The sequence below is a fragment of the Lampetra fluviatilis genome, chromosome 48 (genome assembly GCF_964198595.1).
Source record: "Lampetra fluviatilis chromosome 48, kcLamFluv1.1, whole genome shotgun sequence".
Taxonomy (NCBI): domain Eukaryota; kingdom Metazoa; phylum Chordata; class Hyperoartia; order Petromyzontiformes; family Petromyzontidae; genus Lampetra; species Lampetra fluviatilis.
The window spans coordinates 4016936-4083661 of NC_136322.1; the positions used below are offsets into that span (position 1 = coordinate 4016936).

At 55.2% G+C, this 66726-nt stretch overlaps 18 protein-coding genes and 1 pseudogene across 18 annotated transcripts; all 19 read right to left on the reverse strand.

Annotated features, from left to right (window-relative positions):
* Window positions 1-17292: 17292 nt before the first annotated feature.
* Window positions 17293-17730, reverse strand: LOC144948214 (histone H2A). Its single transcript, XM_078877642.1, has one exon. It carries the CDS (start codon window positions 17671-17673, stop codon window positions 17293-17295), a length of 381 nt encoding a protein of 126 aa, XP_078733768.1. The 5' UTR covers window positions 17674-17730.
* An 837-nt stretch (window positions 17731-18567) lies between these two features.
* On the reverse strand, window positions 18568-18978 carry LOC144948103 (histone H3). The gene has a single exon (XM_078877531.1). It carries the CDS (start codon window positions 18976-18978, stop codon window positions 18568-18570), a length of 411 nt encoding a protein of 136 aa, XP_078733657.1.
* An 843-nt stretch (window positions 18979-19821) lies between these two features.
* LOC144948104 (histone H2B type 3-B-like) lies at window positions 19822-20998 on the reverse strand. The gene is made up of 2 exons (XM_078877532.1): window positions 20988-20998; window positions 19822-20242 (listed from the first exon to the last, which is right to left on the reverse strand). Exons 1-2 carry the CDS (start codon window positions 20996-20998, stop codon window positions 19822-19824), a joined length of 432 nt encoding a protein of 143 aa, XP_078733658.1.
* Window positions 20999-21096: 98 nt separating this feature from the next.
* On the reverse strand, window positions 21097-21406 carry LOC144948215 (histone H4-like; annotated as a pseudogene).
* An 895-nt stretch (window positions 21407-22301) lies between these two features.
* On the reverse strand, window positions 22302-22977 carry LOC144948216 (histone H1.2-like). The gene has a single exon (XM_078877643.1). The coding sequence runs from the start codon at window positions 22975-22977 to the stop codon at window positions 22315-22317; it is 663 nt and encodes a 220-aa protein (XP_078733769.1). The 3' UTR covers window positions 22302-22314.
* Window positions 22978-25216: 2239 nt separating this feature from the next.
* LOC144948105 (histone H2A) lies at window positions 25217-25597 on the reverse strand. Its single transcript, XM_078877533.1, has one exon. It carries the CDS (start codon window positions 25595-25597, stop codon window positions 25217-25219), a length of 381 nt encoding a protein of 126 aa, XP_078733659.1.
* Window positions 25598-26491: 894 nt separating this feature from the next.
* LOC144948106 (histone H3) lies at window positions 26492-26902 on the reverse strand. Its single transcript, XM_078877535.1, has one exon. The coding sequence runs from the start codon at window positions 26900-26902 to the stop codon at window positions 26492-26494; it is 411 nt and encodes a 136-aa protein (XP_078733661.1).
* Window positions 26903-27745: 843 nt separating this feature from the next.
* Window positions 27746-28922, reverse strand: LOC144948107 (histone H2B type 3-B-like). The gene is made up of 2 exons (XM_078877536.1): window positions 28912-28922; window positions 27746-28166 (listed from the first exon to the last, which is right to left on the reverse strand). The coding sequence occupies exons 1-2, from the start codon at window positions 28920-28922 to the stop codon at window positions 27746-27748; spliced, it is 432 nt and encodes a 143-aa protein (XP_078733662.1).
* A 98-nt stretch (window positions 28923-29020) lies between these two features.
* On the reverse strand, window positions 29021-29332 carry LOC144948218 (histone H4). Its single transcript, XM_078877644.1, has one exon. The coding sequence runs from the start codon at window positions 29330-29332 to the stop codon at window positions 29021-29023; it is 312 nt and encodes a 103-aa protein (XP_078733770.1).
* Window positions 29333-30421: 1089 nt separating this feature from the next.
* LOC144948108 (histone H1-like) lies at window positions 30422-31084 on the reverse strand. The gene has a single exon (XM_078877537.1). It carries the CDS (start codon window positions 31082-31084, stop codon window positions 30422-30424), a length of 663 nt encoding a protein of 220 aa, XP_078733663.1.
* Window positions 31085-33321: 2237 nt separating this feature from the next.
* Window positions 33322-33702, reverse strand: LOC144948109 (histone H2A). Its single transcript, XM_078877538.1, has one exon. It carries the CDS (start codon window positions 33700-33702, stop codon window positions 33322-33324), a length of 381 nt encoding a protein of 126 aa, XP_078733664.1.
* An 894-nt stretch (window positions 33703-34596) lies between these two features.
* On the reverse strand, window positions 34597-35007 carry LOC144948110 (histone H3). The gene has a single exon (XM_078877539.1). The coding sequence runs from the start codon at window positions 35005-35007 to the stop codon at window positions 34597-34599; it is 411 nt and encodes a 136-aa protein (XP_078733665.1).
* An 843-nt stretch (window positions 35008-35850) lies between these two features.
* On the reverse strand, window positions 35851-36252 carry LOC144948111 (histone H2B type 3-B). Its single transcript, XM_078877540.1, has one exon. It carries the CDS (start codon window positions 36250-36252, stop codon window positions 35851-35853), a length of 402 nt encoding a protein of 133 aa, XP_078733666.1.
* Window positions 36253-37125: 873 nt separating this feature from the next.
* On the reverse strand, window positions 37126-37437 carry LOC144948219 (histone H4). The gene has a single exon (XM_078877645.1). It carries the CDS (start codon window positions 37435-37437, stop codon window positions 37126-37128), a length of 312 nt encoding a protein of 103 aa, XP_078733771.1.
* A 1089-nt stretch (window positions 37438-38526) lies between these two features.
* On the reverse strand, window positions 38527-39189 carry LOC144948112 (histone H1-like). Its single transcript, XM_078877541.1, has one exon. It carries the CDS (start codon window positions 39187-39189, stop codon window positions 38527-38529), a length of 663 nt encoding a protein of 220 aa, XP_078733667.1.
* Window positions 39190-41426: 2237 nt separating this feature from the next.
* LOC144948220 (histone H2A) lies at window positions 41427-41864 on the reverse strand. Its single transcript, XM_078877646.1, has one exon. The coding sequence runs from the start codon at window positions 41805-41807 to the stop codon at window positions 41427-41429; it is 381 nt and encodes a 126-aa protein (XP_078733772.1). The 5' UTR covers window positions 41808-41864.
* An 837-nt stretch (window positions 41865-42701) lies between these two features.
* Window positions 42702-43112, reverse strand: LOC144948114 (histone H3). The gene has a single exon (XM_078877542.1). It carries the CDS (start codon window positions 43110-43112, stop codon window positions 42702-42704), a length of 411 nt encoding a protein of 136 aa, XP_078733668.1.
* Window positions 43113-43955: 843 nt separating this feature from the next.
* Window positions 43956-44357, reverse strand: LOC144948115 (histone H2B type 3-B). Its single transcript, XM_078877543.1, has one exon. It carries the CDS (start codon window positions 44355-44357, stop codon window positions 43956-43958), a length of 402 nt encoding a protein of 133 aa, XP_078733669.1.
* A 19884-nt stretch (window positions 44358-64241) lies between these two features.
* LOC144948116 (histone H1-like) lies at window positions 64242-64904 on the reverse strand. Its single transcript, XM_078877544.1, has one exon. The coding sequence runs from the start codon at window positions 64902-64904 to the stop codon at window positions 64242-64244; it is 663 nt and encodes a 220-aa protein (XP_078733670.1).
* Between the last annotated feature and the right edge of the window lie 1822 nt (window positions 64905-66726).

Genomic DNA, 66726 nt, shown 5'->3' on the forward strand with positions numbered 1-66726 from the left:
TCACGTTAGGATCGCGCACCTGTGTTACACACGTCGTGAACTTACGCAAGTAACGAGCACACGCAAGCGGGGCACACGCCGACACAACGACTCAAGCCGCCGCCGCCGTGCGCGCGAGACAAACCGTACAACAATGCGCAGCCGATTACGCGCTCGAGCCGTGGGGTCGGGGGTCAGGGGTCCACCACCGCGCCGCACTTTACGCAAGTAACGAGCACACGCAAGCGGGGCACACGCCGACACACAAAAGTGCTCTCCCCGGGCGTTAACGCACACACCCCCGTACCCGCACAATCGTACAGAGACCACGGCCTTTATGCATACGACCACACACTCGCGAATGCAGTGCACGCTAATACCACGTTCCAAAAACACCCAACAACACGGTTTTGTTACTACGCTCGAGATTTTATTAGCCCTTGCTAACCAACCGAGCCACCCGTGTGTGTGTGCGGGACAGCAAGGCGCTTCTAACCCACACTCTGGTGCCGTGTAGCCCTATTCTATGCTGCGCTCTCTGCTAAACCGCTTTCCTACTCGTCCTTACCCCGAACTAACCCTCTCCTACGGATCCTACCCTCCGCTCTGAGGTGTTGTAAGGCGCGCAACACGATACCGTCTGTAGTCCTTGGTGACCTTGCGGCGCTCAGATCGTCCTGCAGACAATCTAGCGGCTCGCCCGATGACTCCTTTGTCGCTCACCCCGTGTCCAAACTCCAGAAGAAGAGAGTTCCCTACTGCCCCTGCGTTTTCTTTTAAACTATTCACATCAAAGGCTAGGCGCCCCCGTCCCGACCGCCTTGGTCTCTCGACCAATCCTGAGCCTAGGATTTCCCGCTCTTTTGCGATCCCGCCGGCCTTTGAACTTTCGACCAATCAGTCGTCCCGGGTCCTGATCCCAGCTATCTGCCTTGCTGACCCGTGTTTGTGTTTGTATGCGTTTCTAACTGCGGGGCTCTCTGAGCTCGCCGTGGTCGTGCGATCTCAAATCCGCCCACGGCGCCGCAGTGTTACTTGGCCTGGGAAGGGTCCTGTCCAATTCCCTGGCCCTGAGAAACCGTGGGGTAACCCCCCTAGGGGGCCCTCGGGTGAAAACTCAGGGTAGGTGACCCGACCACGAGGCCCTACGTGGGTGCGGGTGCGTGTTTATGTGGGGGAGGTGATGGGGGGCAGTGCGGCGGTGGAAGCCGGGCGGCTCCCTGGCTCGGCCGAGCGGCCCCGTCGCTGTGGCACCACAAGTGCACGCTAATACCACGTTCCAAAAACACCCAACAACACGGTTTTGTTACTACGCTCGAGATTTTATTAGCCCTTGCTAACCAACCGAGCCACCCGTGTGTGTGTGCGGGACAGCAAGGCGCTTCTAACCCACACTCTGGTGCCGTGTAGCCCTATTCTATGCTGCGCTCTCTGCTAAACCGCTTTCCTACTCGTCCTTACCCCGAACTAACCCTCTCCTACGGATCCTACCCTCCGCTCTGAGGTGTTGTAAGGCGCGCAACACGATTCCGTCTGTAGTCCTTGGTGACCTTGCGGCGCTCAGATCGTCCTGCAGACAATCTAGCGGCTCGCCCGATGACTCCTTCGTCGCTGACCCCGTGTCCAAACTCCAGAAGAAGAGAGTTCCCTACTGCCCCTGCGTTTTCTTTTAAACTATTCACATCAAAGGCTAGGCGCCCCCGTCCCGACCGCCTTGGTCTCTCGACCAATCCTGAGCCTAGGATTTCCCGCTCTTTTGCGATCCCGCCGGCCTTTGAACTTTCGACCAATCAGTCGTCCCGGGTCCTGATCCCAGCTATCTGCCTTGCTGACCCGTGTTTGTGTTTGTATGCGTTTCTAACTGCGGGGCTCTCTGAGCTCGCCATGGTCGTGCGATCTCAAATCCGCCCACGGCGCCGCAGTGTTACTTGGCCTGGGAAGGGTCCTGTCCAATTCCCTGGCCCTGAGAAACCGTGGGGTAACCCCCCTAGGGGGCCCTCGGGTGAAAACTCAGGGTAGGTGACCCGACCACGAGGCCCTACGTGGGTGCGGGTGCGTGTTTATGTGGGGGGGGTGATGGGGGGCAGTGCGGCGGTGGAAGCCGGGCGGCTCCCTGGCTCGGCCGAGCGGCCCCGTCGCTGTGGCACCACATAGCCCCCCGGGGTGCCAGTCCCCGTCCCGGGTTGACTGGAGCACCTCGCCTGGGTTGCCCCCACGAGGTATCGCCGCGGGGTCCGCGGGATTCGCCCGGCCCTTGTGGCTGGCCTCGGGGGTGGCGGCTCCGTCTCCTGGGGCTCCGGCGGTGGTCTCCTCCTCCATTCCAACGGCTCCCCTCGGTCTCTGGCACCTGCGGGCTGGGGAACAAACTCAGAGGCGGTGGGGTTTAAGGGTCGCCGTCCTCGTCGCCCCCGGCCCCGCCCGGGGCCCCTCGGAGCCCGGGGCTCCGTGGGGCCCATATACTGCGCGAGGCCCCCGGGCACGGGGGGTGGGGGGACCCCGGGGTTTCGGGGTACTTGGACGGCGGGGCTCCCCCCCTCGGGGGCTGCTCGCCACGGCTTCAGTCGGCGGATGTTGACCACCATCTCCCGGCCCCTCTCTCCTCCCTTAATCAGCACCGTCCATGGTGAGATCTGCCGTCTCACAATCCAGGGTCCTCGCCAGAAGGTGGTCAGCTTCCCCACCTGTCCGGCACCGACGCGGGGAGTGTACAGCCACACCTCGGAGCCCGCAGTGTAGAAGGGGGGCTCCATACGGGGTCGGGCGCCCTGCTCTTGCCGCTGGTGCGTGGCCTCTCCGTGCGGGTAGGCTCGGCCCCTGGCCCCTCGCAGGGTCTCCAGCAAGTGCTCCACGGGGTGGCTCCCTTCCTCCCGTTGCGGCGGAGGGACACCGAACAGCAGATCTGCGGGCAGGCGAGACTCGCGACCAAACATCATTAGGAACGGGGTCTGTCCTGTAGATGTGTGAACGGCGGTGGTGTAGGCGAACAGGGCATAGGGGAGGTGTTCGTCCCAGTCCTGTTGATTCGCGGCCGCCATGCGTTTAAGCTTCCCGGCCAGAGTCTGGTTCATCCTCTCTACCATCCCGTTCGCCTGGGGGTGATATGCCGTGGTTCGGTCCTTCTGGATCCCGAACTCTCGGCACAGCGCCTGGAATAGTTCGGCCTCGAATTCACTACCCTGGTCGGTAATGACTCGTTCGGGGATCCCGCACTTAAGTACGTAGTTTTCCACGAAGGCCCGGGCCACTACGAGGGCTGTTTTATCCGGGATAGCCACCGCCACGGGGTAGCGGGTGAAGTACTCCACCGCTACAAGAATATATCGGTTGCCCCGGTGGGATCGTGGAAAGGGCCCCTGCAGGTCGATTCCGACCAACTGATTCGTCCGACTGACTCGGAACGGCCTCAGGGGTACCTGGTACCTCGCCGGCTTTTGCCCACACTGCTGACAGGCCCGGCAGCCCTGCACCCAGGCGGCCACATCTTGCGCATATTTAGGCCAGAGATACTGGCGACGCAGAGTCTCCCGGGTGCGCCGTTCCCCATCATGGCCCCCGAGCGGGTGGTCGTGTACCAGTCGTAGTAGTTGGGGTCGCACATGGGCGGGAACGCAGATGCACCCCGGCTGCCCAGCGTCGGCCAGTTCCCTCACCACCCCGTTTTCTACACACAACCGGGCATACAAACCGCTCCAGGGCCCTGGTAGTGCATCCTTCCTCTCTCGCAGTGCCGCCTCCACCGCCGCCAGATCCGGATCCCGCTGCTGGGTTTGTCGCAGCTGCTCGTCGTCCAAGCCCGGGAAGGCGCAGCCGACATCCTCTTGGATCCGCCCGGTTGGGGTGGGATGATCCGTCTGTCCCCGGGCTCCTTCTGCAGGGGTTCCTGCGGCGCACACTGCACTCTCTCTCGGGGGGGGGAGTTTAGTTTCCGCGCGCTCCTTGGGTTCTGCTGCCTGGCGGCAGCGTCCCCCCGTGAAGCACGGGCAGGCGTCTCCCTCCCTCGTCTCAGCGCGCACCGCGGGCCGTCTTGACAAGGCGTCCGCGTTCGCGTGTGTTCGCCCCGCTCGGTACTCGATCTGCAGGTTGTACTCCTGCAGCTGCGCCAGCCATCGAGCCATCTGCCCCCGCGGTTCCTTGAATGTAAGGAGGAACTGCAGTGCATAATGATCGGTGCGCACACGACATTTCCTGCCGTACAAGTACGGTCGGAACTGTTTACACGCGAAAATTACAGCATACAGTTCCTGACGGGTTACACAATAGTTCAGTTCGGCCCCGCTCAGGGTCCGACTGGCGTATGCGATGACCCGCTCCGTCCCACCCTGCACTTGCGACAGCACCGCGCCCAGCCCACTGCTGCAGGCGTCAGTGTCCAAAATAAAATCGGTGGTGAAATCTGGGAAAGCCAAGGTGGGGGTGTGGGTGAGGTGGTCTTTGAGTGTGGTGAAAGCCGTCTGGCAGGCCTCCGACCACTGATAGGGGTTCTTAGGGGAGGTGAGTTGGGTGAGGGGGCGTGCAATCTCACTGAATCCCTTTACAAATCGACGGTAATAAGTGGCGAGTCCCAAGAATGACCTGATCTCCGTCAGGTTCCTCGGCCGCGGCCAATCCACTACGGCACGCACCTTCTCGGGATCGGTGCTCACCCCTGCCTCGCTGACTCGGTGTCCGAGGTACCCCACCTCGCGTTGCGCAATGTAACACTTACGTGGCTTGAGCTTGAGATGGGCTGCTCGCAGTCGCTGGAATACTTCCCGCAGCCTGGACCAGTGTTCGGACAGCGACCTACTGAACACTATTACGTCGTCCAGGTAAATCAGGCACTGTTCCCACTGCAAGCCCCGCATCACCAACTCCATCAACCGCTGGAACGTCGCGGGCGCGTTAGTGAGTCCGAACGGCAACACTCGAAACTCAAACAGGCCCATCGGGGTGGTGAATGCTGTTTTTGGCCGATCCTCCTCCGTCATCTCCACCTGCCAGTAACCGGACGCCAGATCGAGGGTGGAAAAATACCGCGCTCCTGCGAGACTGTCGAAGGTGTCGTCGATGCGTGGGATGGGAAAAGCGTCGCCGAGGGTGACTGCGTTCAATTTTCGGTAATCAACGCAGAACCGAGTCGATCCGTCCTTTTTCGTTACCAGTACCACCGGGGCAGACCAAGGGCTCGCGGAGGGCTGGATTATGTTATCGCGTAGCATATCCGTGACTGCCTCTTTGATCTGGGTCCGTTCAGGCGCGCCCACTCGGTATGCGGGGAGTTTGATGGGTCGGGCTGCACCTGTGTCAATTTGGTGCTTGACCAGGTCGGTCCGGCCCACGTCCGAATCGTGCTCACTGAACACGTCGGCGTACTCCCGCAATAACCCGCGCAGCTGATCGGCCTCCCCCTTAGGTAAGGCTGCCCAAGGCACATGTAACGCATCCTGCAGGGGAACAATCTCGGCTCGGGGGGTCGGGCCGACCCGCCAGGCCAGATCCTGGCTGTCCTCGGGGCGGCCAGGGTCCTCCGCCCAGAGTGCGAACACCGAGTCGTTCGAGTGGCGAGCGTGCAGGGGGTGTACGGTGGCTACCGGGGTGCGTCGTCGTATCATTGCCGGGGTACTGTGTGGGTTAAACACACGTATAAACAGCCGGCCCCCATCTGCGTTTACCAGTGTGGCTGACCCTACCACCCCGTATCGCGATGCCAACTCCGGGTGAGGAGTCAGCATTACCTCGCCCGATGGTCGGTGGGTTGGGTCGGTGGAGAGGGTTGCCACTGGCACCAGCATCTCGGCGAGAGGCCCGATGGTGACGGCTGACACCAGCGTAGCGGCCACGGGTGTGAAGCGTGGGCGATTCGGCTCCTGTCCTAGGAACGGAATCCGCTCCCCGCTGCCCTCCACCGTAGCGCATCGTTGCCGGGGCTGTACGTTAAGTCCCAACTTTTCCAGGAGGTCCGTTCCTGCAATGCACTCGTGGCACAACACACTCGAAACGTAGAATTCCTGTGTGCACACCTGGTTTCCTAGACGGACCTCGAGGGAGACCTTCCCCAGCAACCCCATCCCGGCTCCGCTTGCCGTGTGCAGCGCGCGATCCGGGGCCTGCAGGCAGCCCACGTCCACCCCGAGCATGCTGCAGTGCGCGGCGCTCATGAGAGAGGCCACGGCGCCCGTGTCCAACAGGATCCGGGTGCGCTGCCCGTTCACCTGGCCTTCCACCAGCGACGTGGCTCCCGTTATCCCTGCCACCAGCTCCCGCAGCCAATCGCCCGAGGTCCCTGCGCCCTTGGGTGTTGTCGTTGTAACCTGTTTATGGATCACTCGCTCGCCATTATTATTACAGCTGGTTTGGGTCGGGTCTACGTCGATTTCATCCCCCGGTGGTCCCCTCTCTAGGGGGGGCTTAGTGTTTGACCTATGCATCGGCCTCGCACGGGCGAGCTGAGGGCAGTCCCTCATGAGATGCCCTCGACGGTCGCACACATAACACGTCCTGGGAGGAGTGGCGGCTCTGTGGCGAACTTTCTGCCCACTCCCTCCTCCCCCCGTGCGCTGTTGCTCATACTCTGCTTCTAGTCGGGCTATCCTTCCAGTTAGCCCTCCTACCGTGGAGTCTAGGTCCCCCATTTCGGATCGGATGGTCTCAACGGAGGATTGCAGTTGGGTCATATTTTTATTCGTTTCCTCGCGTACCTGGGTTACTTGGCCGGAGACATCCTTTATACCCATTTGTATACCGGCAACCCATCCCGGGGTTGTCTCGCGGGACACTGGAGGCTCTCTTTCCCGGCCCCTTACCGTCCTCGCGAGCTCCTGTTCCTCCTCCTCGTCTTCCGAGAGCAGGCTCGCAATGGCGCGCTCTCGTCCCAGCCCCCGGAGCTGCGCGCGTTCGCTGTGAATTCTTTCACACTTACGTGCGCGCTCGACAAGGGTGTTAAAGGGAAGACGTGGGCAGCTCATGTCTGGCTGCCACCACGCCGTGCGAGACAGGTACCGCTGGATTTTCTCGGCGGCCAGTTCCTCAATAACATCAGTTGTGTACCCCGGGCGTGCGATCTTTGTTAACTCGCGCACATCCTCGGCGTAATCACGGAGATCTTCGCCAGGTTGGCGACGGCGCGCCTCTAAGGCCGATTTTGCTTCCTCCTCGTCACGTGTGCCAAAACGCTGATCGAGTCGGCGCATCAGCTCCTCTAGCTGTGTCTGTGCGCTCGCGGGTAACGCTTCTACAAAATCGGCTGCCCGCCCATCAAGATTCATATTAAGTTGACGTACTGCCTGCGCGTCCGTCCATCCATTAATTTCCTTGGCCCCTAAGAGATTGCGGGCGAATGCCTTCCACGAAGGGGCCCCCCGGCCGGTAAATATCAGTCTTATTTTAGCGTGAGGTAACGCGGGGGTCCGTACCGCTTCCGACACCAATTTGTGGGGGTCGCTAGCCCCCGAGATCCCTCCCTCGATAATACTAACGGCCGGACTAACATCATCAATCGCCCCCCCGCTGCTAAGCGAACCGCCGCTAGGCTCCTCACCCAGGGTGTGGGAGCCGTCACCCGAGGATTCCCCTCCACCGCGGGTCCGCGTAGCAGGCATGGATAACCACGCACGCGCACACCCACACACAGCTCTGCACGGCACTCACCCAACCCTGACCACTCACGTTAGGATCGCGCACCTGTGTTACACACGTCGTGAACGTGCGCGCACACACGCATACAGCTCCACACGCGATACCCACTCCTGCGCCGCTCTGCGCCGCGCTGGCCGCCCACGTTACGATCGCGCACCTTGGGCACGCCGATTACGCACGCCGAGAGCTTACGCAAGTAACGAGCGCACGCAAGTGGGGCACACGCCGACACGACGACTCGTCCCCTCCCCCACTCGCGCGTGCACGTCAACACAAATATCGTACAAGGACGATTCTCCTCTCACACGGCTGCGTAGTCACGCCAACACACCAAAAGTGCTCTCCCCGGGCGTTAACGCACACACCTCCGTACCCGCACAATCGTACAGAGACCACGGCCTTTATGCGTACAACGACCACACACTCGCGAATGCAGTGCACGCTAATACCACGTTCCAAAAACACCCAACAACACGGTTTTGTTACTACGCTCGAGATTTTATTAGCCCTTGCTAACCAACCGAGCCACCCGTGTGTGTGTGCGGGACAGCAAGGCGCTTCTAACCCACACTCTGGTGCCGTGTAGCCCTATTCTATGCTGCGCTCTCTGCTAAACCGCTTTCCTACTCGTCCTTACCCCGAACTAACCCTCTCCTACGGATCCTACCCTCCGCTCTGAGGTGTTGTAAGGCGCGCAACACGATACCGTCTGTAGTCCTTGGTGACCTTGCGGCGCTCAGATCGTCCTGCAGACAATCTAGCGGCTCGCCCGATGACTCCTTCGTCGCTGACCCCGTGTCCAAACTCCAGAAGAAGAGAGTTCCCTACTGCCCCTGCGTTTTCTTTTAAACTATTCACATCAAAGGCTAGGCGCCCCCGTCCCGACCGCCTTGGTCTCTCGACCAATCCTGAGCCTAGGATTTCCCGCTCTTTTGCGATCCCGCCGGCCTTTGAACTTTCGACCAATCAGTCGTCCCGGGTCCTGATCCCAGCTATCTGCCTTGCTGACCCGTGTTTGTGTTTGTATGCGTTTCTAACTGCGGGGCTCTCTGAGCTCGCCGTGGTCGTGCGATCTCAAATCCGCCCACGGCGCCGCAGTGTTACTTGGCCTGGGAAGGGTCCTGTCCAATTCCCTGGCCCTGAGAAACCGTGGGGTAACCCCCCTAGGGGGCCCTCGGGTGAAAACTCAGGGTAGGTGACCCGACCACGAGGCCCTACGTGGGTGCGGGTGCGTGTTTATGTGGGGGAGGTGATGGGGGGCAGTGCGGCGGTGGAAGCCGGGCGGCTCCCTGGCTCGGCCGAGCGGCCCCGTCGCTGTGGCACCACATAGCCCCCCGGGGTGCCAGTCCCCGTCCCGGGTTGACTGGAGCACCTCGCCTGGGTTGCCCCCACGAGGTATCGCCGCGGGGTCCGCGGGATTCGCCCGGCCCTTGTGGCTGGCCTCGGGGGTGGCGGCTCCGTCTCCTGGGGCTCCGGCGGTGGTCTCCTCCTCCATTCCAACGGCTCCCCTCGGTCTCCGGCACCTGCGGGCTGGGGGACAAACTCAGAGGCGGTGGGGTTTAAGGGTCGCCGTCCTCGTCGCCCCCGGCCCCGCCCGGGGCCCCTCGGAGCCCGGGGCTCCGTGGGGCCCATATACTGCGCGAGGCCCCCGGGCACGGGGGGTGGGGGGACCCCGGGGTTTCGGGGTACTTGGACGGCGGGGCTCCCCCCCTCGGGGGCTGCTCGCCACGGCTTCAGTCGGCGGATGTTGACCACCATCTCCCGGCCCCTCTCTCCTCCCTGAATCAGCACCGTCCATGGTGAGATCTGCCGTCTCACAATCCAGGGTCCTCGCCAGTAGGTGGTCAGCTTCCCCACCTGTCCGGCACCCACGCGGGGAGTGTACAGCCACACCTCGGAGCCCGCAGTGTAGAAGGGGGGCTCCATACGGGGTCGGGCGCCCTGCTCTTGCCGCTGGTGCGCGGCCTCTCCGTGCGGGTAGGCTCGGCCCCTGGCCTCTCGCAGGGTCTCCAGCAAGTGCTCCATGGGGTGGCTCCCTTCCTCCCGTTGCGGCGGAGGGACACCGAATAGCAGATCTGCGGGCAGGCGAGACTCGCGACCAAACATCATTAGGAACGGGGTCTGTCCTGTAGATGTGTGAACGGCGGTGGTGTAGGCGAACAGGGCATAGGGGAGGTGTTCGTCCCAGTCCTGTTGATTCGCGGCCGCCATGCGTTTAAGCTTCCCGGCCAGAGTCTGGTTCATCCTCTCTACCATCCCGTTCGCCTGGGGGTGATATGCCGTGGTTCGGTCCTTCTGGATCCCGAACTCTCGGCACAGCGCCTGGAATAGTTCGGCCTCGAATTCACTACCCTGGTCGGTAATGACTCGTTCGGGGATCCCGCACTTAAGTACGTAGTTTTCCACGAAGGCCCGGGCCACTACGAGGGCTGTTTTATCCGGGATAGCCACCGCCACGGGGTAGCGGGTGAAGTACTCCACCGCTACAAGAATATATCGGTTGCCCCGGTGGGATCGTGGAAAGGGCCCCTGCAGGTCGATTCCGACCAACTGATTCGTCCGACTGACTCGGAACGGCCTCAGGGGTACCTGGTACCTCGCCGGCTTTTGCCCACACTGCTGACAGGCCCGGCAGCCCTGCACCCAGGCGGCCACATCTTGCGCTAATTTAGGCCAGAGATACTGGCGACGCAGAGTCTCCCGGGTGCGCCGTTCCCCATCATGGCCCCCGAGCGGGTGGTCGTGTACCAGTCGTAGTAGTTGGGGCCGCACATGGGCGGGAACGCAGATGCACCCCGGCTGCCCAGCGTCGGCCAGTTCCCTCACCACCCCGTTTTCTACACACAACCGGGCATACAAACCGCTCCAGGGCCCTGGTAGTGCATCCTTCCTCTCTCGCAGTGCCGCCTCCACCGCCGCCAGATCCGGATCCCGCTGCTGGGTTTGTCGCAGCTGCTCGTCGTCCAAGCCCGGGAAGGCGCAGCCGACATCCTCTTGGATCCGCCCGGTTGGGGTGGGATGATCCGTCTGTCCCCGGGCTCCTTCTGCAGGGGTTCCTGCGGCGCACACTGCACTCTCTCTCGGGGGGGGGAGTTTAGTTTCCGCGCGCTCCTTGGGTTCTGCTGCCTGGCGGCAGCGTCCCCCCGTGAAGCACGGGCAGGCGTCTCCCTCCCTCGTCTCAGCGCGCACCGCGGGCCGTCTTGACAAGGCGTCCGCGTTCGCGTGTGTTCGCCCCGCTCGGTACTCGATCTGCAGGTTGTACTCCTGCAGCTGCGCCAGCCATCGAGCCATCTGCCCCCGCGGTTCCTTGAATGTAAGGAGGAACTGCAGTGCATAATGATCGGTGCGCACACGACATTTCCTGCCGTACAAGTACGGTCGGAACTGTTTACACGCGAAAATTACAGCATACAGTTCCTGACGGGTTACACAATAGTTCAGTTCGGCCCCGCTCAGGGTCCGACTGGCGTATGCGATGACCCGCTCCGTCCCACCCTGCACTTGCGACAGCACCGCGCCCAGCCCACTGCTGCAGGCGTCAGTGTCCAAAATAAAATCGGTGGTGAAATCTGGGAAAGCCAAGGTGGGGGTGTGGGTGAGGTGGTCTTTGAGTGTGGTGAAAGCCGTCTGGCAGGCCTCCGACCACTGATAGGGGTTCTTAGGGGAGGTGAGTTGGGTGAGGGGGCGTGCAATCTCACTGAATCCCTTTACAAATCGACGGTAATAAGTGGCGAGTCCCAAGAATGACCTGATCTCCGTCAGGTTCCTCGGCCGCGGCCAATCCACTACGGCACGCACCTTCTCGGGATCGGTGCTCACCCCTGCCTCGCTGACTCGGTGTCCGAGGTACCCCACCTCGCGTTGCGCAATGTAACACTTACGTGGCTTGAGCTTGAGATGGGCTGCTCGCAGTCGCTGGAATACTTCCCGCAGCCTGGACCAGTGTTCGGACAGCGACCTACTGAACACTATTACGTCGTCCAGGTAAATCAGGCACTGTTCCCACTGCAAGCCCCGCATCACCAACTCCATCAACCGCTGGAACGTCGCGGGCGCGTTAGTGAGTCCGAACGGCAACACTCGAAACTCAAACAGGCCCATCGGGGTGGTGAATGCTGTTTTTGGCCGATCCTCCTCCGTCATCTCCACCTGCCAGTAACCGGACGCCAGATCGAGGGTGGAAAAATACCGCGCTCCTGCGAGACTGTCGAAGGTGTCGTCGATGCGTGGGATGGGAAAAGCGTCGCCGAGGGTGACTGCGTTCAATTTTCGGTAATCAACGCAGAACCGAGTCGATCCGACCTTTTTCGTTACCAGTACCACCGGGGCAGACCAAGGGCTCGCGGAGGGCTGGATTATGTTATCGCGTAGCATATCCGTGACTGCCTCTTTGATCTGGGTCCGTTCAGGCGCGCCCACTCGGTATGCGGGGAGTTTGATGGGTCGGGCTGCACCTGTGTCAATTTGGTGCTTGACAAGGTCGGTCCGGCCCACGTCCGAATCGTGCTCACTGAACACGTCGGCGTACTCCCGCAATAACCCGCGCAGCTGATCGGCCTCCCCCTTAGGTAAGGCTGCCCAAGGCACATGTAACGCATCCTGCAGGGGAACAATCTCGGCTCGGGGGGTCGGGCCGACCCGCCAGGCCAGATCCTGGCTGTCCTCGGGGCGGCCAGGGTCCTCCGCCCAGAGTGCGAACACCGAGTCGTTCGAGTGGCGAGCGTGCAGGGGGTGTACGGTGGCTACCGGGGTGCGTCGTCGTATCATTGCCGGGGTACTGTGTGGGTTAAACACACGTATAAACAGCCGGCCCCCATCTGCGTTTACCAGTGTGGCTGACCCTACCACCCCGTACCGCGATGCCAACTCCGGGTGAGGAGTCAGCATTACCTCGCCCGATGGTCGGTGGGTTGGGTCGGTGGAGAGGGTTGCCACTGGCACCAGCATCTCGGCGAGAGGCCCGATGGTGACGGCCGACACCAGCGTAGCGGCCACGGGTGTGAAGCGTGGGCGATTCGGCTCCTGTCCTAGGAACGGAATCCGCTCCCCGCTGCCCTCCACCGTAGCGCATCGTTGCCGGGGCTGTACGTTAAGTCCCAACTTTTCCAGGAGGTCCGTTCCTGCAATGCACTCGTGGCACAACACACTCGAAACGTAGAATTCCTGTGTGCACACCTGGTTTCCTATGCGGACCTCTAGGGTGGCTCTCCCCAGCAGCCCCATTCCGGCTCCGCTCGCCGTGTGCAGCGCGCGGTCCGGTGCCTGCAGGTGACGCACGTCGACCCCGATCGCGCTGCAGTGCGCTGCGCTCACGAGCGAGGCCACCGCCCCCGTGACCAGCAGAATTCGGGTACGCACTCCGTGTACCTCCCCTTCCACCAGCGACGTGGCCCCCGTGATCCCCGCCACCAGCTCCCGTAGCCAGTCGCCAGGAGTCACCGTTTCCGTGGGCGTTGTTGTTGGAACCTGTGTGGAGATCACTCGCTCGCCATTATTACCATTACCGTCTATTTGTATCGGGACCGCGTCGATTGCACCCCTAGTTGGTCCGCTCACTAGGAGGCGTTGGAGTTTAACCCGCGCCTGCCTAGCTCGGGTGATTTCAGGACAGTCTCTCACTAGATGCCCTCGGCGATCGCACATATAACATGCCCGGGGAGGGGGGGCGGCTCCGTAGTGGGCCCCCTGCCCACTCCCTCCCCCCCCATTACGCCGCTGTCCACCCTCCGCCTCTAGTCGGGCTACCCTCCCAGATAACCCTCCCACCGTGGCGCGTAGGTCCCCCATTTCGGATCGGATGGTCTCAACGGAGGATTGCAGTTTGGCCATATTTTTATTCGTTTCCTCACCTACTTGGTTTACCTTGTTGTCTATCTGGGTTACCTGGCCGGAGACATCCTTTATACCCGTTTGTATACCGGCAACCCATCCCGGGGTTGTCTCGCGGGACACTGGAGGCTCTCTTTCCCGGCCCCTTACCGTCCTCGCGAGCTCCTGTTCCTCCTCCTCGTCTTCCGAGAGCAGGCTCGCAATGGCGCGCTCTCGTCCCAGCCCCCGGAGCTGCGCGCGTTCGCTGTGAATTCTTTCACACTTACGTGCGCGCTCGACAAGGGTGTTAAAGGGAAGACGTGGGCAGCTCAGGTCTGGCTGCCACCACGCCGTGCGAGACAGGTACCGCTGGATTTTCTCGGCAGCCAGTTCCTCAATAACCTCCGTTGCGTACCCCGGGCGTGCGATCTTTGTTAACTCGCGCACATCCTCGGCGTAATCACGGAGATCTTCGCCAGGTTGGCGACGGCGTGCCTCTAAGGCCGATTTTGCTTCCTCCTCGTCACGCGTGCCAAAACGCTGATCGAGTCGGCGCATCAGCTCCTCTAGCTGTGTCTGTGCGCTCGCGGGTAACGCTTCTACAAAATCGGCTGCCCGCCCATCAAGATTCATATTAAGTTGACGTACTGCCTGCACGTCCGTCCATCCATTAATTTCCTTAGCCCCTAAGAGATTGCGGGCGAATGCCTTCCACGAAGGGGCCCCCCTGCCGGTAAATATTAGTCTTATTTTAGCGTGAGGTAACGCGGGGGTCCGTACCGCTTCTGACACCAATTTGTGGGGGTCGCTAGCCCCCGAGATCCCTCCCTCGATAATACTAACGGCCGGACTAACATCATCAATCGCCCCCCCGCTGCTAAGCGAACCGCCGCTAAGCTCCTCACCCATGGTGTGGGAGCCGTCACCCGAGGATTCCCCTCCACCGCGGGTCCGCGTAGCAGGCATAGTTAACCACGTACGCGCACACCCACACACAGCTCTGCACGGCACTCACCCAACACTGACCACTCACGTTAGGATCGCGCACCTGTGTTACACACGTCGTGAACTTACGCAAGTAACGAGCTCACGCAAGCGGGGCACACGCCGACACAACGACTCAAGCCGCCGCCGCCGTGCGCGCGAGACAAACCGTACAACAATGCGCAGCCGATTACGCGCTCGAGCCGTGGGGTCGGGGGTCAGGGGTCCACCACCGCGCCGCACTTTACGCAAGTAACGAGCACACGCAAGCGGGGCACACGCCGACACACAAAAGTGCTCTCCCCGGGCGTTAACGCACACACCCCCGTACCCGCACAATCGTACAGAGACCACGGCCTTTATGCATACGACCACACACTCGCGAATGCAGTGCACGCTAATACCACGTTCCAAAAACACCCAACAACACGGTTTTGTTACTACGCTCGAGATTTTATTAGCCCTTGCTAACCAACCGAGCCACCCGTGTGTGTGTGCGGGACAGCAAGGCGCTTCTAACCCACACTCTGGTGCCGTGTAGCCCTATTCTATGCTGCGCTCTCTGCTAAACCGCTTTCCTACTCGTCCTTACCCCGAACTAACCCTCTCCTACGGATCCTACCCTCCGCTCTGAGGTGTTGTAAGGCGCGCAACACGATACCGTCTGTAGTCCTTGGTGACCTTGCGGCGCTCAGATCGTCCTGCAGACAATCTAGCGGCTCGCCCGATGACTCCTTCGTCGCTGACCCCGTGTCCAAACTCCAGAAGAAGAGAGTTCCCTACTGCCCCTGCGTTTTCTTTTAAACTATTCACATCAAAGGCTAGGCGCCCCCGTCCCGACCGCCTTGGTCTCTCGACCAATCCTGAGCCTAGGATTTCCCGCTCTTTTGCGATCCCGCCGGCCTTTGAACTTTCGACCAATCAGTCGTCCCGGGTCCTGATCCCAGCTATCTGCCTTGCTGACCCGTGTTTGTGTTTGTATGCGTTTCTAACTGCGGGGCTCTCTGAGCTCGCCGTGGTCGTGCGATCTCAAATCCGCCCACGGCGCCGCAGTGTTACTTGGCCTGGGAAGGGTCCTGTCCAATTCCCTGGCCCTGAGACACCGTGGGGTAACCCCCCTAGGGGGCCCTCGGGTGAAAACTCAGGGTAGGTGACCCGACCACGAGGCCCTACGTGGGTGCGGGTGCGTGTTTATGTGGGGGAGGTGATGGGGGGCAGTGCGGCGGTGGAAGCCGGGCGGCTCCCTGGCTCGGCCGAGCGGCCCCGTCGCTGTGGCACCACAAAGGGTCGCGCGCCTTGAACAAGATCGAGGCACGGTGCACAATCATCACCACTCAAATTCAACTCAAGTGACTCTGCAGTCGAATGTTTAAAGAAAATATATAATCTTACGTTTAATGCACCGACAGAGTTGATATTCTAGGAGCGCAGGATGGTTCATGCGATGGGTTGTTTTTACTGCAATAAGTAACACGTATTTACTGCACTAAGTAACACGAATGAGTAATCATCGGAAAGATGTTATTAACCATGTAAAAAATATTTAACTACACATATTTGTACCATCTTATTTGACAAGTAATATTATACTTTACCGAGTGTTGACATCCCCAGCGTTTACCAGTACTTTTTTGCTTACTATCAGCTAACACCGGCCACAACCCTGAGCTGATGTGCTCATTTGATCCCTTTTCTGACCGCTCAAAAAGAGCGAGTTTTATTCTTTAAAAAACACGATTCTTTCTTCCAATAGGCATCCCAATTTATTCTAAACCATATTCCATGATTGATGCAATGTTGGAATGCTGCTCAAATACCGTTCCTAAATTAGACATAAAGGGTATCTGGAATGAGCAGAGCATTCGTTTAATTGCGAGCAATTTGGGACGAGGGCAACTCGACGACGGTGTCCTTATTAAACAGGACCCTGCGGGGTGGGCTGGTAGGAACGAATAACCAAATAATATAAACATAGTGTATTATTACACTTGTTAAGCCAGGAAAGCCCCACTGAGTCAAAAGGTTTTTGTAGGGTCCTGCCAAGTGTTTGCAGTAGGGGGCGATGTTGCTACACCTAATCGGACGATACGAAGGGAGAGATTGAGGCCTAGTTCTAGGCTTTAGGCCTAGCTGTATGCTTTAGGGCGCTGTGAGTTAATTTTTAATTTAAATGTTTTAATGATTCATATAAAAGCTTTAAATTTAAATGTTTCTATTTAAAAACATGAGGGAATGTAACATTGTTAAACATAACTCCCTTTCACACACGCGGGGGTACGACACGAATGGAGAGTTTCAGGCCTAGTTCTAGGCTTTAGGCCTAGCTGTAGGCTTTAGGGCGCTGTGAGTTTTTTTTTTATTTCAAAGTTTTAATTAAAAGCTATCTCAGGGAATTATTAGGGCGCTGTTAGTTGTTTTATTTAATTTCAAAGTTTTAATTAAAAGCTATCTCAGGGAATTATTAGGGAATGTTACACGTGTTTAGCCAGGAAAGCCTCATTAATTTAAATGTTTTAATTAAAAGCTGAGGGAATTATAAGGGAATGTTACACTTCTTCTTGGTTCTTTCGGTAAAGTCACGTAGAAGGGAAGTAATAAAATAATAAAAATAAAACATAATAAAACAATTCTCACGACGTTTCGGCCACAACGCAAGCAGCCATCCTCAATGTTACACTTGTTTAGCCAGGATAGCGTCACTGAGTCTAAAGGTTTTCGTAGGGTCATGCCAAATGTTTGCAGTAGGGGGCGATGTTGACGGACGGACACATTAATCTATTGGTGGTCTGGTCTACTTCGTTCCTACCAGTATAACAAAACTCCTGTGTACGACTGTCCGAGCTCTTTGCAAGTAAGTGGGTGGCTCTGAAAAGAGCCGTTGTTGTGGTGGTAGAGGCGGCGGCGCGTTCACTTCTTTGCCTGAGAGGTCTTCTTGGGCAGCAGCACGGCCTGGATGTTGGGCAGCACACCGCCCTGGGCGATAGTCACGCCGCCCATGAGCTTGTTGAGCTCCTCGTCGTTTCGCACGGCGAGCTGCAGGTGTCGGGGGATGATCCTCGTCTTCTTGTTGTCGCGGGCGGCATTGCCAGCCAGCTCGAGGATCTCGGCAGAAAGGTACTCGAGCACGGCGGCCAGGTAGACGGGTGCTCCAGCGCCGACCCGCTGGGCGTAATTGCCCTTGCGGAGCAGCCTGTGAACGCGACCCACGGGGAACTGCAGGCCGGCGCGGGAAGAGCGGGACTTTGCCTTGGCGCGAGACTTGCCACCGGTCTTGCCGCGTCCAGACATTGTTAAGGGACCTAGGATGCAAAAAGCACTGGAGACACAGTACGAACGATTTGTGACGTTAACACGCACCACCGGAGCGGCTTTTATAGCGGAGACGAGGATCGTAGAGCGCGCCGCTGCTGATTGGCTCCTCTCGGTCGAGTCCCGCCCTCTCCTTGAGCCACCAATGAAAAGCCGGGACGCGAGGATTCGATGTTGACTTTAATTATTTGTATCCATATATATTTTAATGCGGACACGCATCTTATGAATGAAACAATGCGATACACGTACTTAATAGGTTCAAGTTTTAAGCATGATAGAGTTAATTTATGGGCACGTGCTGGCAAGTCAAACTTATAAGCGGATTCCGCAAATATCAATGTATTATTGATTATAATCATCATTTTGAGGGACCGCATTGGTTATAAGAAATCATTGTGATAGCCTTGAGCTCGTGCTTGATCGCCCACGTGCCTATACGGTGTATATATATTTTCCTTTAACCGCCTGTTCGGGCAATGCCTAAAAATATATGTGCGTGAATAATTCAGTCTCTTAGTTTGCAAAATGTGAACTTCTTATCAGCTCGGGCTTGAAACAACATAAACCAATATCTTTGGGTTTAATAGTTAATATATTTAACCAAAATAACCCCTTTGTTGTACATTATGTAAACATGGTTTCACAACGCTTATATACGACACCAACGTGTGATGTTGAAAAATATGAGCGGCGGGGTATAGAAAATGAACTTCATTGTCGCTTACGCCTGACGACTCGTGAGAGCCGTGACCAGCAAACGAAGGTTTCCGGCACCCGAACTTTGAAGGACACACATGGAAGCGTTTTCATGAGTAAGTGGTGGCTCTGAAAAGAGCCTTTGTGTTGTGCTTTGAGGGCCGAGCTGGGCGTTCAAGCGCGCTCGCCACGAATGCGGCGGGCGAGCTGAATGTCCTTGGGCATGATGGTGACGCGCTTGGCGTGGATGGCGCACAGGTTGGTGTCCTCGAAGAGCGCGACAAGGTACGCTTCGCTGGCCTCCTGCAGAGCCATGACAGCGGAGCTCTGGAAGCGCAGGTCGGTCTTGAAGTCCTGCGCGATCTCCCTGACGAGGCGCTGGAAGGGCAGTTTGCGGATGAGCAGCTCGGTGGACTTCTGGTAGCGGCGGATCTCGCGCAGAGCGACGGTGCCGGGCCTGTAGCGGTGAGGCTTCTTGACGCCGCCCGTGGCCGGAGCGCTCTTTCGGGCCGCCTTGGTGGCGAGTTGCTTGCGGGGGGCCTTGCCGCCCGTGGACTTGCGAGCCGTCTGCTTGGTGCGAGCCATGGCTTGGTGAGGGCAAAGATTCTCACAGGCGGGGAGAAGGCGGCTTATGTAGCCCAGAGCGCGCGCTCACTGGTCAGCGGAGTCGTGACGTGCGAAGAAGGGGAGCGTGCTGATTGGTTGGCAGCGTGCAATGATCTCGAGTCGTCAACCCTTCTTAATCAACAAAATGTTCACAGTTTGGATCATTTCAGAATGCCGCATCACGATGCAGTAGTACCGTTTGAGCGCCGTCGATGTCTTTAACGGATGTTCTTTTCTCAAGCAAACACCTTTCCGAAAACAACTTTACAGTGCTCTGCATGATCTAAATAAAGTGTGAAGAAACTGCACTTCATTGGAAACAGTAATACGTAAAAATGTCGGAAAGAGGTGATCACAGGAATAGATATATATTCTCTTGGCATTGAGATGATGATCAATTATACTGCACGAGTCATCCATGCTAGGCGCTTACTTTTACATATATATACACGTGCAAAATGTTAGTTCCTGCCCGAAAATACAACCACGAATTAAATATATTGCATTGCAAGGTTTTGGCGCCAAACATCCAATGTAATACCTGAATGGGCTGCAGATGAAATCAATGGACAATCAAGTCCAAGAAATGCCTGCTGGTGAATATGATGTGCCATGAATATTGTTATCGCTTTTATTCACGTGGAAACATGTTAAAATGCGTTCGATCTCTCCACTTCACTCAATGAGCGAACAATGTCCCCGCGTGAACCGGGGCTTTGTTAGAAGTTTCGTTTTGTACTCCTGCTAGGACTGGTACAAGCAGGTTCGGAGAGGTGGGTGGCTCTGAAAAGAGCCTTTGTAATTAATGGTGGAGTCGAGGCTTCACTTGGAGCTTGTGTACTTGGTGACGGCCTTGGTGCCCTCCGACACGGCGTGCTTGGCCAGCTCGCCGGGGAGCAGCAGTCGCACTGCGGTCTGGATCTCCCGAGAAGTGATGGTGGAGCGCTTGTTGTAGTGCGCCAGGCGGGACGCCTCGGAAGCGATGCGCTCGAAGATGTCGTTGACGAACGAGTTCATGATGCTCATTGCCTTGGACGAGATGCCGGTATCGGGGTGCACCTGCTTCATCACCTTGTAGATGTAAATGGCGTAGCTCTCCTTCCTGCGGTGGCGTCGCTTCTTGCCATCCTTGCGCGTAGCCTTGGTCACAGCCTTCTTGGAGCCCTTCTTGGGAGCAGGAACCTTGGCCGGCCCAGCGCTCTTTGATGCGGGAGGATCGGGCATGTCGACGCGTTGTAGGCAGCTTCAGGTCAGAACAGACGGGAAGCGAATGTGGCTGTCGGTCGGGCGATGAGCTCCTTTTATAGGAGGCGAGATGCAAATCAGAGGATCGTAGTGCGCGGCGCTGCTGAGTGGCTCTTTTAGTACCATCCCTCTCCATCAGCCTCCAATGAGAAACGCGGACGCGATGCTCACTTTAATATCGTTTTTACTGCAAAAAGGACTTGTGAATATAACACAATGTAATGTCCAAACATGTATATTAGTGAATTGCAGCCATGGCCATTGCCTTTGTTTTAAAAAGGATGACTGGAAAACCCAATACAGTATATTGTGTTTTGAGCGTGGGTTTTTTTGTTTCTTACGAGGGATTGTTTCACCACTCGTCTAATACGGCGCACGGGCGTTTTAAGAACGCAATTTGGAAAAATACAAGCGCTCGGTGGAGAAAAATAACTTCGCTGTTGTGCTGTACAGGTGGAGATTAGCATTCCGGCACGCTACGTCAATTAGGACGAGTGTGCTGTAAGATTGTGGCGCCAAATGCTCCACGTAATATCGGAATCGGCTGCAGCTGGAAATAATTAACGCAAAAATACCAGAAATGGGTACTGTATTAACGCGTTCAAGAATTACGCCTTGTTAAATGTGACGTGTCGTGAATATCATGATTTCTTTCATTCATGTGGAAGCAGATGAAGATTCGCCAACTCAACAAGCAAACGTCCACCACGCTCACGAGGAATTGGCGCGCAACAACCCAGGACATGTGCTCCATTTAGAAAGTGTTTGGCAACACTGGCGCAAGCAGTTTCGAAGAGGTGGGTGGCTCTGAAAAGAGCCTTTGGGTTGGCTTAGTGTGCGAGAGATGGGCGCTCAGCCTCCGAAGCCGTAGAGTGCGGCCCTGGCGCTTGAGGGCGTAGACCACGTCCATGGCGGTGACGGTCTTGCGCTTGGCGTGCTCCGTGTAGGTGACGGCGTCGCGGATGACGTTCTCAAGGAAGACCTTCAGGACGCCGCGGGTCTCCTCGTAGATGAGGCCCGAGATGCGCTTCACACCGCCGCGGCGAGCGAGGCGGCGGATGGCGGGCTTGGTGATGCCCTGGATGTTGTCGCGCAGCACCTTGCGATGGCGTTTTGCGCCTCCCTTGCCGAGCCCCTTACCGCCTTTACCGCGTCCAGACATTCCGACTACTTCTGACAAAGCTCGCGAGAGACTGCGCGCTCAGCTTGCAGCAGCAGCCGCCTTTATACCCGAAGCGTGGTGACGTCACCGACCACCCCTGCCCTCCGCGATGGCTCCGCCTTAAACCTTAGACCTTTAACCTCTGTGACGAAGAAAACCCTCCACTGTCGTCAATAACACTTCCTTGAGATGTATAATATGCGACGTTTTGGGCAATGACCCTTCTTCGAAGCACTCTGTAATGATATTGGCACACCCGCAGCGAACGCGAGAGGAACGCGATCTGTTGCAAGATTGCACGTGGAGTGAATAATCGGTGTAAGGTCTTGTTTTCAAGTGAACAAGATGAACTAACTTTATAATCGTGTGAAGCTAAACGGCTTCCAACACAATAGTTGAGTGAACGTCACCAACTAGTTCTCCCAAAGTAAGAAAGACATTGCAAACAATGCGATATTTACGTATAGAAATTAATTTTAATAGAGAAGTTTAGATGGTGCACCGCAATGTTTACAAAACAAAAACAAAGTGAAAAGGCGAGAACGAGCGAATGAAGGCAAATTGAGTAAAGCTGTCTGGAATCAATACATTTTTAGACTAAATTCCATATTTGGCACCAGTAACATGATGACGGAATGAAGAGGTGCAACACATAATCAAAATTGGAGGTTCGTCAAGAATGCATCGATTTTGAATCTGGATTTAGATTAGAATCGCCAGCGAGAATGCTGACGTCGCTGAGATTACTTACAGAATATGGCACGCATTCAACAGCAACGTAATACACTGTCATGTGTTACCGATGAACTAATGGAAGCGCAGCAGCATCTGGTTCACTTTTTTAACTAAGTGGGTGGCTCTGAAAAGAGCCGTTGAGGTGGAGTGAATCGAGCGTCGTCCGATCGAATTCACTTCTTTGGCGCAGTCTTCTTGGGCTTGGCCGCGGCCTTCTTGGGCTTGGCCACCTTGGGTTTGGCGGCCTTGGCCTTGACGGTCTTGGGCTTAGCGACCTTGGGCTTCGCAGCCTTGGGCTTGGCTGGGCTCTTCGCCGCCTTCTTGGGCTTAACAGCCAACTTCACCTTTTTGGGGCTCTTGGCCGCCTTGGCAGCCGCGGGCTTCTTTGCTTTCTTGGGAGACTTCTTGGGCGCGGTCTTCTTGGCTGCCGCGGGCTTCTTCACCTTCTTGGCTGCCGCGGGCTTTTTAGCTGCGGGCTTTGCCGTTGACGACTTGGGCTTCGCCTTTGCGGCAGCCTTTTCCTTGTTGAGTTTGAAAGAGCCAGACGCGCCGCTGCCCTTCACTTGCGCCACGGCGTCTTTGGCCACGAGCTTCTTGATGGCCAACTTCACGCGGGCATTGTTCTTCTCCACGTCGTATCCTCCGGCAGCAAGCGACTTTTTGAGCGCAGGAAGAGACACGCCGTTCCTCTCCTTGCTGCTGGCCAGAGCCTTGAGGATGAGCTCGGACACGCTGGGGCCGACCTTCTTGGCCTTTGGAGCGGCGCGCTTCTTCTTGGGGCTTTTAGGCGCTGAAGTAGCCGCAGCTGGTGGTTGAGCAGGAGCAGTTTCCGCCATCTCAAGACGTCGCTTTTATCGCCTCGCCTCTTTGAAATCGAAATCAGCGCTCTCACGAATTCGAAACGAGTGTTCTCCAGGCCCGAGGTTATTATAGAAGCGGCGTACTGAATGCGGACGTCGCTGAGATCATCCAGAACTCAGCTCTGGTGAGGGAGTTGCCACCATACTCACTGTGTTTATCACGCCTGCCTTTGGGCTCGATTACTCCCGTAACGTTCATACTTACATGCATCTAGTTGATACATTATCACGAAGATCACTTCTTTAATGTACGTTACTTATGCAATATACGACAATGCTCACGATATAAATTATAATTCAAAACAAGTGAACAACCAACATTTGGGAGACATTGTTCGGTCAGGGCATGATATGACGATTGTCGGTTTTCAAAAGTGTTACTGATGAACACTATTTAAAACGCACTCGAATTTTTTGCAAGACAAGATGCTTCAACAGACTACTCATATTTAATTCCAACGAAATATTTTCTATTTAAGTTTTGCCTCGCGCGCTCGCGATTCCTCCTCTCGCGATATGGTGAGGACTGCGCGCCATGTCAACAGTCCCTTGTCACCGAACTTTTAACTGGACGTTTTAATCGAACTTTGAAATGAATAAATATATGGATTTTCAGATGGACAACAAACTGAAGAAAATTACTCAAAATTAACCGACATTAAATAGAAAGTTTAACATTTTACGTGGCAAGAGGTGAGTAGCTCACGCACTGCAGAAGGGTCGCGCGCCTTGAACAAGATCGAGGCACGGTGCACAATCATCACCACTCAAATTCAACTCAAGTGACTCTGCAGTCGAATGTTTAAAGAAAATATATAATCTTACGTTTAATGCACCGACAGAGTTGATATTCTAGGAGCGCAGGATGGTTCATGCGATGGGTTGTTTTTACTGCTATAAGTAACACGTATTTACTGCACTAAGTAACACGAATGAGTAATCATTGGAAAGATGTTATTAACCATGTAAAAAATATTTAACTACACATATTTGTACCATCTTATTTGACAAGTAATATTATACTTTACCGAGTGTTGACATCCCCAGCGTTTACCAGTACTTTTTTGCTTACTATCAGCTAACACCGGCCACAACCCTGAGCTGATGTGCTCATTTGATCCCTTTTCTGACCGCTCAAAAAGAGCGAGTTTTATTCTTTAAAAAACACGATTCTTTCTTCCAATAGGCATCCCAATTTATTCTAAACCATATTCCATGATTGATGCAATGTTGGAATGCTGCTCAAATACCGTTCCTAAATTAGACATAAAGGGTATCTGGAATGAGCAGAGCATTCGTTTAATTGCGAGCAATTTGGGACGAGGGCAACTCGACGACGGTGTCCTTATTAAACAGGACCCTGCGGGGTGGGCTGGTAGGAACGAATAACCAAATAATATAAACATAGTGTATTATTACACTTGTTAAGCCAGGAAAGCCCCACTGAGTCAAAAGGTTTTTGTAGGGTCCTGCCAAGTGTTTGCAGTAGGGGGCGATGTTGCTACACCTAATCGGACGATACGAAGGGAGAGATTGAGGCCTAGTTCTAGGCTTTAGGCCTAGCTGTATGCTTTAGGGCGCTGTGAGTTAATTTTTAATTTAAATGTTTTAATGATTCATGTAAAAGCTTTAAATTTAAATGTTTCTATTTAAAAACATGAGGGAATGTAACATTGTTAAACATAACTCCCTTTCACACACGCGGGGGTACGACACGAATGGAGAGTTTCAGGCCTAGTTCTAGGCTTTAGGCCTAGCTGTAGGCTTTAGGGCGCTGTGAGTTTTTTTTTTATTTCAAAGTTTTAATTAAAAGCTATCTCAGGGAATTATTAGGGCGCTGTTAGTTGTTTTATTTAATTTCAAAGTTTTAATTAAAAGCTATCTCAGGGAATTATTAGGGAATGTTACACGTGTTTAGCCAGGAAAGCCTCATTAATTTAAATGTTTTAATTAAAAGCTGAGGGAATTATAAGGGAATGTTACACTTGTTTAGCCAGGATAGCGTCACTGAGTCTAAAGGTTTTCGTAGGGTCATGCCAAATGTTTGCAGTAGGGGGCGATGTTGACGGACGGACACATTAATCTATTGGTGGTCTGGTCCACTTCGTTCCTACCAGTATAACAAAACTCCTGTGTACGACTGTCCGAGCTCTTTGCAAGTAAGTGGGTGGCTCTGAAAAGAGCCGTTGTTGTGGTGGTAGAGGCGGCGGCGCGTTCACTTCTTTGCCTGAGAGGTCTTCTTGGGCAGCAGCACGGCCTGGATGTTGGGCAGCACACCGCCCTGGGCGATAGTCACGCCGCCCATGAGCTTGTTGAGCTCCTCGTCGTTTCGCACGGCGAGCTGCAGGTGTCGGGGGATGATCCTCGTCTTCTTGTTGTCGCGGGCGGCATTGCCAGCCAGCTCGAGGATCTCGGCAGAAAGGTACTCGAGCACGGCGGCCAGGTAGACGGGTGCTCCAGCGCCGACCCGCTGGGCGTAATTGCCCTTGCGGAGCAGCCTGTGAACGCGACCCACGGGGAACTGCAGGCCGGCGCGGGAAGAGCGGGACTTTGCCTTGGCGCGAGACTTGCCACCGGTCTTGCCGCGTCCAGACATTGTTAAGCGACCTAGGATGCAAAAAGCACTGGAGACAAAGTACGAACGATTTGTGACGTTAACACGCACCACCGGAGCGGCTTTTATAGCGGAGACGAGGATCGTAGAGCGCGCCGCTGCTGATTGGCTCCTCTCGGTCGAGTCCCGCCCTCTCCTTGAGCCACCAATGAAAAGCCGGGACGCGAGGATTCAATGTTGACTTTAATTATTTGTATCCATATATATTTTAATGCGGGCACGCATCTTATGAATGAAACAATGCGATACACGTACTTAATAGGTTCAAGTTTTAAGCATGATAGAGTTAATTAATGGGCACGTGCTGGCAAGTCAAACTTATAAGCGGATTCCGCAAATATCAATGTATTATTGATTATAATAATCATTTTGAGGGACCGCATTGGTTATAAGAAATCATTGTGATAGCCTTGAGCTCGTGATTGATCGCCCACGTGCCTATACGGTGTATATATATTTTCCTTTAACCGCCTGTTCGGGCAATGCCTAAAAATATATGTGCGTGAATAATTCAGTCTCTTAGTTTGCAAAATGTGAACTTCTTATCAGCTCGGGCTTGAAACAACATAAACCAATATCTTTGGGTTTAATAGTTAATATATTTCACCAAAATAACCCTTTTGTTGAACATTATGTAAGCATGGTTTCACAACGCTTATATACGACACCAACGTGTGATGTTGAAAAATATGAGCGGCGGGGTATAGAAAATGAACTTCATTGTCGCTTACGCCTGACGACTCGTGAGAGCAGTGACCAGCAAACGAAGGTTTCCGGCACCCGAACTTTGAAGAACACACATGGAAGCGTTTTCATGAGTAAGTGGTGGCTCTGAAAAGAGCCTTTGTGTTGTGCTTTGAGGGCCGAGCTGGGCGTTCAAGCGCGCTCGCCACGAATGCGGCGGGCGAGCTGAATGTCCTTGGGCATGATGGTGACGCGCTTGGCGTGGATGGCGCACAGGTTGGTGTCCTCGAAGAGCGCGACAAGGTACGCTTCGCTGGCCTCCTGCAGAGCCATGACAGCGGAGCTCTGGAAGCGCAGGTCGGTCTTGAAGTCCTGCGCGATCTCCCTGACGAGGCGCTGGAAGGGCAGTTTGCGGATGAGCAGCTCGGTGGACTTCTGGTAGCGGCGGATCTCGCGCAGAGCGACGGTGCCGGGCCTGTAGCGGTGAGGCTTCTTGACGCCGCCCGTGGCCGGAGCGCTCTTTCGGGCCGCCTTGGTGGCGAGTTGCTTGCGGGGGGCCTTGCCGCCCGTGGACTTGCGAGCCGTCTGCTTGGTGCGAGCCATGGCTTGGTGAGGGCAAAGATTCTCACAGGCGGGGAGAAGGCGGCTTATGTAGCCCAGAGCGCGCGCTCACTGGTCAGCGGAGTCGTGACGTGCGAAGAAGGGGAGCGTGCTGATTGGTTGGCAGCGTGCAATGATCTCGAGTCGTCAACTCTTCTTAATCAACAAAATGTTCACAGTTTGGATCATTTCAGAATGCCGCATCACGATGCAGTAGTACCGTTTGAGCGCCGTCGATGTCTTTAACGGATGTTCTTTTCTCAAGCAAACACCTTTCCGAAAACAACTTTACAGTGCTCTGCATGATCTAAATAAAGTGTGAAGAAACTGCACTTCATTGGAAACAGTAATACGTAAAAATGTCGGAAAGAGGTGATCACAGGAATAGATATATATTCTCTTGGCATTGAGATGATGATCAATTATACTGCACGAGTCATCCATGCTAGGCGCTTACTTTTACATATATGTACACGTGCAAAATGTTAGTTCCTGCCCGAAAATACAACCACGAATTAAATATATTGCATTGCAAGGTTTTGGCGCCAAATATCCAATGTAATATCTGAATGGGCTGCAGATGAAATCAATGGACAATCAAGTCCAAGAAATGCCTGCTGGTGAATATGATGTGCCATGAATATTGTTATCGCTTTTATTCACGTGGAAACATGTTAAAATGCGTTCGATCTCTCCACTTCACTCAATGAGCGAACAATGTCCCCGCGTGAACCGGGGCTTTGTTGGAAGTTTCGTTTTGTACTCCTGCTAGGACTGGTACAAGCAGGTTCGGAGAGGTGGGTGGCTCTGAAAAGAGCCTTTGTAATTAATGGTGGAGTCGAGGCTTCACTTGGAGCTTGTGTACTTGGTGACGGCCTTGGTGCCCTCCGACACGGCGTGCTTGGCCAGCTCGCCGGGGAGCAGCAGTCGCACTGCGGTCTGGATCTCCCGAGAAGTGATGGTGGAGCGCTTGTTGTAGTGCGCCAGGCGGGACGCCTCGGAAGCGATGCGCTCGAAGATGTCGTTGACGAACGAGTTCATGATGCTCATTGCCTTGGACGAGATGCCGGTATCGGGGTGCACCTGCTTCATCACCTTGTAGATGTAAATGGCGTAGCTCTCCTTCCTGCGGTGGCGTCGCTTCTTGCCATCCTTGCGCGTAGCCTTGGTCACAGCCTTCTTGGAGCCCTTCTTGGGAGCAGGAACCTTGGCCGGCCCAGCGCTCTTTGATGCGGGAGGATCGGGCATGTCGACGCGTTGTAGGCAGCTTCAGGTCAGAACAGACGGGAAGCGAATGTGGCTGTCGGTCGGGCGATGAGCTCCTTTTATAGGAGGCGAGATGCAAATCAGAGGATCGTAGTGCGCGGCGCTGCTGAGTGGCTCTTTTAGTACCATCCCTCTCCATCAGCCTCCAATGAGAAACGCGGACGCGATGCTCACTTTAATATCGTTTTTACTGCAAAAAGGACTTGTGAATATAACACAATGTAATGTCCAAACATGTATATTAGTGAATTGCAGCCATGGCCATTGCCTTTGTTTTAAAAAGGATGACTGGAAAACCCAATACAGTATATTGTGTTTTGAGCGTGGGTTTTTTTGTTTCTTACGAGGGATTGTTTCACCACTCGTCTAATACGGCGCACGGGCGTTTTAAGAACGCAATTTGGAAAAATACAAGCGCTCGGTGGAGAAAAATAACTTCGCTGTTGTGCTGTACAGGTGGAGATTAGCATTCCGGCACGCTACGTCAATTAGGACGAGTGTGCTGTAAGATTGTGGCGCCAAATGCTCCACGTAATATCGGAATCGGCTGCAGCTGGAAATAATTAACGCAAAAATACCAGAAATGGGTACTGTATTAACGCGTTCAAGAATTACGCCTTGTTAAATGTGACGTGTCGTGAATATCATGATTTCTTTCATTCATGTGGAAGCAGATGAAGATTCGCCAACTCAACAAGCAAACGTCCACCACGCTCACGAGGAATTGGCGCGCAACAACCCAGGACATGTGCTCCATTTAGAAAGTGTTTGGCAACACTGGCGCAAGCAGTTTCGAAGAGGTGGGTGGCTCTGAAAAGAGCCTTTGGGTTGGCTTAGTGTGCGAGAGATGGGCGCTCAGCCTCCGAAGCCGTAGAGAGTGCGGCCCTGGCGCTTGAGGGCGTAGACCACGTCCATGGCGGTGACGGTCTTGCGCTTGGCGTGCTCCGTGTAGGTGACGGCGTCGCGGATGACGTTCTCAAGGAAGACCTTCAGGACGCCGCGGGTCTCCTCGTAGATGAGGCCCGAGATGCGCTTCACACCGCCGCGGCGAGCGAGGCGGCGGATGGCGGGCTTGGTGATGCCCTGGATGTTGTCGCGCAGCACCTTGCGATGGCGTTTTGCGCCTCCCTTGCCGAGCCCCTTACCGCCTTTACCGCGTCCAGACATTCCGACTACTTCTGACAAAGCTCGCGAGAGACTGCGCGCTCAGCTTGCAGCAGCAGCCGCCTTTATACCCGAAGCGTGGTGACGTCACCGACCACCCCTGCCCTCCGCGATGGCTCCGCCTTAAACCTTAGACCTTTAACCTCTGTGACGAAGAAAACCCTCCACTGTCGTCAATAACACTTCCTTGACATGTATAATATGCGACGTTTTGGGCAATGACCCTTCTTCGAAGCACTCTGTAATGATATTGGCACACCCGCAGCGAACGCGAGAGGAACGCGATCTGTTGCAAGATTGCACGTGGAGTGAATAATCGGTGTAAGGTCTTGTTTTCAAGTGAACAAGATGAACTAACTTTATAATCGTGTGAAGCTAAACGGCTTCCAACACAATAGTTGAGTGAACGTCACCAACTAGTTCTCCCAAAGTAAGAAAGACATTGCAAACAATGCGATATTTACGTATAGAAATTAATTTTAATAGAGAAGTTTAGATGGTGCACCGCAATGTTTACAAAACAAAGTGAAAAGGCGAGAACGAGCGAATGAAGGCAAATTGAGTAAAGCTGTCTGGAATCAATACCTTTTTAGACTAAATTCCATATTTGGCACCAGTAACATGATGACGGAATGAAGAGGTGCAACACATAATTCGGACGTCGCTGAGATTACTCTGCACTCCGTTCGAGTGAGGGAGCTGCCACCCGCCTCGCCTGTGTTTGTGATCCCTGCTTTCGGGCTCGATTACTCCCATCACATCAATGCTTAAAACACATCGAGTGGGTAAAATGTTATAGTTAATTTGGCGAATGTACGTAACTTATCCAATCTACACAAATCCTCACGATTGAACTGCACCAAGCGTCGAGCTCCTTGATCAGGGCCGAGGCAAGGCGAGCAACCATCGCCACGCCGTAAATGGGTTTGACTTACAGAATATGGCACGCATTCAACAGCAACGTAATACACTGTCATGTGTTACCGATGAACTAATGGAAGCGCAGCAGCATCTGGTTCACTTTTTTAACTAAGTGGGTGGCTCTGAAAAGAGCCGTTGAGGTGGAGTGAATCGAGCGTCGTCCGATCGGATTCACTTCTTTGGCGCAGTCTTCTTGGGCTTGGCCGCGGCCTTCTTGGGCTTGGCCACCTTGGGTTTGGCGGCCTTGGCCTTGACGGTCTTGGGCTTAGCGACCTTGGGCTTCGCAGCCTTGGGCTTGGCTGGGCTCTTCGCCGCCTTCTTGGGCTTAACAGCCAACTTCACCTTTTTGGGGCTCTTGGCCGCCTTGGCAGCCGCGGGCTTCTTTGCTTTCTTGGGAGACTTCTTGGGCGCGGTCTTCTTGGCTGCCGCGGGCTTCTTCACCTTCTTGGCTGCCGCGGGCTTTTTAGCTGCGGGCTTTGCCGTTGACGACTTGGGCTTCGCCTTTGCGGCAGCCTTTTCCTTGTTGAGTTTGAAAGAGCCAGACGCGCCGCTGCCCTTCACTTGCGCCACGGCGTCGTTGGCCACGAGCTTCTTGATGGCCAACTTCACGCGGGCATTGTTCTTCTCCACGTCGTATCCTCCGGCAGCAAGCGACTTTTTGAGCGCAGGAAGAGACACGCCGTTCCTCTCCTTGCTGCTGGCCAGAGCCTTGAGGATGAGCTCGGACACGCTGGGGCCGACCTTCTTGGCCTTTGGAGCGGCGCGCTTCTTCTTGGGGCTTTTAGGCGCTGAAGTAGCCGCAGCTGGTGGTTGAGCAGGAGCAGTTTCCGCCATCTCAAGACGTCGCTTTTATCGCCTCGCCTCTTTGAAATCGAAATCAGCGCTCTCACGAATTCAAATCGAGCGTTCTCCAGGCCCGAGGTTATTATAGAAGCGGCGTACTGAATGCGGACGTCGCTGAGATCATCCAGAACTCAGCTCTGGTGAGGGAGTTGCCACCTTACTCACTGTGTTTATCACGCCTGCCTTTGGGCTCGATTACTCCCGTAACGTTCATACTTACATGCATCTAGTTGATACATTATCACGAAGATCACTTCTTTAATGTACGTTACTTATGCAATATACGACAATGCTCATGATATAAATTATAATTCAAAACAAGTGAACAACCAACATTTGGGAGACATTGTTCGGTCAGGGCATGCTATGACGATTGTCGGTTTTCAAAAGTGTTACTGATGAACACTATTTAAAACGCACTCGAATTTTTTGCAAGACAAGATGCTTCAACAGACTACTCATATTTAATTCCAACGAAATATTTTCTATTTAAGTTTTGCCTCGCGCGCTCGCGATTCCTCCTCTCGCGCTATGGTGAGGACTGCGCGCCATGTCAACAGTCCCTTGTCACCGAACTTTTAACTGGACGTTTTAATCGAACTTTGAAATGAATAAATATATGGATTTTCAGATGGACAACAAACTGAAGAAAATTACTCAAAATTAACCGACATTAAATAGAAATTTTAACATTTTACGTGGCAAGAGGTGAGTAGCTCACGCACTGCAGAAGGGTCGCGCGCCTTGAACAAGATCGAGGCACGGTGCACAATCATCACCACTCAAATTCAACTCATGTGACTCTGCAGTCGAATGTTTAAAGAAAATATATAATCTTACGTTTAATGCACCGACAGAGTTGATATTCTAGGAGCGCAGGATGGTTCATCCGATGGGTTGTTTTTACTGCAATAAGTAACACGTATTTACTGCACTAAGTAACACGAATGAGTAATCATTGGAAAGATGTTATTAACCATGTAAAAAATATTTAACTACACATATTTGTACCATCTTATTTGACAAGTAATATTATACTTTACCGAGTGTTGACATCCCCAGCGTTTACCAGTACTTTTTTGCTTACTATCAGCTAACACCGGCCACAACCCTGAGCTGATGTGCTCATTTGATCCCTTTTCTGACCGCTCAAAAAGAGCGAGTTTTATTCTTTAAAAAACACGATTCTTTCTTCCAATAGGCATCCCAATTTATTCTAAACCATGTTCCATGATTGATGCAATGTTGGAATGCTGCTCAAATACCGTTCCTAAATTAGACATAAAGGGTATCTGGAATGAGCAGAGCATTCGTTTAATTGCGAGCAATTTGGGACGAGGGCAACTCGACGACGGTGTCCTTATTAAACAGGACCCTGCGGGGTGGGCTGGTAGGAACGAATAACCAAATAATATAAACATAATGTATTATTACACTTGTTAAGCCAGGAAAGCCCCACTGAGTCAAAAGGTTTTTGTAGGGTCCTGCCAAGTGTTTGCAGTAGGGGGCGATGTTGCTACACCTAATCGGACGATACGAAGGGAGAGATTGAGGCCTAGTTCTAGGCTTTAGGCCTAGCTGTATGCTTTAGGGCGCTGTGAGTTAATTTTTAATTTAAATGATTTAATGATTCATGTAAAAGCTTTAAATTTAAATGTTTCTATTTAAAAACATGAGGGAATGTAACATTGTTAAACATAACTCCCTTTCACACACGCGGGGGTACGACACGAATGGAGAGTTTCAGGCCTAGTTCTAGGCTTTAGGCCTAGCTGTAGGCTTTAGGGCGCTGTGAGTTTTTTTTTAATTTCAAAGTTTTAATTAAAAGCTATCTCAGGGAATTATTAGGGCGCTGTTAGTTGTTTTATTTAATTTCAAAGTTTTAATTAAAAGCTATCTCAGGGAATTATTAGGGAATGTTACACGTGTTTAGCCAGGAAAGCCTCATTAATTTAAATGTTTTAATTAAAAGCTGAGGGAATTATAAGGGAATGTTACACTTGTTTAGCCAGGATAGCGTCACTGAGTCAAGGTTTTCGTAGGGTCATGCCAAATGTTTGCAGTAGGGGGCGATGTTGACGGACGGACACATTAATCTATTGGTGGTCTGGTCCACTTCGTTCCTACCAGTATAACAAAACTCCTGTGTACGACTGTCCGAGCTCTTTGCAAGTAAGTGGGTGGCTCTGAAAAGAGCCGTTGTTGTGGTGGTAGAGGCGGCGGCGCGTTCACTTCTTTGCCTGAGAGGTCTTCTTGGGCAGCAGCACGGCCTGGATGTTGGGCAGCACACCGCCCTGGGCGATAGTCACGCCGCCCATGAGCTTGTTGAGCTCCTCGTCGTTTCGCACGGCGAGCTGCAGGTGTCGGGGGATGATCCTCGTCTTCTTGTTGTCGCGGGCGGCATTGCCAGCCAGCTCGAGGATCTCGGCAGAAAGGTACTCGAGCACGGCGGCCAGGTAGACGGGTGCTCCAGCGCCGACCCGCTGGGCGTAATTGCCCTTGCGGAGCAGCCTGTGAACGCGACCCACGGGGAACTGCAGGCCGGCGCGGGAAGAGCGGGACTTTGCCTTGGCGCGAGACTTGCCACCGGTCTTGCCGCGTCCAGACATTGTTAAGCGACCTAGGATGCAAAAAGCACTGGAGACAAAGTACGAACGATTTGTGACGTTAACACGCACCACCGGAGCGGCTTTTATAGCGGAGACGAGGATCGTAGAGCGCGCCGCTGCTGATTGGCTCCTCTCGGTCGAGTCCCGCCCTCTCCTTGAGCCACCAATGAAAAGCCGGGACGCGAGGATTCGATGTTGACTTTAATTATTTGTATCCATATATATTTTAATGCGGGCACGCATCTTATGAATGAAACAATGCGATACACGTACTTAATAGGTTCAAGTTTTAAGCATGATAGAGTTAATTAATGGGCACGTGCTGGCAAGTCAAACTTATAAGCGGATTCCGCAAATATCAATGTATTATTGATTATAATAATCATTTTGAGGGACCGCATTGGTTATAAGAAATCATTGTGATAGCCTTGAGCTCGTGATTGATCGCCCACGTGCCTATACGGTGTATATATATTTTCCTTTAACCGCCTGTTCGGGCAATGCCTAAAAATATATGTGCGTGAATAATTCAGTCTCTTAGTTTGCAAAATGTGAACTTCTTATCAGCTCGGGCTTGAAACAACATAAACCAATATCTTTGGGTTTAATAGTTAATATATTTCACCAAAATAACCCTTTTGTTGAACATTATGTAAGCATGGTTTCACAACGCTTATATACGACACCAACGTGTGATGTTGAAAAATATGAGCGGCGGGGTATAGAAAATGAACTTCATTGTCGCTTACGCCTGACGACTCGTGAGAGCCGTGACCAGCAAACGAAGGTTTCCGGCACCCGAACTTTGAAGAACACACATGGAAGCGTTTTCATGAGTAAGTGGTGGCTCTGAAAAGAGCCTTTGTGTTGTGCTTTGAGGGCCGAGCTGGGCGTTCAAGCGCGCTCGCCACGAATGCGGCGGGCGAGCTGAATGTCCTTGGGCATGATGGTGACGCGCTTGGCGTGGATGGCGCACAGGTTGGTGTCCTCGAAGAGCGCGACAAGGTACGCTTCGCTGGCCTCCTGCAGAGCCATGACAGCGGAGCTCTGGAAGCGCAGGTCGGTCTTGAAGTCCTGCGCGATCTCCCTGACGAGGCGCTGGAAGGGCAGTTTGCGGATGAGCAGCTCGGTGGACTTCTGGTAGCGGCGGATCTCGCGCAGAGCGACGGTGCCGGGCCTGTAGCGGTGAGGCTTCTTGACGCCGCCCGTGGCCGGAGCGCTCTTTCGGGCCGCCTTGGTGGCGAGTTGCTTGCGGGGGGCCTTGCCGCCCGTGGACTTGCGAGCCGTCTGCTTGGTGCGAGCCATGGCTTGGTGAGGGCAAAGATTCTCACAGGCGGGGAGAAGGCGGCTTATGTAGCCCAGAGCGCGCGCTCACTGGTCAGCGGAGTCGTGACGTGCGAAGAAGGGGAGCGTGCTGATTGGTTGGCAGCGTGCAATGATCTCGAGTCGTCAACTCTTCTTAATCAACAAAATGTTCACAGTTTGGATCATTTCAGAATGCCGCATCACGATGCAGTAGTACCGTTTGAGCGCCGTCGATGTCTTTAACGGATGTTCTTTTCTCAAGCAAACACCTTTCCGAAAACAACTTTACAGTGCTCTGCATGATCTAAATAAAGTGTGAAGAAACTGCACTTCATTGGAAACAGTAATACGTAAAAATGTCGGAAAGAGGTGATCACAGGAATAGATATATATTCTCTTGGCATTGAGATGATGATCAATTATACTGCACGAGTCATCCATGCTAGGCGCTTACTTTTACATATATGTACACGTGCAAAATGTTAGTTCCTGCCCGAAAATACAACCACGAATTAAATATATTGCATTGCAAGGTTTTGGCGCCAAATATCCAATGTAATATCTGAATGGGCTGCAGATGAAATCAATGGACAATCAAGTCCAAGAAATGCCTGCTGGTGAATATGATGTGCCATGAATATTGTTATCGCTTTTATTCACGTGGAAACATGTTAAAATGCGTTCGATCTCTCCACTTCACTCAATGAGCGAACAATGTCCCCGCGTGAACCGGGGCTTTGTTGGAAGTTTCGTTTTGTACTCCTGCTAGGACTGGTACAAGCAGGTTCGGAGAGGTGGGTGGCTCTGAAAAGAGCCTTTGTAATTAATGGTGGAGTCGAGGCTTCACTTGGAGCTTGTGTACTTGGTGACGGCCTTGGTGCCCTCCGACACGGCGTGCTTGGCCAGCTCGCCGGGGAGCAGCAGTCGCACTGCGGTCTGGATCTCCCGAGAAGTGATGGTGGAGCGCTTGTTGTAGTGCGCCAGGCGGGACGCCTCGGAAGCGATGCGCTCGAAGATGTCGTTGACGAACGAGTTCATGATGCTCATTGCCTTGGACGAGATGCCGGTATCGGGGTGCACCTGCTTCATCACCTTGTAGATGTAAATGGCGTAGCTCTCCTTCCTGCGGTGGCGTCGCTTCTTGCCATCCTTGCGCGTAGCCTTGGTCACAGCCTTCTTGGAGCCCTTCTTGGGAGCAGGAACCTTGGCCGGCCCAGCGCTCTTTGATGCGGGAGGATCGGGCATGTCGACGCGTTGTAGGCAGCTTCAGGTCAGAACAGACGGGAAGCGAATGTGGATGTCGGTCGGGCGATGAGCTCCTTTTATAGGAGGCGAGATGCAAATCAGAGGATCGTAGTGCGCGGCGCTGCTGAGTGGCTCTTTTAGTACCATCCCTCTCCATCTGCCTCCAATGAGAAACGCGGACGCGATGCTCACTTTAATATCGTTTTTACTGCAAAAAGGACTTGTGAATATAACACAATGTAATGTCCAAACATGTATATTAGTGAATTGCAGCCATGGCCATTGCCTTTGTTTTAAAAAGGATGACTGGAAAACCCAATACAGTATATTGTGTTTTGAGCGTGGGTTTTTTTGTTTCTTACGAGGGATTGTTTCACCACTCGTCTAATACGGCGCACGGGCGTTTTATGAACGCAATTTGGAAAAATACAAGCGCTCGGTGGAGAAAAATAACTTCGCTGTTGTGCTGTACAGGTGGAGATTAGCATTCCGGCACGCTACGTCAATTAGGACGAGTGTGCTGTAAGATTGTGGCGCCAAATGCTCCACGTAATATCGGAATCGGCTGCAGCTGGAAATAATTAACGCAAAAATACCAGAAATGGGTACTGTATTAACGCGTTCAAGAATTACGCCTTGTTAAATGTGACGTGTCGTGAATATCATGATTTCTTTCATTCATGTGGAAGCAGATGAAGATTCGCCAACTCAACAAGCAAACGTCCACCACGCTCACGAGGAATTGGCGCGCAACAACCCAGGACATGTGCTCCATTTAGAAAGTGTTTGGCAACACTGGCGCAAGCAGTTTCGAAGAGGTGGGTGGCTCTGAAAAGAGCCTTTGGGTTGGCTTAGTGTGCGAGAGATGGGCGCTCAGCCTCCGAAGCCGTAGAGAGTGCGGCCCTGGCGCTTGAGGGCGTAGACCACGTCCATGGCGGTGACGGTCTTGCGCTTGGCGTGCTCCGTGTAGGTGACGGCGTCGCGGATGACGTTCTCAAGGAAGACCTTCAGGACGCCGCGGGTCTCCTCGTAGATGAGGCCCGAGATGCGCTTCACACCGCCGCGGCGAGCGAGGCGGCGGATGGCGGGCTTGGTGATGCCCTGGATGTTGTCGCGCAGCACCTTGCGATGGCGTTTTGCGCCTCCCTTGCCGAGCCCCTTACCGCCTTTACCGCGTCCAGACATTCCGACTACTTCTGACAAAGCTCGCGAGAGACTGCGCGCTCAGCTTGCAGCAGCAGCCGCCTTTATACCCGAAGCGTGGTGACGTCACCGACCACCCCTGCCCTCCGCGATGGCTCCGCCTTAAACCTTAGACCTTTAACCTCTGTGACGAAGAAAACCCTCCACTGTCGTCAATAACACTTCCTTGACATGTATAATATGCGACGTTTTGGGCAATGACCCTTCTTCGAAGCACTCTGTAATGATATTGGCACACCCGCAGCGAACGCGAGAGGAACGCGATCTGTTGCAAGATTGCACGTGGAGTGAATAATCGGTGTAAGGTCTTGTTTTCAAGTGAACAAGATGAACTAACTTTATAATCGTGTGAAGCTAAACGGCTTCCAACACAATAGTTGAGTGAACGTCACCAACTAGTTCTCCCAAAGTAAGAAAGACATTGCAAACAATGCGATATTTACGTATAGAAATTAATTTTAATAGAGAAGTTTAGATGGTGCACCGCAATGTTTACAAAACAAAGTGAAAAGGCGAGAACGAGCGAATGAAGGCAAATTGAGTAAAGCTGTCTGGAATCAATACCTTTTTAGACTAAATTCCATATTTGGCACCAGTAACATGATGACGGAATGAAGAGGTGCAACACATAATTCGGACGTCGCTGAGATTACTCTGCACTCCGTTCGAGTGAGGGAGCTGCCACCCGCCTCGCCTGTGTTTGTGATCCCTGCTTTCGGGCTCGATTACTCCCATCACATCAATGCTTAAAACACATCGAGTGGGTAAAATGTTATAGTTAATTTGGCGAATGTACGTAACTTATCCAATCTACACAAATCCTCACGATTGAACTGCACCAAGCGTCGAGCTCCTTGATCAGGGCCGAGGCAAGGCGAGCAACCATCGCCACGCCGTAAATGGGTTTGACTTACAGAATATGGCACGCATTCAACAGCAACGTAATACACTGTCATGTGTTACCGATGAACTAATGGAAGCGCAGCAGCATCTGGTTCACTTTTTTAACTAAGTGGGTGGCTCTGAAAAGAGCCGTTGAGGTGGAGTGAATCGAGCGTCGTCCGATCGGATTCACTTCTTTGGCGCAGTCTTCTTGGGCTTGGCCGCGGCCTTCTTGGGCTTGGCCACCTTGGGTTTGGCGGCCTTGGCCTTGACGGTCTTGGGCTTAGCGACCTTGGGCTTCGCAGCCTTGGGCTTGGCTGGGCTCTTCGCCGCCTTCTTGGGCTTAACAGCCAACTTCACCTTTTTGGGGCTCTTGGCCGCCTTGGCAGCCGCGGGCTTCTTTGCTTTCTTGGGAGACTTCTTGGGCGCGGTCTTCTTGGCTGCCGCGGGCTTCTTCACCTTCTTGGCTGCCGCGGGCTTTTTAGCTGCGGGCTTTGCCGTTGACGACTTGGGCTTCGCCTTTGCGGCAGCCTTTTCCTTGTTGAGTTTGAAAGAGCCAGACGCGCCGCTGCCCTTCACTTGCGCCACGGCGTCGTTGGCCACGAGCTTCTTGATGGCCAACTTCACGCGGGCATTGTTCTTCTCCACGTCGTATCCTCCGGCAGCAAGCGACTTTTTGAGCGCAGGAAGAGACACGCCGTTCCTCTCCTTGCTGCTGGCCAGAGCCTTGAGGATGAGCTCGGACACGCTGGGGCCGACCTTCTTGGCCTTTGGAGCGGCGCGCTTCTTCTTGGGGCTTTTAGGCGCTGAAGTAGCCGCAGCTGGTGGTTGAGCAGGAGCAGTTTCCGCCATCTCAAGACGTCGCTTTTATCGCCTCGCCTCTTTGAAATCGAAATCAGCGCTCTCACGAATTCAAATCGAGCGTTCTCCAGGCCCGAGGTTATTATAGAAGCGGCGTACTGAATGCGGACGTCGCTGAGATCATCCAGAACTCAGCTCTGGTGAGGGAGTTGCCACCTTACTCACTGTGTTTATCACGCCTGCCTTTGGGCTCGATTACTCCCGTAACGTTCATACTTACATGCATCTAGTTGATACATTATCACGAAGATCACTTCTTTAATGTACGTTACTTATGCAATATACGACAATGCTCATGATATAAATTATAATTCAAAACAAGTGAACAACCAACATTTGGGAGACATTGTTCGGTCAGGGCATGCTATGACGATTGTCGGTTTTCAAAAGTGTTACTGATGAACACTATTTAAAACGCACTCGAATTTTTTGCAAGACAAGATGCTTCAACAGACTACTCATATTTAATTCCAACGAAATATTTTCTATTTAAGTTTTGCCTCGCGCGCTCGCGATTCCTCCTCTCGCGCTATGGTGAGGACTGCGCGCCATGTCAACAGTCCCTTGTCACCGAACTTTTAACTGGACGTTTTAATCGAACTTTGAAATGAATAAATATATGGATTTTCAGATGGACAACAAACTGAAGAAAATTACTCAAAATTAACCGACATTAAATAGAAATTTTAACATTTTACGTGGCAAGAGGTGAGTAGCTCACGCACTGCAGAAGGGTCGCGCGCCTTGAACAAGATCGAGGCACGGTGCACAATCATCACCACTCAAATTCAACTCATGTGACTCTGCAGTCGAATGTTTAAAGAAAATATATAATCTTACGTTTAATGCACCGACAGAGTTGATATTCTAGGAGCGCAGGATGGTTCATCCGATGGGTTGTTTTTACTGCAATAAGTAACACGTATTTACTGCACTAAGTAACACGAATGAGTAATCATTGGAAAGATGTTATTAACCATGTAAAAAATATTTAACTACACATATTTGTACCATCTTATTTGACAAGTAATATTATACTTTACCGAGTGTTGACATCCCCAGCGTTTACCAGTACTTTTTTGCTTACTATCAGCTAACACCGGCCACAACCCTGAGCTGATGTGCTCATTTGATCCCTTTTCTGACCGCTCAAAAAGAGCGAGTTTTATTCTTTAAAAAACACGATTCTTTCTTCCAATAGGCATCCCAATTTATTCTAAACCATGTTCCATGATTGATGCAATGTTGGAATGCTGCTCAAATACCGTTCCTAAATTAGACATAAAGGGTATCTGGAATGAGCAGAGCATTCGTTTAATTGCGAGCAATTTGGGACGAGGGCAACTCGACGACGGTGTCCTTATTAAACAGGACCCTGCGGGGTGGGCTGGTAGGAACGAATAACCAAATAATATAAACATAATGTATTATTACACTTGTTAAGCCAGGAAAGCCCCACTGAGTCAAAAGGTTTTTGTAGGGTCCTGCCAAGTGTTTGCAGTAGGGGGCGATGTTGCTACACCTAATCGGACGATACGAAGGGAGAGATTGAGGCCTAGTTCTAGGCTTTAGGCCTAGCTGTATGCTTTAGGGCGCTGTGAGTTAATTTTTAATTTAAATGATTTAATGATTCATGTAAAAGCTTTAAATTTAAATGTTTCTATTTAAAAACATGAGGGAATGTAACATTGTTAAACATAACTCCCTTTCACACACGCGGGGGTACGACACGAATGGAGAGTTTCAGGCCTAGTTCTAGGCTTTAGGCCTAGCTGTAGGCTTTAGGGCGCTGTGAGTTTTTTTTAAATTTCAAAGTTTTAATTAAAAGCTATCTCAGGGAATTATTAGGGCGCTGTTAGTTGTTTTATTTAATTTCAAAGTTTTAATTAAAAGCTATCTCAGGGAATTATTAGGGAATGTTACACGTGTTTAGCCAGGAAAGCCTCATTAATTTAAATGTTTTAATTAAAAGCTGAGGGAATTATAAGGGAATGTTACACTTGTTTAGCCAGGATAGCGTCACTGAGTCAAGGTTTTCGTAGGGTCATGCCAAATGTTTGCAGTAGGGGGCGATGTTGACGGACGGACACATTAATCTATTGGTGGTCTGGTCCACTTCGTTCCTACCAGTATAACAAAACTCCTGTGTACGACTGTCCGAGCTCTTTGCAAGTAAGTGGGTGGCTCTGAAAAGAGCCGTTGTTGTGGTGGTAGAGGCGGCGGCGCGTTCACTTCTTTGCCTGAGAGGTCTTCTTGGGCAGCAGCACGGCCTGGATGTTGGGCAGCACACCGCCCTGGGCGATAGTCACGCCGCCCATGAGCTTGTTGAGCTCCTCGTCGTTTCGCACGGCGAGCTGCAGGTGTCGGGGGATGATCCTCGTCTTCTTGTTGTCGCGGGCGGCATTGCCAGCCAGCTCGAGGATCTCGGCAGAAAGGTACTCGAGCACGGCGGCCAGGTAGACGGGTGCTCCAGCGCCGACCCGCTGGGCGTAATTGCCCTTGCGGAGCAGCCTGTGAACGCGACCCACGGGGAACTGCAGGCCGGCGCGGGAAGAGCGGGACTTTGCCTTGGCGCGAGACTTGCCACCGGTCTTGCCGCGTCCAGACATTGTTAAGCGACCTAGGATGCAAAAAGCACTGGAGACAAAGCACGAACGATTTGTGACGTTAACACGCACCACCGGAGCGGCTTTTATAGCGGAGACGAGGATCGTAGAGCGCGCCGCTGCTGATTGGCTCCTCTCGGTCGAGTCCCGCCCTCTCCTTGAGCCACCAATGAAAAGCCGGGACGCGAGGATTCGATGTTGACTTTAATTATTTGTATCCATATATATTTTAATGCGGGCACGCATCTTATGAATGAAACAATGCGATACACGTACTTAATAGGTTCAAGTTTTAAGCATGATAGAGTTAATTAATGGGCACGTGCTGGCAAGTCAAACTTATAAGCGGATTCCGCAAATATCAATGTATTATTGATTATAATAATCATTTTGAGGGACCGCATTGGTTATAAGAAATCATTGTGATAGCCTTGAGCTCGTGATTGATCGCCCACGTGCCTATACGGTGTATATATATTTTCCTTTAACCGCCTGTTCGGGCAATGCCTAAAAATATATGTGCGTGAATAATTCAGTCTCTTAGTTTGCAAAATGTGAACTTCTTATCAGCTCGGGCTTGAAACAACATAAACCAATATCTTTGGGTTTAATAGTTAATATATTTCACCAAAATAACCCTTTTGTTGAACATTATGTAAGCATGGTTTCACAACGCTTATATACGACACCAACGTGTGATGTTGAAAAATATGAGCGGCGGGGTATAGAAAATGAACTTCATTGTCGCTTACGCCTGACGACTCGTGAGAGCCGTGACCAGCAAACGAAGGTTTCCGGCACCCGAACTTTGAAGAACACACATGGAAGCGTTTTCATGAGTAAGTGGTGGCTCTGAAAAGAGCCTTTGTGTTGTGCTTTGAGGGCCGAGCTGGGCGTTCAAGCGCGCTCGCCACGAATGCGGCGGGCGAGCTGAATGTCCTTGGGCATGATGGTGACGCGCTTGGCGTGGATGGCGCACAGGTTGGTGTCCTCGAAGAGCGCGACAAGGTACGCTTCGCTGGCCTCCTGCAGAGCCATGACAGCGGAGCTCTGGAAGCGCAGGTCGGTCTTGAAGTCCTGCGCGATCTCCCTGACGAGGCGCTGGAAGGGCAGTTTGCGGATGAGCAGCTCGGTGGACTTCTGGTAGCGGCGGATCTCGCGCAGAGCGACGGTGCCGGGCCTGTAGCGGTGAGGCTTCTTGACGCCGCCCGTGGCCGGAGCGCTCTTTCGGGCCGCCTTGGTGGCGAGTTGCTTGCGGGGGGCCTTGCCGCCCGTGGACTTGCGAGCCGTCTGCTTGGTGCGAGCCATGGCTTGGTGAGGGCAAAGATTCTCACAGGCGGGGAGAAGGCGGCTTATGTAGCCCAGAGCGCGCGCTCACTGGTCAGCGGAGTCGTGACGTGCGAAGAAGGGGAGCGTGCTGATTGGTTGGCAGCGTGCAATGATCTCGAGTCGTCAACTCTTCTTAATCAACAAAATGTTCACAGTTTGGATCATTTCAGAATGCCGCATCACGATGCAGTAGTACCGTTTGAGCGCCGTCGATGTCTTTAACGGATGTTCTTTTCTCAAGCAAACACCTTTCCGAAAACAACTTTACAGTGCTCTGCATGATCTAAATAAAGTGTGAAGAAACTGCACTTCATTGGAAACAGTAATACGTAAAAATGTCGGAAAGAGGTGATCACAGGAATAGATATATATTCTCTTGGCATTGAGATGATGATCAATTATACTGCACGAGTCATCCATGCTAGGCGCTTACTTTTACATATATGTACACGTGCAAAATGTTAGTTCCTGCCCGAAAATACAACCACGAATTAAATATATTGCATTGCAAGGTTTTGGCGCCAAATATCCAATGTAATATCTGAATGGGCTGCAGATGAAATCAATGGACAATCAAGTCCAAGAAATGCCTGCTGGTGAATATGATGTGCCATGAATATTGTTATCGCTTTTATTCACGTGGAAACATGTTAAAATGCGTTCGATCTCTCCACTTCACTCAATGAGCGAACAATGTCCCCGCGTGAACCGGGGCTTTGTTGGAAGTTTCGTTTTGTACTCCTGCTAGGACTGGTACAAGCAGGTTCGGAGAGGTGGGTGGCTCTGAAAAGAGCCTTTGTAATTAATGGTGGAGTCGAGGCTTCACTTGGAGCTTGTGTACTTGGTGACGGCCTTGGTGCCCTCCGACACGGCGTGCTTGGCCAGCTCGCCGGGGAGCAGCAGTCGCACTGCGGTCTGGATCTCCCGAGAAGTGATGGTGGAGCGCTTGTTGTAGTGCGCCAGGCGGGACGCCTCGGAAGCGATGCGCTCGAAGATGTCGTTGACGAACGAGTTCATGATGCTCATTGCCTTGGACGAGATGCCGGTATCGGGGTGCACCTGCTTCATCACCTTGTAGATGTAAATGGCGTAGCTCTCCTTCCTGCGGTGGCGTCGCTTCTTGCCATCCTTGCGCGTAGCCTTGGTCACAGCCTTCTTGGAGCCCTTCTTGGGAGCAGGAACCTTGGCCGGCCCAGCGCTCTTTGATGCGGGAGGATCGGGCATGTCGACGCGTTGTAGGCAGCTTCAGGTCAGAACAGACGGGAAGCGAATGTGGATGTCGGTCGGGCGATGAGCTCCTTTTATAGGAGGCGAGATGCAAATCAGAGGATCGTAGTGCGCGGCGCTGCTGAGTGGCTCTTTTAGTACCATCCCTCTCCATCTGCCTCCAATGAGAAACGCGGACGCGATGCTCACTTTAATATCGTTTTTACTGCAAAAAGGACTTGTGAATATAACACAATGTAATGTCCAAACATGTATATTAGTGAATTGCAGCCATGGCCATTGCCTTTGTTTTAAAAAGGATGACTGGAAAACCCAATACAGTATATTGTGTTTTGAGCGTGGGTTTTTTTGTTTCTTACGAGGGATTGTTTCACCACTCGTCTAATACGGCGCACGGGCGTTTTATGAACGCAATTTGGAAAAATACAAGCGCTCGGTGGAGAAAAATAACTTCGCTGTTGTGCTGTACAGGTGGAGATTAGCATTCCGGCACGCTACGTCAATTAGGACGAGTGTGCTGTAAGATTGTGGCGCCAAATGCTCCACGTAATATCGGAATCGGCTGCAGCTGGAAATAATTAACGCAAAAATACCAGAAATGGGTACTGTATTAACGCGTTCAAGAATTACGCCTTGTTAAATGTGACGTGTCGTGAATATCATGATTTCTTTCATTCATGTGGAAGCAGATGAAGATTCGCCAACTCAACAAGCAAACGTCCACCACGCTCACGAGGAATTGGCGCGCAACAACCCAGGACATGTGCTCCATTTAGAAAGTGTTTGCAAACACTGGCGCAAGCAGTTTCGAAGAGGTGGGTGGCTCTGAAAAGAGCCTTTGGGTTGGCTTAGTGTGCGAGAGATGGGCGCTCAGCCTCCGAAGCCGTAGAGAGTGCGGCCCTGGCGCTTGAGGGTGTGGTGCCACAGCGACGGGGCCGCTCGGCCGAGCCAGGGAGCCGCCCGGCTTCCACCTGTGGTGCCACAGCGACGGGGCCGCTCGGCCGAGCCAGGGAGCCGCCCGGCTTCCACCGCCGCACTGCCCCCCATCACCTCCCCCACATAAACACGCACCCGCACCCACGTAGGGCCTCGTGGTCGGGTCACCTACCCTGAGTTTTCACCCGAGGGCCCCCTAGGGGGGTTACCCCACGGTTTCTCAGGGCCAGGGAATTGGACAGGACCCTTCCCAGGCCAAGTAACACTGCGGCGCCGTGGGCGGATTTGAGATCGCACGACCACGGCGAGCTCAGAGAGCCCCGCAGTTAGAAACGCATACAAACACAAACACGGGTCAGCAAGGCAGATAGCTGGGATCAGGACCCGGGACGACTGATTGGTCGAAAGTTCAAAGGCCGGCGGGATCGCAAAAGAGCGGGAAATCCTAGGCTCAGGATTGGTCGAGAGACCAAGGCGGTCGGGACGGGGGCGCCTAGCCTTTGATGTGAATAGTTTAAAAGAAAACGCAGGGGCAGTAGGGGACTCTCTTCTTCTGGAGTTTGGACACGGGGTCAGCGACGAAGGAGTCATCGGGCGAGCCGCTAGATTGTCTGCAGGACGATCTGAGCGCCGCAAGGTCACCAAGGACTACAGACGGTATCGTGTTGCGCGCCTTACAACACCTCAGAGCGGAGGGTAGGATCCGTAGGAGAGGGTTAGTTCGGGGTAAGGACGAGTAGGAAAGCGGTTTAGCAGAGAGCGCAGCATAGAATAGGGCTACACGGCACCAGAGTGTGGGTTAGAAGCGCCTTGCTGTCCCGCACACACACACGGGTGGCTCGGTTGGTTAGCAAGGGCTAATAAAATCTCGAGCGTAGTAACAAAACCGTGTTGTTGGGTGTTTTTGGAACGTGGTATTAGCGTGCACTGCATTCGCGAGTGTGTGGTCGTTGTACGCATAAAGGCCGTGGTCTCTGTACGATTGTGCGGGTACGGAGGTGTGTGCGTTAACGCCCGGGGAGAGCACTTTTGGTGTGTTGGCGTGACTACGCAGCCGTGTGAGAGGAGAATCGTCCTTGTACGATATTTGTGTTGACGTGCACGCGCGAGTGGGGGAGGGGACGAGTCGTCGTGTCGGCGTGTGCCCCGCTTGCGTGCGCTCGTTACTTGCGTAAGCTCTCGGCGTGCGTAATCGGCGTGCCCAAGGTGCGCGATCGTAACGTGGGCGGCCAGCGCGGCGCAGAGCGGCGCAGGAGTGGGTATCGCGTGTGGAGCTGTATGCGTGTGTGCGCGCACGTTCACGACGTGTGTAACACAGGTGCGCGATCCTAACGTGAGTGGTCAGGGTTGGGTGAGTGCCGTGCAGAGCTGTGTGTGGGTGTGCGCGTGCGTGGTTATCCATGCCTGCTACGCGGACCCGCGGTGGAGGGGAATCCTCGGGTGACGGCTCCCACACCCTGGGTGAGGAGCCTAGCGGCGGTTCGCTTAGCAGCGGGGGGGCGATTGATGATGTTAGTCCGGCCGTTAGTATTATCGAGGGAGGGATCTCGGGGGCTAGCGACCCCCACACACCGCCGCACTGCCCCCCATCACCCCCCCCCCACATAAACACGCACCCGCACCCACGTAGGGCCTCGTGGTCGGGTCACCTACCCTGAGTTTTCACCCGAGGGCCCCCTAGGGGGGTTACCCCACGGTTTCTCAGGGCCAGGGAATTGGACAGGACCCTTCCCAGGCCAAGTAACACTGCGGCGCCGTGGGCGGATTTGAGATCGCACGACCACGGCGAGTGTGGTGCCACAGCGACGGGGCCGCTCGGCCGAGCCAGGGAGCCGCCCGGCTTCCACCGCCGCACTGCCCCCCATCACCTCCCCCACATAAACACGCACCCGCACCCACGTAGGGCCTCGTGGTCGGGTCACCTACCCTGAGTTTTCACCCGAGGTCCCCCTAGGGGGGTTACCCCACGGTTTCTCAGGGCCAGGGAATTGGACAGGACCCTTCCCAGGCCAAGTAACACTGCGGCGCCGTGGGCGGATTTGAGATCGCACGACCACGGCGAGCTCAGAGAGCCCCGCAGTTAGAAACGCATACAAACACAAACACGGGTCAGCAAGGCAGATAGCTGGGATCAGGACCCGGGACGACTGATTGGTCGAAAGTTCAAAGGCCGGCGGGATCGCAAAAGAGCGGGAAATCCTAGGCTCAGGATTGGTCGAGAGACCAAGGCGGTCGGGACGGGGGCGCCTAGCCTTTGATGTGAATAGTTTAAAAGAAAACGCAGGGGCAGTAGGGAACTCTCTTCTTCTGGAGTTTGGACACGGGGTCAGCGACGAAGGAGTCATCGGGCGAGCCGCTAGATTGTCTGCAGGACGATCTGAGCGCCGCAAGGTCACCAAGGACTACAGACGGTATCGTGTTGCGCGCCTTACAACACCTCAGAGCGGAGGGTAGGATCCGTAGGAGAGGGTTAGTTCGGGGTAAGGACGAGTAGGAAAGCGGTTTAGCAGAGAGCGCAGCATAGAATAGGGCTACACGGCACCAGAGTGTGGGTTAGAAGCGCCTTGCTGTCCCGCACACACACACGGGTGGCTCGGTTGGTTAGCAAGGGCTAATAAAATCTCGAGCGTAGTAACAAAACCGTGTTGTTGGGTGTTTTTGGAACGTGGTATTAGCGTGCACTGCATTCGCGAGTGTGTGGTCGTATGCATAAAGGCCGTGGTCTCTGTACGATTGTGCGGGTACGGGGGTGTGTGCGTTAACGCCCGGGGAGAGCACTTTTGTGTGTCGGCGTGTGCCCCGCTTGCGTGTGCTCGTTACTTGCGTAAAGTGCGGCGCGGTGGTGGACCCCTGACCCCCGACCCCACGGCTCGAGCGCGTAATCGGCTGCGCATTGTTGTACGGTTTGTCTCGCGCGCACGGCGGCGGCGGCTTGAGTCGTTGTGTCGGCGTGTGCCCCGCTTGCGTGAGCTCGTTACTTGCGTAAGTTCACGACGTGTGTAACACAGGTGCGCGATCCTAACGTGAGTGGTCAGTGTTGGGTGAGTGCCGTGCAGAGCTGTGTGTGGGTGTGCGCGTACGTGGTTAACTATGCCTGCTACGCGGACCCGCGGTGGAGGGGAATCCTCGGGTGACGGCTCCCACACCATGGGTGAGGAGCTTAGCGGCGGTTCGCTTAGCAGCGGGGGGGCGATTGATGATGTTAGTCCGGCCGTTAGTATTATCGAGGGAGGGATCTCGGGGGCTAGCGACCCCCACAAATTGGTGTCAGAAGCGGTACGGACCCCCGCGTTACCTCACGCTAAAATAAGACTAATATTTACCGGCAGGGGGGCCCCTTCGTGGAAGGCATTCGCCCGCAATCTCTTAGGGGCTAAGGAAATTAATGGATGGACGGACGTGCAGGCAGTACGTCAACTTAATATGAATCTTGATGGGCGGGCAGCCGATTTTGTAGAAGCGTTACCCGCGAGCGCACAGACACAGCTAGAGGAGCTGATGCGCCGACTCGATCAGCGTTTTGGCACGCGTGACGAGGAGGAAGCAAAATCGGCCTTAGAGGCGCGCCGTCGCCAACCTGGCGAAGATCTCCGTGATTACGCCGAGGATGTGCGCGAGTTAACAAAGATCGCACGCCCGGGGTACGCAACGGAGGTTATTGAGGAACTGGCTGCCGAGAAAATCCAGCGGTACCTGTCTCGCACGGCGTGGTGGCAGCCAGACCTGAGCTGCCCACGTCTTCCCTTTAACATCCTTGTCGAGCGCGCACGTAAGTGTGAAAGAATTCACAGCGAACGCGCGCAGCTCCGGGGGCTGGGACGAGAGCGCGCCATTGCGAGCCTGCTCTCGGAAGACGAGGAGGAGGAACAGGAGCTCGCGAGGACGGTAAGGGGCCGGGAAAGAGAGCCTCCAGTGTCCCGCGAGACAACCCCGGGATGGGTTGCCGGTATACAAACGGGTATAAAGGATGTCTCCGGCCAGGTAACCCAGATAGACAACAAGGTAAACCAAGTAGGTGAGGAAACGAATAAAAATATGGCCAAACTGCAATCCTCCGTTGAGACCATCCGATCCGAAATGGGGGACCTACGCGCCACGGTGGGAGGGTTATCTGGGAGGGTAGCCCGACTAGAGGCGGAGGGTGGACAGCGGCGTAATGGGGGGGGAGGGAGTGGGCAGGGGGCCCACTACGGAGCCGCCCCCCCTCCCCGGGCATGTTATATGTGCGATCGCCGAGGGCATCTAGTGAGAGACTGTCCTGAAATCACCCGAGCTAGGCAGGCGCGGGTTAAACTCCAACGCCTCCTAGTGAGCGGACCAACTAGGGGTGCAATCGACGCGGTCCCGATACAAATAGACGGTAATGGTAATAATGGCGAGCGAGTGATCTCCACACAGGTTCCAACAACAACGCCCACGGAAACGGTGACTCCTGGCGACTGGCTACGGGAGCTGGTGGCGGGGATCACGGGGGCCACGTCGCTGGTGGAAGGGGAGGTACACGGAGTGCGTACCCGAATTCTGCTGGACACGGGGGCGGTGGCCTCGCTCGTGAGCGCAGCGCACTGCAGCGCGATCGGGGTCGACATGCGTCACCTGCAGGCACCGGACCGCGCGCTGCACACGGCGAGCGGAGCCGGAATGGGGCTGCTGGGGAGAGCCACCCTAGAGGTCCGCATAGGAAACCAGGTGTGCACACAGGAATTCTACGTTTCGAGTGTGTTGTGCCACGAGTGCATTGCAGGAACGGACCTCCTGGAAAAGTTGGGACTTAACGTACAGCCCCGGCAACGATGCGCTACGGTGGAGGGCAGCGGGGAGCGGATTCCGTTCCTAGGACAGGAGCCGAATCGCCCACGCTTCACACCCGTGGCCGCTACGCTGGTGTCGGCCGTCACCATCGGGCCTCTCGCCGAGATGCTGGTGCCAGTGGCAACCCTCTCCACCGACCCAACCCACCGACCATCGGGCGAGGTAATGCTGACTCCTCACCCGAAGTTGGCATCGCGGTACGGGGTGGTAGGGTCAGCCACACTGGTAAACGCAGATGGGGGCCGGCTGTTTATACGTGTGTTTAACCCACACAGTACCCCGGCAATGATACGACGACGCACCCCGGTAGCCACCGTACACCCCCTGCACGCTCGCCACTCGAACGACTCGGTGTTCGCACTCTGGGCGGAGGACCCTGGCCGCCCCGAGGACAGCCAGGATCTGGCCTGGCGGGTCGGCCCGACCCCCCGAGCCGAGATTGTTCCCCTGCAGGATGCGTTACATGTGCCTTGGGCAGCCTTACCTAAGGGGGAGGCCGATCAGCTGCGCGGGTTATTGCGGGAGTACGCCGACGTGTTCAGTGAGCACGATTCGGACGTGGGCCGGACCGACCTGGTCAAGCACCAAATTGACACAGGTGCAGCCCGACCCATCAAACTCCCCGCATACCGAGTGGGCGCGCCTGAACGGACCCAGATCAAAGAGGCAGTCACGGATATGCTACGCGATAACATAATCCAGCCCTCCGCGAGCCCTTGGTCTGCCCCGGTGGTACTGGTAACGAAAAAGGACGGATCGACTCGGTTCTGCGTTGATTACCGAAAATTGAACGCAGTCACCCTCGGCGACGCTTTTCCCATCCCACGCATCGACGACACCTTCGACAGTCTCGCAGGAGCGCGGTATTTTTCCACCCTCGATCTGGCGTCCGGTTACTGGCAGGTGGAGATGACGGAGGAGGATCGGCCAAAAACAGCATTCACCACCCCGATGGGCCTGTTTGAGTTTCGAGTGTTGCCGTTCGGACTCACTAACGCGCCCGCGACGTTCCAGCGGTTGATGGAGTTGGTGATGCGGGGCTTGCAGTGGGAACAGTGCCTGATTTACCTGGACGACGTAATAGTGTTCAGTAGGTCGCTGTCCGAACACTGGTCCAGGCTGCGGGAAGTATTCCAGCGACTGCGAGCAGCCCATCTCAAGCTCAAGCCACGTAAGTGTTACATTGCGCAACGCGAGGTGGGGTACCTCGGACACCGAGTCAGCGAGGCAGGGGTGAGCACCGATCCCGAGAAGGTGCGTGCCGTAGTGGATTGGCCGCGGCCGAGGAACCTGACGGAGATCAGGTCATTCTTGGGACTCGCCACTTATTACCGTCGATTTGTAAAGGGATTCAGTGAGATTGCACGCCCCCTCACCCAACTCACCTCCCCTAAGAACCCCTATCAGTGGTCGGAGGCCTGCCAGACGGCTTTCACCACACTCAAAGACCACCTCACCCACACCCCCACCTTGGCTTTCCCAGATTTCACCACCGATTTTATTTTGGACACTGACGCCTGCAGCAGTGGGCTGGGCGCGGTGCTGTCGCAAGTGCAGGGTGGGACGGAGCGGGTCATCGCATACGCCAGTCGGACCCTGAGCGGGGCCGAACTGAACTATTGTGTAACCCGTCAGGAACTGTATGCTGTAATTTTCGCGTGTAAACAGTTCCGACCGTACTTGTACGGCAGGAAATGTCGTGTGCGCACCGATCATTATGCACTGCAGTTCCTCCTTACATTCAAGGAACCGCGGGGGCAGATGGCTCGATGGCTGGCGCAGCTGCAGGAGTACAACCTGCAGATCGAGTACCGAGCGGGGCGAACACACGCGAACGCGGACGCCTTGTCAAGACGGCCCGCGGTGCGCGCTGAGACGAGGGAGGGAGACGCCTGCCCGTGCTTCACGGGGGGACGCTGCCGCCAGGCAGCAGAACCCAAGGAGCGCGCGGAAACTAAACTCCCCCCCCCGAGAGAGAGTGCAGTGTGCGCCGCAGGAACCCCTGCAGAAGGAGCCCGGGGACAGACGGATCATCCCACCCCAACCGGGCGGATCCAAGAGGATGTCGGCTGCGCCTTCCCGGGCTTGGACGACGAGCAGCTGCGACAAACCCAGCAGCGGGATCCGGATCTGGCGGCGGTGGAGGCGGCACTGCGAGAGAGGAAGGATGCACTACCAGGGCCCTGGAGCGGTTTGTATGCCCGGTTGTGTGTAGAAAACGGGGTGGTGAGGGAACTGGCCGACGCTGGGCAGCCGGGGTGCATCTGCGTTCCCGCCCATGTGCGGCCCCAACTACTACGACTGGTACACGACCACCCGCTCGGGGGCCATGATGGGGAACGGCGCACCCGGGAGACTCTGCGTCGCCAGTATCTCTGGCCTAAATTAGCGCAAGATGTGGCCGCCTGGGTGCAGGGCTGCCGGGCCTGTCAGCAGTGTGGGCAAAAGCCGGCGAGGTACCAGGTACCCCTGAGGCCGTTCCGAGTCAGTCGGACGAATCAGTTGGTCGGAATCGACCTGCAGGGGCCCTTTCCACGATCCCACCGGGGCAACCGATATATTCTTGTAGCGGTGGAGTACTTCACCCGCTACCCCGTGGCGGTGGCTATCCCGGATAAAACAGCCCTCGTAGTGGCCCGGGCCTTCGTGGAAAACTACGTACTTAAGTGCGGGATCCCCGAACGAGTCATTACCGACCAGGGTAGTGAATTCGAGGCCGAACTATTCCAGGCGCTGTGCCGAGAGTTCGGGATCCAGAAGGACCGAACCACGGCATATCACCCCCAGGCGAACGGGATGGTAGAGAGGATGAACCAGACTCTGGCCGGGAAGCTTAAACGCATGGCGGCCGCGAATCAACAGGACTGGGACGAACACCTCCCCTATGCCCTGTTCGCCTACACCACCGCCGTTCACACATCTACAGGACAGACCCCGTTCCTAATGATGTTTGGTCGCGAGTCTCGCCTGCCCGCAGATCTGCTATTCGGTGTCCCTCCGCCGCAACGGGAGGAAGGGAGCCACCCCATGGAGCACTTGCTGGAGACCCTGCGAGAGGCCAGGGGCCGAGCCTACCCGCACGGAGAGGCCGCGCACCAGCGGCAAGAGCAGGGCGCCCGACCCCGTATGGAGCCCCCCTTCTACACTGCGGGCTCCGAGGTGTGGCTGTACACTCCCCGCGTGGGTGCCGGACAGGTGGGGAAGCTGACCACCTACTGGCGAGGACCCTGGATTGTGAGACGGCAGATCTCACCATGGACGGTGCTGATTCAGGGAGGAGAGAGGGGCCGGGAGATGGTGGTCAACATCCGCCGACTGAAGCCGTGGCGAGCAGCCCCCGAGGGGGGGAGCCCCGCCGTCCAAGTACCCCGAAACCCCGGGGTCCCCCCACCCCCCGTGCCCGGGGGCCTCGCGCAGTATATGGGCCCCACGGAGCCCCGGGCTCCGAGGGGCCCCGGGCGGGGCCGGGGGCGACGAGGACGGCGACCCTTAAACCCCACCGCCTCTGAGTTTGTCCCCCAGCCCGCAGGTGCCGGAGACCGAGGGGAGCCGTTGGAATGGAGGAGGAGACCACCGCCGGAGCCCCAGGAGACGGAGCCGCCACCCCCGAGGCCAGCCACAAGGGCCGGGCGAATCCCGCGGACCCCGCGGCGATACCTCGTGGGGGCAACCCAGGCGAGGTGCTCCAGTCAACCCGGGACGGGGACTGGCACCCCGGGGGGCTATGTGGTGCCACAGCGACGGGGCCGCTCGGCCGAGCCAGGGAGCCGCCCGGCTTCCACCGCCGCACTGCCCCCCATCACCTCCCCCACATAAACACGCACCCGCACCCACGTAGGGCCTCGTGGTCGGGTCACCTACCCTGAGTTTTCACCCGAGGGCCCCCTAGGGGGGTTACCCCACGGTTTCTCAGGGCCAGGGAATTGGACAGGACCCTTCCCAGGCCAAGTAACACTGCGGCGCCGTGGGCGGATTTGAGATCGCACGACCACGGCGAGCTCAGAGAGCCCCGCAGTTAGAAACGCATACAAACACAAACACGGGTCAGCAAGGCAGATAGCTGGGATCAGGACCCGGGACGACTGATTGGTCGAAAGTTCAAAGGCCGGCGGGATCACAAAAGAGCGGGAAATCCTAGGCTCAGGATTGGTCGAGAGACCAAGGCGGTCGGGACGGGGGCGCCTAGCCTTTGATGTGAATAGTTTAAAAGAAAACGCAGGGGCAGTAGGGAACTCTCTTCTTCTGGAGTTTGGACACGGGGTCAGCGACGAAGGAGTCATCGGGCGAGCCGCTAGATTGTCTGCAGGACGATCTGAGCGCCGCAAGGTCACCAAGGACTACAGACGGTATCGTGTTGCGCGCCTTACAACACCTCAGAGCGGAGGGTAGGATCCGTAGGAGAGGGTTAGTTCGGGGTAAGGACGAGTAGGAAAGCGGTTTAGCAGAGAGCGCAGCATAGAATAGGGCTACACGGCACCAGAGTGTGGGTTAGAAGCGCCTTGCTGTCCCGCACACACACACGGGTGGCTCGGTTGGTTAGCAAGGGCTAATAAAATCTCGAGCGTAGTAACAAAACCGTGTTGTTGGGTGTTTTTGGAACGTGGTATTAGCGTGCACTGCATTCGCGAGTGTGTGGTCGTATGCATAAAGGCCGTGGTCTCTGTACGATTGTGCGGGTACGGGGGTGTGTGCGTTAACGCCCGGGGAGAGCACTTTTGTGTGTCGGCGTGTGCCCCGCTTGCGTGTGCTCGTTACTTGCGTAAAGTGCGGCGCGGTGGTGGACCCCTGACCCCCGACCCCACGGCTCGAGCGCGTAATCGGCTGCGCATTGTTGTACGGTTTGTCTCGCGCGCACGGCGGCGGCGGCTTGAGTCGTTGTGTCGGCGTGTGCCCCGCTTGCGTGAGCTCGTTACTTGCGTAAGTTCACGACGTGTGTAACACAGGTGCGCGATCCTAACGTGAGTGGTCAGTGTTGGGTGAGTGCCGTGCAGAGCTGTGTGTGGGTGTGCGCGTACGTGGTTAACTATGCCTGCTACGCGGACCCGCGGTGGAGGGGAATCCTCGGGTGACGGCTCCCACACCATGGGTGAGGAGCTTAGCGGCGGTTCGCTTAGCAGCGGGGGGGCGATTGATGATGTTAGTCCGGCCGTTAGTATTATCGAGGGAGGGATCTCGGGGGCTAGCGACCCCCACACGAGCTCAGAGAGCCCCGCAGTTAGAAACGCATACAAACACAAACACGGGTCAGCAAGGCAGATAGCTGGGATCAGGACCCGGGACGGCTGATTGGTCGAAAGTTCAAAGGCCGGCGGGATCGCAAAAGAGCGGGAAATCCTAGGCTCAGGATTGGTCGAGAGACCAAGGCGGTCGGGACGGGGGCTCCTAGCCTTTGATGTGAATAGTTTAAAAGAAAACGCAGGGGCAGTAGGGAACTCTCTTCTTCTGGAGTTTGGACACGGGGTGAGCGACGAAGGAGTCATCGGGCGAGCCGCTAGATTGTCTGCAGGACGATCTGAGCGCCGCAAGGTCACCAAGGACTACAGACGGTATCGTGTTGCGCGCCTTACAACACCTCAGAGCGGAGGGTAGGATCCGTAGGAGAGGGTTAGTTCGGGGTAAGGACGAGTAGGAAAGCGGTTTAGCAGAGAGCGCAGCATAGAATAGGGCTACACGGCACCAGAGTGTGGGTTAGAAGCGCCTTGCTGTCCCGCACACACACACGGGTGGCTCGGTTGGTTAGCAAGGGCTAATAAAATCTCGAGCGTAGTAACAAAACCGTGTTGTTGGGTGTTTTTGGAACGTGGTATTAGCGTGCACTGCATTCGCGAGTGTGTGGTCGTTGTACGCATAAAGGCCGTGGTCTCTGTACGATTGTGCGGGTACGGAGGTGTGTGCGTTAACGCCCGGGGAGAGCACTTTTGGTGTGTTGGCGTGACTACGCAGCCGTGTGAGAGGAGAATCGTCCTTGTACGATATTTGTGTTGACGTGCACGCGCGAGTGGGGGAGGGGACGAGTCGTCGTGTCGGCGTGTGCCCCGCTTGCGTGCGCTCGTTACTTGCGTAAGCTCTCGGCGTGCGTAATCGGCGTGCCCAAGGTGCGCGATCGTAACGTGGGCGGCCAGCGCGGCGCAGAGCGGCGCAGGAGTGGGTATCGCGTGTGGAGCTGTATGCGTGTGTGCGCGCACGTTCACGACGTGTGTAACACAGGTGCGCGATCCTAACGTGAGTGGTCAGGGTTGGGTGAGTGCCGTGCAGAGCTGTGTGTGGGTGTGCGCGTGCGTGGTTATCCATGCCTGCTACGCGAACCCGCGGTGGAGGGGAATCCTCGGGTGACGGCTCCCACACCCTGGGTGAGGAGCCTAGCGGCGGTTCGCTTAGCAGCGGGGGGGCGATTGATGATGTTAGTCCGGCCGTTAGTATTATCGAGGGAGGGATCTCGGGGGCTAGCGACCCCCACAAATTGGTGTCGGAAGCGGTACGGACCCCCGCGTTACCTCACGCTAAAATAAGACTGATATTTACCGGCCGGGGGGCCCCTTCGTGGAAGGCATTCGCCCGCAATCTCTTAGGGGCCAAGGAAATTAATGGATGGACGGACGCGCAGGCAGTACGTCAACTTAATATGAATCTTGATGGGCGGGCAGCCGATTTTGTAGAAGCGTTACCCGCGAGCGCACAGACACAGCTAGAGGAGCTGATGCGCCGACTCGATCAGCGTTTTGGCACACGTGACGAGGAGGAAGCAAAATCGGCCTTAGAGGCGCGCCGTCGCCAACCTGGCGAAGATCTCCGTGATTACGCCGAGGATGTGCGCGAGTTAACAAAGATCGCACGCCCGGGGTACGCAACTGAGGTTATTGAGGAACTGGCTGCCGAGAAAATCCAGCGGTACCTGTCTCGCACGGCGTGGTGGCAGCCAGACATGAGCTGCCCACGTCTTCCCTTTAACACCCTTGTCGAGCGCGCACGTAAGTGTGAAAGAATTCACAGCGAACGCGCGCAGCTCCGGGGGCTGGGACGAGAGCGCGCCATTGCGAGCCTGCTCTCGGAAGACGAGGAGGAGGAACAGGAGCTCGCGAGGACGGTAAGGGGCCGGGAAAGAGAACCTCCCGTGTCCCGCGAGACAACCCCGGGTTGGGTTGCTGGGTTACAGACCGGCATGGGAGATATAGCCGGCCAGGTAACCCAGGTGCAATCCTCCGTTGAGACCATCCGATCCGAAATGGGGGACCTAGACTCCGCGGTAGGAGGGCTAACTGGAAGGATAGCCCGACTAGAAGCAGAGTATGAGCAACAGCGCACGGGGGGAGGAGGGAGTGGGCAGAAAGTTCGCCACAGAGCCGCCACTCCTCCCAGGACGTGCTATGTGTGCGACCGTCGAGGGCATCTCATGAGGGACTGCCCTCAGCTCGCCCGTGCGAGGCCGATGCATAGGTCAAACACTAAGCCCCCCCTAGAGAGGGGACCACCGGGGGATGAAATCGACGTGGACCCGACCCAAACCAGCTGTAATAATAATGGCGAGCGAGTGATCCATAAACAGGTTACAACGACAACACCCAAGGGCGCAGGGACCTCGGGCGATTGGCTGCGGGAGCTGGTGGCAGGGATAACGGGAGCCACGTCGCTGGTGGAAGGCCAGGTGAACGGGCAGCGCACCCGGATCCTGTTGGACACGGGCGCCGTGGCCTCTCTTATGAGCGCCGCGCACTGCAGCATGCTCGGGGTGGACGTGGGCTGCCTGCAGGCCCCGGATCGCGCGCTGCACACGGCAAGCGGAGCCGGGATGGGGTTGCTGGGGAAGGTCTCCCTCGAGGTCCGTCTAGGAAACCAGGTGTGCACACAGGAATTCTACGTTTCGAGTGTGTTGTGCCACGAGTGCATTTCAGGAACGGACCTCCTGGAAAAGTTGGGACTTAACGTACAGCCCCGGCAACGATGCGCTACGGTGGAGGGCAGCGGGGAGCGGATTCCGTTCCTAGGACAGGAGCCGAACCGCCCACGCTTCACACCCGTGGCCGCTACGCTGGTGTCGGCCGTCACCATCGGGCCTCTCGCCGAGATGCTGGTGCCAGTGGCAACCCTCTCCACCGACCCAACCCACCGACCATCGGGCGAGGTAATGCTGACTCCTCACCCGGAGTTGGCATCGCGATACGGGGTGGTAGGGTCAGCCACACTGGTAAACGCAGATGGGGGCCGGCTGTTTATACGTGTGTTTAACCCACACAGTACCCCGGCAATGATACGACGACGCACCCCGGTAGCCACCGTACACCCCCTGCACGCTCGCCACTCGAACGACTCGGTGTTCGCACTCTGGGCGGAGGACCTTGGCCGCCCCGAGGACAGCCAGGATCTGGCCTGGCGGGTCGGCCCGACCCCCCGAGCCGAGATTGTTCCCCTGCAGGATGCGTTACATGTGCCTTGGGCAGCCTTACCTAAGGGGGAGGACGATCAGCTGCGCGGGTTATTGCGGGAGTACGCCGACGTGTTCAGTGAGCACGATTCGGACGTGGGCCGGACCGACCTGGTCAAGCACCAAATTGACACAGGTGCAGCCCGACCCATCAAACTCCCTGCATACCGAGTGGGCGCGCCTGAACGGACCCAGATCAAAGAGGCAGTCACGGATATGCTACGCGATAACATAATCCAGCCCTCCGCGAGCCCTTGGTCTGCCCCGGTGGTACTGGTAACAAAAAAGGACGGATCGACTCGGTTCTGCGTTGATTACCGAAAATTGAACGCAGTCACCCTCGGCGACGCTTTTCCCATCCCACGCATCGACGACACCTTCGACAGTCTCGCAGGAGCGCGGTATTTTTCCACCCTCGATCTGGCGTCCGGTTACTGGCAGGTGGAGATGACGGAGGAGGATCGGCCAAAAACAGCATTCACCACCCCGATGGGCCTGTTTGAGTTTCGAGTGTTGCCGTTCGGACTCACTAACGCGCCCGCGACGTTCCAGCGGTTGATGGAGTTGGTGATGCGGGGCTTGCAGTGGGAACAGTGCCTGATTTACCTGGACGACGTAATAGTGTTCAGTAGGTCGCTGTCCGAACACTGGTCCAGGCTGCGGGAAGTATTCCAGCGACTGCGAGCAGCCCATCTCAAGCTCAAGCCATGTAAGTGTTACATTGCGCAACGCGAGGTGGGGTACCTCGGACACCGAGTCAGCGAGGCAGGGGTGAGCACCGATCCCGAGAAGGTGCGTGCCGTAGTGGATTGGCCGCGGCCGAGGAACCTGACGGAGATCAGGTCATTCTTGGGACTCGCCACTTATTACCGTCGATTTGTAAAGGGATTCAGTGAGATTGCACGCCCCCTCACCCAACTCACCTCCCCTAAGAACCCCTATCAGTGGTCGGAGGCCTGCCAGACGGCTTTCACCACACTCAAAGACCACCTCACCCACACCCCCACCTTGGCTTTCCCAGATTTCACCACCGATTTTATTTTGGACACTGACGCCTGCAGCAGTGGGCTGGGCGCGGTGCTGTCGCAAGTGCAGGGTGGGACGGAGCGGGTCATCGCATACGCCAGTCGGACCCTGAGCGGGGCCGAACTGAACTATTGTGTAACCCGTCAGGAACTGTATGCGGTAATTTTCGCGTGTAAACAGTTCCGACCGTACTTGTACGGCAGGAAATGTCGTGTGCGCACCGATCATTATGCACTGCAGTTCCTCCTTACATTCAAGGAACCGCGGGGGCAGATGGCTCGATGGCTGGCGCAGCTGCAGGAGTACAACCTGCAGATCGAGTACCGAGCGGGGCGAACACACGCGAACGCGGACGCCTTGTCAAGACGGCCCGCGGTGCGCGCTGAGACGAGGGAGGGAGACGCCTGCCCGTGCTTCACGGGGGGACGCTGCCGCCAGGCAGCAGAACCCAAGGAGCGCGCGGAAACTAAACTCCCCCCCCCCGAGAGAGAGTGCAGTGTGCGCCGCAGGAACCCCTGCAGAAGGAGCCCGGGGACAGACGGATCATCCCACCCCAACCGGGCGGATCCAAGAGGATGTCGGCTGCGCCTTCCCGGGCTTGGACGACGAGCAGCTGCGACAAACCCAGCAGCGGGATCCGGATCTGGCGGCGGTGGAGGCGGCACTGCGAGAGAGGAAGGATGCACTACCAGGGCCCTGGAGCAGTTTGTATGCCCGGTTGTGTGTAGAAAACGGGGTGGTGAGGGAACTGGCCGACGCTGGGCAGCCGGGGTGCATCTGCGTTCCCGCCCATGTGCGACCCCAACTACTACGACTGGTACACGACCACCCGCTCGGGGGCCATGATGGGGAACGGCGCACCCGGGAGACTCTGCGTCGCCAGTATCTCTGGCCTAAATTAGCGCAAGATGTGGCCGCCTGGGTGCAGGGCTGCCGGGCCTGTCAGCAGTGTGGGCAAAAGCCGGCGAGGTACCAGGTACCCCTGAGGCCGTTCCGAGTCAGTCGGACGAATCAGTTGGTCGGAATCGACCTGCAGGGGCCCTTTCCACGATCCCACCGGGGCAACCGATATATTCTTGTAGCGGTGGAGTACTTCACCCGCTACCCCGTGGCGGTGGCTATCCCGGATAAAACAGCCCTCGTAGTGGCCCGGGCCTTCGTGGAAAACTACGTACTTAAGTGCGGGATCCCCGAACGAGTCATTACCGACCAGGGTAGTGAATTCGAGGCCGAACTATTCCAGGCGCTGTGCCGAGAGTTCGGGATCCAGAAGGACCGAACCACGGCATATCACCCCCAGGCGAACGGGATGGTAGAGAGGATGAACCAGACTCTGGCCGGGAAGCTTAAACGCATGGCGGCCGCGAATCAACAGGACTGGGACGAACACCTCCCCTATGCCCTGTTCGCCTACACCACCGCCGTTCACACATCTACAGGACAGACCCCGTTCCTAATGATGTTTGGTCGCGAGTCTCGCCTGCCCGCAGATCTGCTGTTCGGTGTCCCTCCGCCGCAACGGGAGGAAGGGAGCCACCCCGTGGAGCACTTGCTGGAGACCCTGCGAGGGGCCAGGGGCCGAGCCTACCCGCACGGAGAGGCCGCGCACCAGCGGCAAGAGCAGGGCGCCCGACCCCGTATGGAGCCCCCCTTCTACACTGCGGGCTCCGAGGTGTGGCTGTACACTCCCCGCGTCGGTGCCGGACAGGTGGGGAAGCTGACCACCTACTGGCGAGGACCCTGGATTGTGAGACGGCAGATCTCACCATGGACGGTGCTGATTCAGGGAGGAGAGAGGGGCCGGGAGATGGTGGTCAACATCCGCCGACTGAAGCCGTGGCGAGCAGCCCCCGAGGGGGGGAGCCCCGCCGTCCAAGTACCCCGAAACCCCGGGGTCCCCCCACCCCCCGTGCCCGGGAGCCTCGCGCAGTATATGGGCCCCACGGAGCCCCGGGCTCCGAGGGGCCCCGGGCGGGGCCGGGGGCGACGAGGACGGCGACCCTTAAACCCCACCGCCTCTGAGTTTGTTCCCCAGCCCGCAGGTGCCGGAGACCGAGGGGAGCCGTTGGAATGGAGGAGGAGACCACCGCCGGAGCCCCAGGAGACGGAGCCGCCACCCCCGAGGCCAGCCACAAGGGCCGGGCGAATCCCGCGGACCCCGCGGCGATACCTCGTGGGGGCAACCCAGGCGAGGTGCTCCAGTCAACCCGGGACGGGGACTGGCACCCCGGGGGGCTATGTGGTGCCACAGCGACGGGGCCGCTCGGCCGAGCCAGGGAGCCGCCCGGCTTCCACCGCCGCACTGCCCCCCATCACCCCCCCCACATAAACACGCACCCGCACCCACGTAGGGCCTCGTGGTCGGGTCACCTACCCTGAGTTTTCACCCGAGGGCCCCCTAGGGGGGTTACCCCACGGTTTCTCAGGGCCAGGGAATTGGACAGGACCCTTCCCAGGCCAAGTAACACTGCGGCGCCGTGGGCGGATTTGAGATCGCACGACCACGGCGAGCTCAGAGAGCCCCGCAGTTAGAAACGCATACAAACACAAACACGGGTCAGCAAGGCAGATAGCTGGGATCAGGACCCGGGACGACTGATATGGGTCGAAAGTTCAAAGGCCGGCGGGATCGCAAAAGAGCGGGAAATCCTAGGCTCAGGATTGGTCGAGAGACCAAGGCGGTCGGGACGGGGGCGCCTAGCCTTTGATGTGAATAGTTTAAAAGAAAACGCAGGGGCAGTAGGGAACTCTCTTCTTCTGGAGTTTGGACACGGGGTCAGCGACGAAGGAGTCATCGGGCGAGCCGCTAGATTGTCTGCAGGACGATCTGAGCGCCGCAAGGTCACCAAGGACTACAGACGGTATCGTGTTGCGCGCCTTACAACACCTCAGAGCGGAGAGTAGGATCCATAGGAGAGGGTTAGTTCGGGGTAAGGACGAGTAGGAAAGCGGTTTAGCAGAGAGCGCAGCATAGAATAGGGCTACACGGCACCAGAGTGTGGGTTAGAAGCGCCTTGCTGGCCCGCACACACACACGGGTGGCTCGGTTGGTTAGCAAGGGCTAATAAAATCTCGAGCGTAGTAACAAAACCGTGTTGTTGGGTGTTTTTGGAACGTGGTATTAGCGTGCACTGCATTCGCGAGTGTGTGGTCGTTGTATGCATAAAGGCCGTGGTCTCTGTACGATTGTGCGGGTACGGAGGTGTGTGCGTTAACGCCCGGGGAGAGCACTTTTGTGTGTTGGCGTGACTACGCAGCCGTGTGAGAGGAGAATCGTCCTTGTACGATATTTGTGTTGACGTGCACGCGCGAGTGGGGGAGGGGACGAGTCGTCGTGTCGGCGTGTGCCCCGCTTGCGTGTGCTCGTTACTCGCGTAAAGTGCGGCGCGGTGGTGGACCCCTGACCCCCGACCCCGCGGCTCGAGCGCGTAATCGGCTGCGCATTGTTGTACGGTTTGTCTCGCGCGCACGGCGGCGGCGGCTTGAGTCGTTGTGTCGGCGTGTGCCCCGCTTGCGTGAGCTCGTTACTTGCGTAAGCTCTCGGCGTGCGTAATCGGCGTACCCCAGGTGCGCGATCGTAACGTGAGCGGCCAGCGCGGCGCAGAGCGGCGCAAGAGTGGGCATCGCGTGTGGAGCTGTATGGGTGTGCGCGCACGTTCACGACGTGTGTAACACAGGTGCGCGATCCTAACGTGAGTGGTCAGTGTTGGGTGAGTGCCGTGCAGAGCTGTGTGTGGGTGTGCGCGTACGTGGTTAACCATGCCTGCTACGCGGACCCGCGGTGGAGGGGAATCCTCGGGTGACGGCTCCCACACCCTGGGTGAGGAGCCTAGCGGCGGTTCGCTTAGCAGCGGGGGGGCGATTGATGATGTTAGTCCGGCCGTTAGTATTATCGAGGGAGGGATCTCGGGGGCTAGCGACCCCCACACACCAACTAGTTCTCCCAAAGTAAGAAAGACATTGCAAACAATGCGATATTTACGTATATAAATTAATTTTAATAGAGAAGTTTAGATGGTGCACCGCAATGTTTACAAAACAAAAACAAAGTGAAAAGGCGAGAACGAGCGAATGAAGGCAAATTGAGTAAAGCTGTCTGGAATCAATACATTTTTAGACTAAATTCCATATTTGGCACCAGTAACATGATGACGGAATGAAGAGGTGCAACACATAATCAAAATTGGAGGTTCGTCAAGAATGCATCGATTTTGAATCTGGATTTAGATTAGAATCGCCAGCGAGAATGCTGACGTCGCTGAGATTACTCTGCACTCAGTTCGAGTGAGGGAGATGCCACCCGCCTCGACTGTGTTTGTGATCCCTGCTTTCGGGCTCGATTACTCCCATCACATCAATGCTTAAAACACATCGAGTGGGTAAAACGTTATACAGTTAATTTGGCGAATGTACGTAACTTATCCAATCTACACAAATCCTCACGATTGAACTGCACCAAGCGTCGAGCTCCTTGATCAGGGCCGAGGCAAGGCGAGCAACCATCGCCACGCCGTAAATGGGTTTGACTTACAGAATATGGCACGCATTCAACAGCAACGTAATACACTGTCATGTGTTACCGATGAACTAATGGAAGCGCAGCAGCATCTGGTTCACTTTTTTAACTAAGTGGGTGGCTCTGAAAAGAGCCGTTGAGGTGGAGTGAATCGAGCGTCGTCCGATCGAATTCACTTCTTTGGCGCAGTCTTCTTGGGCTTGGCCGCGGCCTTCTTGGGCTTGGCCACCTTGGGTTTGGCGGCCTTGGCCTTGACGGTCTTGGGCTTAGCGACCTTGGGCTTCGCAGCCTTGGGCTTGGCTGGGCTCTTCGCCGCCTTCTTGGGCTTAACAGCCAACTTCCCCTTTTTGGGGCTCTTGGCCGCCTTGGCAGCCGCGGGCTTCTTTGCTTTCTTGGGAGACTTCTTGGGCGCGGTCTTCTTGGCTGCCGCGGGCTTCTTCACCTTCTTGGCTGCCGCGGGCTTTTTAGCTGCGGGCTTTGCCGTTGACGACTTGGGCTTCGCCTTTGCGGCAGCCTTTTCCTCGTTGAGTTTGAAAGAGCCAGACGCGCCGCTGCCCTTCACTTGCGCCACGGCGTCTTTGGCCACGAGCTTCTTGATGGCCAACTTCACGCGGGCATTGTTCTTCTCCACGTCGTATCCTCCGGCAGCAAGCGACTTTTTGAGCGCAGGAAGAGACACGCCGTTCCTCTCCTTGCTGCTGGCCAGAGCCTTGAGGATGAGCTCGGACACGCTGGGGCCGACCTTCTTGGCCTTTGGAGCGGCGCGCTTCTTCTTGGGGCTTTTAGGCGCTGAAGTAGCCGCAGCTGGTGGTTGAGCAGGAGCAGTTTCCGCCATCTCTAGACGTCGCTTTTATCGCCTCGCCTCTTTGAAATCGAAATCAGCGCTCTCACGAATTCGAAACGAGTGTTCTCCAGGCCCGAGGTTATTATAGAAGCGGCGTACTGAATGCGGACGTCGCTGAGATCATCCAGAACTCTAGTGAGGGAGTTGCCACCATACTCACTGTGTTTATCACGCCTGCCTTTGGGCTCGATTACTCCCGTAACGTTCATACTTACATGCATCTAGTTGATACATTATCACGAAGATCACTTCTTTAATGTACGTTACTTATGCAATATACGACAATGCTCACGATATAAATTATAATTCAAAACAAGTGAACAACCAAGATTTGGGAGACATTGTTCGGTCAGGGCATGATATGACGATTGTCGGTTTTCAAAAGTGTTACTGATGAACACTATTTAAAACGCACTCGAATTTTTTGCAAGACAAGATGCTTCAACAGACTACTCATATTTAATTCCAACGAAATATTTTCTATTTAAGTTTTGCCTCGCGCGCTCGCGATTCCACCTCTCGCGCTATGGTGAGGACTGCGCGCCATGTCAACAGTCCCTTGTCACCGAACTTTTAACTGGACGTTTTAATCGAACTTTGAAATGAATAAATATATGGATTTTCAGATGGACAACGAACTGAAGAAAATTACTCAAAATTAACCGACATTAAATAGAAAGTTTAACATTTTACGTGGCAAGAGGTGAGTAGCTCACGCACTGCAGAAGGGTCGCGCGCCTTGAACAAGATCGAGGCACGGTGCACAATCATCACCACTCAAATTCAATTCAAGTGACTCTGCAGTCGAATGTTTAAAGAAAATATATAATCTTACGTTTAATGCACCGACAGAGTTGATATTCTAGGACCGCGGGATGAAGGTGTCAGTTTTGTTGCCAGATAGAAGGGTAAAGAACCAATTATCATATTTTTACTGGCAAATGAGGTTCCCATAGTGACCGCAGGATGGTTCATGCGATGGGTTGTTTTTACTGCAATAAGTTACTGTGATGCCGCCACGAAGCCGTTCGGCAGGCGCCCAATCCCCGACCTCGCCACCACCAAGCAACGGAGCCAACCCCTCGTCCCCCTCACCTCACATGAACACACCCGCACGCATTTCCCCCCCCTCTCCATAGAGCTGGAAGGGAAGGTCACCTGATCGACCGGTTTTTATCCGAGAAACCCTTATCGGGATTAACTCTCACGGTTTCCGGCGATCAGGGAATTGGACGGCCTCCCCCGACGCTACGTTGCACCGCGGCGCTGCGACCTGCCTTAAGATGGTATGGCCGCGGCGAGGGGCATTCGGCCACCGCGGTTGAAGCGCATCCCCCACACACACCACCCACGTGTCGACGGGGCAAGCAGGGGAGGGACGGGACAGCATGAGTAGCGGGACCGCAGGGGCTCTTGCGCATAGTCACGGATGGTCAGGATAATTACGCTTGAGCGCGCAGGCACCATTGTTAGGGAGGGAAAGGGATTAATTAGAATTTACGCCGCGCAACGCCGCACATTGATTAGCATATCACAGGCGCCCGGAACCGCGGTGCGCGTGCCAGAAGGGCGCGAGCCCATTGTTCAGAGCCACATCCCTTTGAGGTAGGGAGGATAAATAGTGGGTGCAAGGGGAAATCGGGCTCTCTTGACTCCAGCAGCAGGCGACACCACGAGCTCCAGCCCAGCGACCCGGACGTCCGTGAGACGCACCGAGGTACGCTGCGAGCAGGGGATCAACGGACCGCCGTGAGCACCTAACAGTGAGTAAGGAGGTGAATTATAATCATAGCAGATAAATCGGGAATAGGCA

Coding starts and splice junctions, on each gene's coding strand:
- LOC144948214 (XM_078877642.1), bottom strand. CDS start 17,673: ATGTCTGGACGCGGCAAGACCGGTGGCAAGTCTCGCGCCAAGGCAAAG.
- LOC144948103 (XM_078877531.1), bottom strand. CDS start 18,978: ATGGCTCGCACCAAGCAGACGGCTCGCAAGTCCACGGGCGGCAAGGCC.
- LOC144948216 (XM_078877643.1), bottom strand. CDS start 22,977: ATGGCGGAAACTGCTCCTGCTCAACCACCAGCTGCGGCTACTTCAGCG.
- LOC144948105 (XM_078877533.1), bottom strand. CDS start 25,597: ATGTCTGGACGCGGCAAGACCGGTGGCAAGTCTCGCGCCAAGGCAAAG.
- LOC144948106 (XM_078877535.1), bottom strand. CDS start 26,902: ATGGCTCGCACCAAGCAGACGGCTCGCAAGTCCACGGGCGGCAAGGCC.
- LOC144948218 (XM_078877644.1), bottom strand. CDS start 29,332: ATGTCTGGACGCGGTAAAGGCGGTAAGGGGCTCGGCAAGGGAGGCGCA.
- LOC144948108 (XM_078877537.1), bottom strand. CDS start 31,084: ATGGCGGAAACTGCTCCTGCTCAACCACCAGCTGCGGCTACTTCAGCG.
- LOC144948109 (XM_078877538.1), bottom strand. CDS start 33,702: ATGTCTGGACGCGGCAAGACCGGTGGCAAGTCTCGCGCCAAGGCAAAG.
- LOC144948110 (XM_078877539.1), bottom strand. CDS start 35,007: ATGGCTCGCACCAAGCAGACGGCTCGCAAGTCCACGGGCGGCAAGGCC.
- LOC144948111 (XM_078877540.1), bottom strand. CDS start 36,252: ATGCCCGATCCTCCCGCATCAAAGAGCGCTGGGCCGGCCAAGGTTCCT.
- LOC144948219 (XM_078877645.1), bottom strand. CDS start 37,437: ATGTCTGGACGCGGTAAAGGCGGTAAGGGGCTCGGCAAGGGAGGCGCA.
- LOC144948112 (XM_078877541.1), bottom strand. CDS start 39,189: ATGGCGGAAACTGCTCCTGCTCAACCACCAGCTGCGGCTACTTCAGCG.
- LOC144948220 (XM_078877646.1), bottom strand. CDS start 41,807: ATGTCTGGACGCGGCAAGACCGGTGGCAAGTCTCGCGCCAAGGCAAAG.
- LOC144948114 (XM_078877542.1), bottom strand. CDS start 43,112: ATGGCTCGCACCAAGCAGACGGCTCGCAAGTCCACGGGCGGCAAGGCC.
- LOC144948115 (XM_078877543.1), bottom strand. CDS start 44,357: ATGCCCGATCCTCCCGCATCAAAGAGCGCTGGGCCGGCCAAGGTTCCT.
- LOC144948116 (XM_078877544.1), bottom strand. CDS start 64,904: ATGGCGGAAACTGCTCCTGCTCAACCACCAGCTGCGGCTACTTCAGCG.